This window comes from Pogona vitticeps, chromosome 2 (assembly GCF_051106095.1).
Source record: "Pogona vitticeps strain Pit_001003342236 chromosome 2, PviZW2.1, whole genome shotgun sequence".
In the NCBI taxonomy this organism is placed as follows: domain Eukaryota; kingdom Metazoa; phylum Chordata; class Lepidosauria; order Squamata; family Agamidae; genus Pogona; species Pogona vitticeps.
Genome location: NC_135784.1, coordinates 26737178 through 26809266, shown reverse-complemented (window position 1 = coordinate 26809266; position 72089 = coordinate 26737178). Strand labels below are relative to the sequence as shown.

Below are 72089 nucleotides of genomic sequence, written 5' to 3'. Positions count from 1 at the left end.
CCTTCCCGGAATGACAGCAAAGTCTTCTAAATATCTCATCAAACGACCAATCCCAGGATTCTATAGGACAAAGCCACGAAAATTAAATGGTTAAAAAATGATTAAAAAAATAAAAAGAGACCTGTGATCCATTTATTAGAAGTGAGGAAATTATGGAATCACTGGGACGTTAGAAAGCTTTTTAGCTCTACAGAGTTCTTCAGCGGGCAAAGGAGGTTTAAACCTGGGTTTTGAGCAGAAAGCCTCGAAACTGAGCCATAAGCCATGGCTGTGGCTTATGGAGTCAGATTGCCGGGAAGGCAAAATGAAGTTTTCAAGTCCCCATTAGATGGAGGTAATCAAGGCATTTATGTCCAGGCCTTCCAGCCTACTGAAGAGCGAGATCTCAGCTCATTCCCGCACATTTTCTGCTTCAGGCATTAAAATAACTTGATCAGCCTTGCACCTTGCTTGGCTGTTACTGAGCAAGGGATGGAAAAACATGACAACTTGCCTCAGGCAGCAAAAGTTCTTGAGTCAGTCCTGTTTCTTGAGACACTCCCTCCCCACCCCTGGAGTAGACAACAAAGAGTAACACAAAAGCCCTCGCAAATAAATCCAGGTCCTCCCAGAAGTATACACTCTCAATGTTGACAACATGGACGCAGAAGAAACAGAGGGAGCTGAAGCTGAGGAACCCAACAGGCTACGTTCAGGAATGTGAGGCAACAAATGTGTATACACAGGCTTTTTCGTGGTTGAGAAGGAAGCTCAGTGGCGTTCAGCCAAAAGCTCTGCAGCCTCATTTATAAATAAATGACCCAAAATAAAAAAAATTAAAAAACCAAAAGCCTCTAGCTTTCTTTTTCCACACATGGAAATCGACCCTTGAGAGCAACCCCGGGGCCCTCCACTGAAAAAGCGGGAAGCGTTGTTCTCGTTGCTCAAGTTTAGAAAAAGTTACTTTTCTGGACTAAATATGGCCAATTTTCGCTAGGGCATTCACCTCACAAACAGTGTTCCCAAACGACTGAAGATCTTTTCTGCTAGGAGCTGAGATGCACTAGTATATAGTGTTTGTTTCTAAACGGTCGTGAAAACAAAATTTCACATGGGAATTGAACGAAAATCTGTTTGTTCTCGAAGGCTGTTCTCGAAAATCTGTTTCCTCCCCTTTGATCGTAGGGTCCCCACCCCCTTTTAAATCTCTCTCTCTCTCTCTCTCTGTGTGTGTGTGTGTGTGTGTGTGTGTGTGTGTGTGTGCGCGCGTGTGCGTGCGTGTGTGTGTGTGTGTGTGTGTTTTCTTCCATTTTACCCTCACCCACAGCCCTGTCACGTAGTTTAGGCTGAAAGAACAAAACTAGCCTAAGGTTATCCATTAACTTCTGTCTCTGAATAGAGATTTAAACCCTACTCATAATCCAGCACATCTATCCGTTCTCCTGCACCATCTGATTATTATTTCCTTCTCCCTGGTCAAGGGGAATGCTTGGCACCATGAAAATTGGGGGGGGGGGAGGAAATCTTGTGATACTTTCAAGATGATCATGTTTGGTCCGGCATAAGCTTTTGCTCATGCATCAGGCACAGAATCTGATATAACCTTTGAAGAAATAAGCTTCAGTCCATAAAACATTTATGCCAAATAAAACATGTTAGAATATAATGAATGAATGAACAAAAATATTCTTGGAGGTTCCATGAGACTCTTTTGCTATTTTTTTTTGGCCGCGGAGTGACACAGCTATCTTTCCCACCCAAATTTAACCATAACTTCTAATTTTTAATCGTTAAAGCAAATAACCACCAGAGGGTGCACTTGTTAGTATGGTGTCACCTGTGGATCCTCTCAAAGTCTTTCAATAAATAAAAATTAAAATGCTCTTAGAGGAATATTCCGAGATCTGACTGACCGCCACATGTTGTCCAAGATCAAATCAAGCCTGAACTATTTCTGGAGGCAAGTATGTTGAAACTGAGGCTGTCCTACTCTGGGCACATCACGAGAAGGAAGGATTCTCTGGAAATGGTAATAACGCTGAGAAAGTTGGAAGACAACAGGAAAAGAGCAAGAGCAAAATATGAGATGCATTGACTCCCTAAAGGAAACCACAGGCTTGAATGTGCAGGGCAATAGAGAACAGGACATTTTGGAGTTCGCTCATTCATAAAGTTGCCATAAGTCGAGGACCACATAGAAGATTTTTTTTTTCCTCCGATCCCTTCTACAAGGGGCAGAACTTGATCTAGCAGGCTTAAGTTGCAGGCTTTCCCTCTGGTAGAAAAGCATGACACGCTGGAGAAGGATTCTGAGGAGAAAAACAGACAGAGAGGCCAAAGGGTAAAGAAATCCTTGCTTCTTGCAAACGCCACTGTTCATTTGTTTCTTTGCCTAAATTCACATTGCTTCACTTCAGTCTCATCACGTTATTTGGGGTATTTTTTAAAAAAACCAAATAAACATAAGGGGGAGAAAACATAGGCTGCCTGTCTTTACTTGCTTAGGCCTCAGCGGTCAGAGAAAATTTTTCAAGACATCTCATGATGTTACAGGAGGTCCCTAAACGATGGTGAAGAATGTCCGTGTTTGTGTGTATGTGTGTCCCTGTTCAACTGACACCAAACCAAGTAACTACAAAGCAACAACCACTTTTTAAAAAATGGCCAGAATCCCAAAATCGGTCATTTGCATTTACATAAGGGAAATCCCTTCAGTTGTGACAGCTAAGGGCCGCTCATAAACAAAGTGCTGGTTGCATTTCCAAGCATGCTCCTGATCAAGAGGGTTTTTTTCCCCTCCCCTTGGTTTCTTGCAGAGATCAAGAGGTGGTGAGATTCATATCCTTACCCAGAAGCTAGTATTTTGTCTTTTATTCTGACGGAGCTGGGAAATGATACACTTCATTGGGAATAAAACTCCCAGAATCCTTCAGCCAGCATGGCTATAAATCAATGGTTCCCAACCTTGGGTCCCTAGATATTCTTGGACTAAGACTACCGGAAGCCTTCACCACTAGCTATGCTGGCCAGGATTTCTGGGAGCCGAAGGCCAAGAACACCCCAAGGTTGGGATTAACTGCTGTAGACCATGCAGACTTATCTGGCGCAGCATGGGGGGGGGGGGGAAACAGAGTGAATCCAGTGCATTGAGAGACCTAACTGCCTCTAGATGCTGTCACTATCCATCAATAGTTCACACGAGGGATAACATACCATGGAGGCCACATGGGTGTACGCCACACCGTAGCCCTGCCACCTGGGGACAGAGGTGGCCCCCCACCCCGAGCTAGGCCGGTCTATGCTCTGTCCCAGCACCCACCCCCTTAATCCCTTTATCTCCAGAGGCGACAGATCCTGCCCACCACCCCTAACACTGCCTGGATACGGGCCAGTCAAAAAGTAAACGTTTCCCAGCTCTGATTAGAAAATAAGGATCAAGCCAAAGCTTGTATCTAGTACATAATTCAGTTTATACAGTGGCCGTCCCATTGCCAATGGGAAGGAAGCTCCGAATCTCCCATGAGCACAACAAGCTGCCCTTTCACTCATGCTCCCTGGAAGCCGATAAAAGACAAGAATAGGGTAGGAGCTCAAGACGTGGGTCCGCAATGCAAGGAAAATGATGTCTTGGTTGTATGCATGAGTAGAACAGACCAAGAAGGTTGTAACTAGAGCTGTAGGCTCTCCAGTTCAAAGCTAAACACACACACACACACACACACACACACACACACACACACACACACACACACACACACACACACACACACACACACACACACACACACATTACACACACACACACACACACACACACACATGGAAAAGTGTTTGAATTGGATCCAAAATTTTGAATCAAGTAAACACTATTTTGTCTGCCCCTTTCTGGTTATGGAAAACATCTGCTGGTTCGCTTGATGTCTCATGTTTGTAGGAGCATGGCCAAAGGCGAAAAAGAAGAAATCGGTCTCATGGCTTTATTAGTTATGTGGGGAAAATTCAACAGGTGTAGCTTGCACGACAAGCTGAAATCCTCTCTCTTCTGCATAGCTGTGATTTGGGGAGACGCCCTCTCCTCTTCTGCATGCGGCCACCCTAATTTATAAATACTTGGCTCAGTCCCATCCATAAAATGTGGAACATCTCCTAGCATTCACCTTCAAAGTTTTAGCAACAATCCAGATAACAATCAGAACTACAAGGAAACATTCAGTGGCACTGAATTATCCTAAGAAATGGCATTGGCAGAAATCCTGTTGCTTAGCATAGTAGGTGCAATGTAAGTACAGTGGGGTCTCTACTTAAGAACTTAATCCGTATTGGAAGGTGGTTCTCAAGTTGAAACGTTCTTATGTTGAATCTACATTTCTCATAGGAATGCATTGAAAATCATTTAATCCGTATCTGCTCTTTTCCGTCCATATAAACTACAGTGGAACCTCTACTTAAGAACTTAATCCGTTTTGGAATGGTGTTCTTAAGTTGAAACGTTCTTAAGTTGAAGCAAAATTTCCCATAGGAATGGACTGAAAACCAATTAATCCATTCTGGCTGTTTTTTTGTTATGTAGAGGTGCGTTCGTACATTGAAGCATTAGTTCCCATAGGAACTAATGCAAAGCTGGTTAATACGTACTCTACCACTAGGGGGAGAATTTTTTTTAACCTAAGATGACCTAAGGTTAAAAAAAGAGCAGGAAAGGTTTTTTTTCCTGTTCTTATCTTGGATTTCTGTTCTCAAGTAGAAGCAAAATTTAGCAAATGGAGCTGTTCTTAAGTTGGATTGTTCTTAAGTAGGGACGTTCTTAAGTAGAGACCACACTGTAGGTCTGTGGAATCAGTGGGAACTTGGTGATTCAACTCCTCTATAACTCAATGGGATTACTCTAGTTGTGATGTACTACACTAAGCAACAGGATTTCAGCCATGGTTTGTCTAGAGAATGGAGATGACAGGGTTGAAGCTGGGCTCTGGTCACTCTGCCCATTTGATTCAATTTCTGTTTAGATTGGGCTGAAGTCATGTGGTAGTATGACAGTGGAACCAGTTACCTCAGGAGTTGATGAGTGCTCCAACACTGGAGGCATTCAAGAAAAACTTAGACAATCAGCTGGCAGTATTGCTTTGATTGTATTCCTGCATTGAGCAGGGGGTTGGACTTGATGGCCTTGTAGGGCCCTTCCAACTTCACTTTTCTGTGATTCTATTTAAACCAGTAGCTGCGGTCACATGCACTGGATTGAAATCAATTTATTTCTGGAGATTTAAACAAGTTTTAGCATCTACCTTACTGAAATCGACTCATTTCCTTTCTGTTTTCGGAGCACACTCTTCTTAAATATTTTGGGTTTTTTTTTTAAAAAAGAAGACTAAGTGATACATCGATAAATCAAGTATCTAGACGGCGCCACCTGGTGTCATAGTAGTCATGAGAAACCACAGGAGAAACACAGGAGATGTGACCCTAGTCAATTAATGATGTGGCATTGGGGAGAGGATGCTTCCAGCTCCTTTGTGGGACAATGCTCCTGGCATGCGGGTTGTCATTCATGTCCGGCCATGCCTTCTCTGCATCCACTTGTCTTCTGCTGCTCTGCCAGTTCCTTCATTGACCAAATGGAGACAATAGGGTAGGCAGTTGTAATGTCAAACGTGTTAATGAAGTGTCTAACTTTGTAATCTGTTAGTGTAATCTTTGGATATTGACAGATGAGGTATGACACAGTTTCATCTTTTTCTTGGCAGAGTTGACATTTGCTGTTAGCACTAATTCCTTGGATCTTAGCTTCCATAACATTACTGTGTAGTGCTTGTTTTTGTGCAGCAAAGAATCTAGCCCTTGGTTTCTTTCTTAAGGTTCCCCAGTTTTAGCCATGCCCATGTTGAATTATGATCATGCTTTCCATTAGTATTTCTCAGGTGTTGTCCATTTATTTTTCCAGCTGTTTAATTTCTTTTCAAATTGTTTCTTGTATTGAGCCTTTGTTTCTGTTGTTTTCAAAATATTTCCCATTTTCACTGCTTTCAGTAATTTTTCTCTGCTTGTATTGCTATAATCATTTCAGCTTCCTTTTTCTTCCTCTACTAACTCCTGTCTTTGCAGTAATCCATGGCTTCTGATTTTTCATGGTAAATATAATCTGCCCACATCACTTGTTGGATGTAGTGTGTGATGTATGTTCATTAGTCTCCAATACAATTCTTCTAGTTCATTTTGAGTCCAAACTATTATTCCAGCTGGGTATCTAATTATTGGAATGGTCCATGTGTTTATGCCTTTGATGATGATGATAAGTCAATTCTGATTTATGGAAGCCCTTTTCAGGGTTTTCCAGGTAGAATACTCAGAAGCGGTTTATCATTCCCTTCTTCTGGGAGTAATTCTGGGAAGGTGCAGCTTGCCCAAGGTCACACAGGCTGGCTCTTCTCCTCCTAGGAGGCACAGTGGGGAATCAAACTCCCAACCTCTGGCTCCTCATATCTAGCCAGATAATCCCCTGCCATGTTAAGAGTAATTCATTAAACTTCCTATCTTGGCTTCTGCTTTCCAAACCGCCCGCCTCTCCCTAATAGCAAGGCCACTCTGAGATGTTTCCATTATAAATGGTGACTTGTGTAAATGGAAAATAATACCTCCAATCTCTTTGCAATGTTGGGTCAGCGTGTAGTCGAGACAGAGTTGCTAAATGTTACACACACACACACACACACACATCGCTAGAAAAAAAAAGATCCCCAATCCAGCTTTGCTTTGCATAGGAAGTTGCTGATAAAACCACAAGAGTGGTTTTGGGCGGGGCAGAAGGAGAGGGAAGCAAATATATTTGGCAACCCTGTCCAGACCACCCACCAGTCGCCCGACACTGCAGAGGATGTTGGATTTTAATTTGGAAGCGGCCCCCAAGCTGCCTCTGCTATTATGCACCAGAACCTCAGTAACAGGGCTGGTAGAGGATGGAGGAGAAGTTGCATAGTGGTTAGATTTGGGGGTTGTTTTACACTGCATAGCCTGCCAGGTAACCCATCAACCAGAGCATCGAAAAATTACTTATTCAAACCATGAGAAAAACACACACACCCCAGGTAGCATGCGGATCCTTGAAGTTGTAGTCCAAATCATAGTATTTCTGATTTTGCTTGAGCCACAGACACGGCACTCTCCTGCCCCTATTTCTGAAGCAAGATTTAATTACTGCTCCAGTTGACCTCTATATGTGAAACTGGGATGAGGTGGGGGGGCAGACAGATCTTTGCCACAGGCAGTGAAATGTTTTTGGCTGACCCTGATTTATTTTTATTTTTTTAAAAGAATCTGTCCTGTTTTCACTTTGGTCACGTTGCCTTCAAACTCTTCTGCTGAAGGCTTCTATTTGATTCCCCCAGAGGACGTAACTTTCGGTCTCTCTGTTACTACATGCCGGAAAATTACTTCACACATGGTAGGAACTCTCTAAGCCACTCTTACTGGTTCAGCTTCCTTTCCAATCAGCGCCAGAGTTTACCTCATAGCTTCATCATCAGGGCTGTCAAGCCCACTGGAGAATTTTGATCTCATTAATCATCTGCTGGCCAAACCACTGATTAATCAACTTGGGTTCTTAAAAAAGAAGAAAGAAATCAAACGTATACAATCAAAGACCTCTACACAGGCACCCTTTTAAGGTACTGAAGCCCAAAAAGTTGCCAACTGATCAGAAAAACAAGCAGTTATGTCATGTTCCTCTGCCTTTAAAACAGAGTTTGACTGACAGAAATCATCCTGGGGGGGTGGGACAAGAGGATAAGCCAGCTCACCTGTCTGATGTGTTAAATAGACAAATTACAGCGGCTGAGGTCAAAAATGTGGGAAGTTCAGGAGGAAGTGTGAGATTACACACAATTAATTAAAGCCAGGAGTCATGGTGAGAACCTTATTAGTTTACCTTTCCATTTTCACTTCCTATTACATTGACATGCCACAGCCAGAAAAATCTTGAAGAATAAGGAAGTATTTGTTCCATTAAATGTGTTCTATCAGTATCCTGCGTTTTTTCCAATGTGATCAAAGCAACACACGCAGCTGCCTTCCTTCCTGCTTTATGCATGCGCTCATCATCTCAAGATTAGACCACTGTAACACGCTCTACGTGGGGCTGTCTTTGAGGCTGATGGAGTAACTTCAAGTGGTGCAGAATGCGGCAGCCAGACTTCTCAGTGGAGTGAGAAAATACCAGCATATTTCTCCTACGCTGGCCACGCTGCATTGGCTGCCCATTTGTTTCCGCATCGACTTTAAAGTTTCAATGCTTACTTATAAGGCCCTAAACGGTTTAGGACCCCGATATTTGGCGGAACGCCTTCTCCCGCCAAGATCTACCCGGATCACCCGTGCGAGTCAGGAGGTGAGGCTGAGGAGCCTAATGCCGAGAGAGGCACGGAAGGAAAAGACACGGAACCGGGCCTTCTCGGCGGTGGCTCCTCGTCTGAAACAATCTCCCTCCTGAGATTTGCGCGGCCCCCATGCTGGGCATCTTTAAAACCCAATTAAAAACGTGGCTGTACATTCAGGCCTTCCCTCCAGGTAATTCCTGATCTTCTGTTTACTCTCCCCTTATTCACTTTTTATTTTATCTTTGTATTGTATTTTTCATGGTATGATTTATGTAATTCTGTATTATTTTATTGTTTATAGTATATTGGAAGCTGCCTAGAGTGGTCTTATAGGCCAGATGGGGGGTATAAATCAAATAAATCAAATAAATCAATAAATAATTTATCTTCACCAACAACCTTGCGCGGAAAGAGATGGAGTGATAGGCTCAAGACCATCCAGAGAGTGTCATGGCTTAATAGAAGCCGTATCTGACAATCTGGAAGTCGCAGTCTGAAAGCCTTACTCACTGGCTTTCACTCTGATCACCTAATTATTTTCAAGAACCTCTTCTGAATTTTCAAAGCACGCTGCATCGTTTATCTCAGCACAAGCATAAGCATGGCTGGATCCGCCTTTGAGCAATATTTACAACAGCCCTGTAATATTATTATTACTACACACAATGCATGTTATACAGGGAGGAAAATCAATAAGACGGCAGCCTGTCCAGGCTCCCCTATCAAGTTCACAGCTAAGATGCAAACCGAACCGGAGGGCCTGCCAGGAAAACCTCTTCACCACTTAAATCAACTCACACCAACTTTCTCCTCATTATGAACATTATTAGGGCAGCAACCCTGATAATTATTTTTCAGGGCCCTGAAAGCTTCGTAAACATAAGAGCCCTGCTGGAACAAGATCAAAAGCCCGGGACTGGGATTGGACTACAATTCTCATCTCTCCCGATTGCTCATCATTCTGATTAGAGCTGATGGGATTTGGAGTCCAACTCCAAATCCCATCAGCTCTGTGGGGAGTCATTGCTTCCCACACCCTGGAGGGTTTCCAGACAGAAGGTTCCTCTCTTGAATACAACAGCTCCCAACACACAAACCCTCACTGTTTCCTCAGCGACAGTCATAAAGTGCACTGTGGAAGCCAAATTCTATTTTCCAATTAGAGTCAATGGTAAAATAGGGGTTTGATTCCTGGACCGTTTTCAAGCCTTGTAGTTTGCAGTGCATTGGGAAAGAAATGTATTTATCTGTTCGTTTATTTTTTATCATTTGCAGGCTGCTTTTCCCCTGATGAGGGGCCCCCAAGGCAGCCCACAATGTTAAAACAAGTAATAGTAAAAACACAGTACTAAATGCCAGATTAAGGAGCAGTTGAATTACAGTAATCATGAAACATCCATCAAGTAATTAAAAACATTTAAAACTTTCAGATGAAAATGAAATTAAAATTAAATTGTTTCCTGAAGCATTCTTCTCACATTTCTTGGGAATAACTCATCAAATTTAGGGGAGGGGATTCTAGAAAAGGAAAATCAAAACTCCTCTGCCCACCATCCTCCTGTTATTTCTTCTGTCCTTATTTCACTGTCTTCTCTAGTCTTCTGTCTGTCTTCTCCTGTCTCGATGGCTTGACTTTCCTTCCCCTGTTGTATTCTCTCTTCTCTCTTTTCCACTCAGACCTTTGCTTGCTCCTCGGTGGAGGTCATGCTTGGCGAAGCCAGTATGCAGGACGTGGAGAGCATAAAACCAAGTTTTGGACTCCGGGCAGAAGTATAAGGAGCCATTATGGTGCCTCCAGCTTCACAGCCCTGTTGGTTAAGCTTAGCTCCCCAAAAGTTGACATATATGGGGACAGATAGCGGAAGAATGCCTGAGTCAGAGTTCATGAGGGCTATGGCATGCTCTGGTCCATGGGGTCATGAAGAGTCGGACACGACTGAACGACTAAACAACGATGACAATATTCGTTTTGGGCCGTGGTCACACCAGGCAAATGTTCTCATGATGCTTTCCATAACTCTGCTGTACTGAACTGAGGTCACATGGTCTATATACCAGGCCTAACATCCCAATTTGTTTTAACGTTACTGACGCGCTGTTCCCCCCCTTTAGTCCAGGGCACTCTCTCTTCTCCATCTTCGCCAGTGGAATTGACCTGCAGTACGAGGAAAGGGGAAATAAACCGCAGTTACACCATTGGCTGGGTAAATGATTTGATAATGGCTGTGCGTTGAGCGATCAAAAACATATGCAACAATCTAACCGGGATATAAATAGGGAACATTTGCCTGGGTGTGATCAGGGTGAGTTTTCTGTTTCCTTCTGTAGGTGGCATGCTTATGTGGGGTGGGGTTGGGGGTGCATCCTTCCTGCAGCAAATACCAGCAAGTGCCCTTTCAGCAGCAAAATGTTGCACCTTCTAAACGTTGGCTCCCTGGGATCACAGCCACAACCGACCAGCCCTTGTTACTGATCTGCTGAAGCGCTCGTGGAAGTCACGGGCCATAAAGTGCGTTATTGTGACTCTGGACTCCCCTGTATCAGCAATCAGAAGACACTATGCAACTGGTCTGTTCCTTTTCTCTTAATAGATTTCCTGATAAATGATTGCATTTTACATAAAGCCTGAAGATGTGGAACGATCTTAGGTTATGGCCGGTGTGCTTATCCACTTGGGACGGGCACTCCTCCTGCCCACACCCATTGCTTCTCTTTTACTGCATTCTGTTCTTTCTTTCTCTGAAAGCCACCTACACTGGAAAGGTTTGATGAAGACTGATTCTGACACCTAGGCCATTATGTCAGCACAAGAGGACTATGACACATAGTTTCCTGCCGGTAATGAGGAAACAAACCTTTCAAGTAATTTGGCAGCCGTGCAGGACCAAAACTGCTATTCTTGATCCAGAGATGGACTCATCCCTTTGGATTCAAAGTTCAGGGGGGGAAAACATCCATTGCCAAGGGGGTAGTCGTGTTAGAACTTTGCATCAACCATCCACCCCACTCCACACAGTCCGTGTGGAAAGACTATGTTTCTGGCGATCTAATGTGGCATAGAGGTTAGGGCGCACATCTATGACTGAGGAAACTGAGGTTTCTAATCCCCAATGATTAGAACCTCAGAGGGTCAGATTGGGCTATACATTTAGCATGTTTATAGAGGAGGTGCTCCCTCAAGTTATGGAAGATGTCTGTTTGTCACAGCGCATGACTTAAGCATCTTGCTCTGAGCATGTGTTAATTTGTGATTGCCATTGGAAGGTAAAGATCTGCAAATTTGAGCATCCCTGGGATACTGTTGGGAAAAACAAATTAATCAGAAAAAAGCACATATCCCTTAATATCTGTTTTGACCTTGGAAATGGGGTCCTTGGGGCAATCATTATTTCCCAGCCCTGCCTATCTCACAAGGGTTTTCTGATGATAACAGCGTGAGGAAGAGAGCAAGGGAGCATGATCCCCATAAGCTCACTGAGGAAAAGCAGAATATGCCTGTAATTCATGAAAAATAAATGCATTCTAACACACACCAAAGTTTACAGGATCCGTTTTTTAAAAGGTCCTTGTACTTAGTAGCTGACCAACATACTGAGCCCACGAGTTGGTTTCGTCCCCAGGGAAGGGGGGGGGGCGTTGGGAAGCGCTGTAGCTGCTTCCTCTCCCAGCCTATCTTCTTCCTGCAGTGGTTGTGTGATGTGGCCGTTTTTGTCTGCTTTGTAACACTTTATGGTGCAACTCATAAAAGCAAGACTCAGTGGGCTCTGGGCCAGAGAAAAACCAGTCAGTCAGGGGTGACCTGCTCACAGCGTCACAAGCTTTTGATGTGAGGTGGACATTATGAAGAACGGGGTCTTCTCGGTGGTGGCTCCTTGCCTATGGAACACCTTTTCAGCTCCCTCTTTCCACTCAGTCCCTCTATTATGGGTTCTATAGAAAGAGGAGGGGCAGCATCTTCTTGAGCTTCTGCTCAGTGGAAATCCCTGCCCACTTGGTAGAACGGAATCACCCTGCCTGTATGTGTGTTGCTGCGTTGCGAGCTGTGATGTCTGTGAAGAGAACCCACCCTCTGTTTGTAACAAAAGAGGACTGCACAACAGGTGTGATCCCACATGGCCATCCCAGTGAGACCTTCGGTTCAGCGGAAAGAAGCTCAGGAGGACAGTGGCCGAGGCTCTGAACTCAGTGTGGATGCTGCCATTCTTTTGTAGTTTTTCCATGTCTGGCTAAAATCACATTTTTTTTCAGGGCTGTTTGGGATCTGTATTCTTTCATGAGCTGTAAGCTGCCCTGCCAACGTGCTCACTGCGACTGCCATTGTCAAGCGCTACGATTATTCAAAACCCAGGGAAATAAATCAGTATTTTCCGTGTTGGAAACCTCTGTGGGGAATCATAAAAGCCCAAGGACAGTAGAGGCTATAAAAAGATGATGCTAGCCAAAATCTTGGGGAGGGGGCAGGATGGAAGACCCCAGACCCCCCTTTGCATCCCAGATTCTATTCCTGTCTCTCCTCTCTGCATCCCTTCTCTCAAAAAAGTCCGCACTTTGGTATAGAGGTCTGGTTCCCAGCTGCGTTTCCAATGGCAACGTTCAGGGACAGACAAAAAGCTGCTGCATTTTCCACCAGTATTGAATGCTGTCCTTGGAGGCCCAAATCAAAAAAAACTGTCTCCCCCGCCCCTTCTCCTGCTTTACCTTTCCTGACAGCCAAAATGTTTCATTGCTCCTCCAACCTGCCCAGCTATCTGTGAGGGCTGGTAAAGGGCCCATAAAGTGCTTCTCTCTATCCCTCTCAATAATCATCCCACCCAGACAGGTATGGACAAAGCACTAAGCTGCTTTCCCCCCTGGTCCCTTCCACTTCATTCAGAGAATCTCCCACCCCTTCAGGAAACCAAATTAACAAAATGGATCCAAGGACAACAGCCCTTGAAATGGGGAAGTGGACGGTCCAAGAGGAAGCACAACAGTGCCTTCTCTACAGAGGACCAGCGGAGGATGGAGGATGGCTTTGAGGGACGGCTATTCAGGGAACGGGTTGTGAGAAAGTAAGGTGAGAAGGCCCTCAGAATCATGTCATAGAATCATGGAATAGGAAGGGGTCTATAAGGCCATCAAGTCCAACTTCCTGCTCAATTCAGGAACCCAAATCAAAGCAGATCTGACAGAGGGTTGTCCAATTTTCTCTTGAATGCCCTCAGCATTGGAGCGCTTACCAGCCGCCTAGACTGGTCGCAAGACCAGATGGGCGGGGTATAAATAAAATAAATAAATAAAATACCACCTCCCAAAGGTCATTGGTTCCATTGTCATACTGCTCTAACAGTTAATACATTTTCCTGATACTTTGCCTAAATCTGGCTTCCTGTAGCTTGAGTCCATTATGACGTGTCCTGCACTCTGGAATGATCTAGAAGAGATCCCGCCCCTCCTCTCAATGACTACTTTTCAAATATTTGAAAAGTGCTATCCCATCTCCCCTCAGTCTTCTTTTCTTTCTTCTTTTCTCAAGGCTAAACATGCCCAGTTCTTTCAGTCTTTCTTCATAGCGCTTGAACCGAGACAAGTGAAAAGTGGAGGCTGGGTCAGGTTTATCATTCTGTTTTAAGTACACCACAGAGCAGCAGCCAAGGAAGGGATTGGTACCGCAGATGTTGGAGGATGGGAAACCCCATCATCCCTCCCCATCAGAGATGCTGCATAGGGGCTGATGGGAACTGCACTCCAACAACATCTGAGAAGAGATCAATTGCCCACAAGAGTTTTGCTGGAATCAAGTGATCGGTCTCTCAAGATGTTAGATTTGCACATTTTCAGGCATGGCACTGAAGTCTGAATTTCATGGGCTGCAGTTTCCTCCATCGTGATAGCAAGAGAGCGTTACCAATAAACTGTGTTGTGCAACTCCCATCATTCCTCGCAAATGGCTCTGTTAGCTATGGCTGATGGGAGCTGTAGTGCAAAAAGATCTAGAGGGCCCTGCTTTGCTCAGCATTGCGTTAAAAGTACATGTAGGAGTGGGTTTGCTGAGCGATGTGAGCTTCAGCCCTACCCCCTCACTGGCTTCTCTATTCCCATGTTCAAGGGCCATGCAAGAGCGTCATACACTCACACCAACATAACACTTCCACAAGGTCCACTCCTGACGTTGTGTGGAAGAGTCAAGCTGGCTGGAGCCTCCTGGGTGGTGTGGTCCAGAAATGTAACTTCCCCAGGCTATAGCATTGGCCACAGAGAAACAATTGCCCCCGGACCAACAGTCTGCTTTAGCATAATTTGGCACTTTTGTTAACTGACCTGCAACAGGTTTAGGCATCTGGCTGCAGATCTAGAGGTTGGGAGTTCGATTCCCCACTGTCCCTCCTTGACAGGGGCTGGACTTGATTCTCTATAGGCTCACTCCCAGCTCTGTAGTTTTAAGATGATGGTGATGATGATGAACCCCAAGCTAACACTTTGCCCTGTCGTCTCACAATTTTATCCTGAACTACTCTATCCTGACACATTTTAAGGGAAAGTACATGGTGCCATTTTTGCAGGGCAATTTAGCTCCCGACTGATGAGTTTGCAGAACCACAGCTTGAAAGTCTGCTTGAAGCGTAAACTCCAGGGAAATTGGTTGGCAGAAGCTTTCTTACCTGCCAGCCACGGGTTAGAAAGATTGCTTTGTAAGAGCCAGGGCAGTCAGTATTACAGCTAATTGTTAGAAGACAGTCCATGATATCTGAAGGCCCCTGGAGTGTTTAAAAGTACAGTAGGTATAATACAGCAACACAGGAAATCAACCCTGAGTGTTCACTGGAAGGACAGATCCTGAAGCTGAGGCTCCAATACTTTGGCCATCTCATGAGAAGAGAAGACTCCCTGGAAAAGGGGAAACCATCTGAATTGGGCCCTACAGGCAAATGGCTACTCCAAAAATGAAATCACAAGAGCCATCAAACCAAGAAAACAACACCGAACTGAAGAAGAAAAACAGCCACCCACAAATAAAGTATTTCTGTCATACATCAAAGGGGTCACGGACCACAAGGGGAAACTTTTGAAAAAACACAACCTACAAACAATATTCAAGCCCACCACAAAAATACAACAAATGTTACGGTCAGCAAAGGACAGAAAGGACCCCCTCACCACTGTAGGAGTATACCGGATACCTTGCAGTTGTGGCCAGGTATATATTGGAACCACAAAATGAAGCATCCACACCAGAATCAAAGAACATGAGAGACACTGCAGACTAAAACAGCCAGAAAAATCTTCAGTAGCTAAACTGAAACAAATTGGACGTGAAATTCTATTTCAAAATGCTGAAACACTGGACAACACCAGCAATCATTATGTCAGACTGCACAGGGAAGCCATTGAAGCCATTGAAATCCACAAGCACCAGCAAAACTTCAACAAAAAAGAGGAAAGTGTGAAGCTCAACAAAACTTGGCTCCCAGCTCTCAAAAATACAGCGTGCAAAAGGTCAACGAACTCTACCCAGTCACAAGGACAGGGGATCACTACACACAAAAGACCAGCTAATGACACCCATCAACCACAGTGACAGTCTCTTCTCCTTAGCACAACAATACACCGACAACAAGACACACTAATCACCCATCTACAGAAAAAGACAAAAGCCTATCTCACAGCCATAATTACTGCACTCCCAAGCCAACTACACCAGAGCACAGAGTGCTGTCCTCTGAAGATGCCGGCCACAGAGACTGGCGAAGTGTCAGGAAGAACAACCTTCAGAACACGGCCAAAGAGCCCGAAAAACCCACAACAACCATTAGATCCCAGCCGTGAAAGCCTTCGTGAATACATATTTGCTATCCTAATTATCTGGTGATCATCATAAACCATCAGCCTTCTCATTTCGTGACCCTACACACAGGTAAAGGTTACAATAGTTGTGTCCCTAGAAAACCCAGTTCTGACCTTCAAGTCAGAACTGACTTGAAGGTGTGTGTGCATGGACACACACACACACACACACACACACACACACACACACACACACACACACACACACACACACACACACACACACACCACCACCACCACCACCACCACCACCACCACCACCACCACCACCAAGTCTATTCTGACATAGGGTGACCCTTTCCAGGGATTTTTTTTAAGATAGGGAGTACTCAGAAATGGTTTACCCTTCCTTTCTTCTGGGGGGGGGGGTTGCCCTGGGACTGTGCAGTTTGCCCAAGGTCACACAGGCTGGCTTTTCTGGGATGCACGGTGGCTAATCAAACTCCCAACCTCCACTTAAATCACTGAGCTATAGAGCCAAATTAGGCAAAGGTGAACACTGCATTAAATAGCCTGGATTTACAGCAGGACTTTATCTTTCCAAAATCCATAAACTGTTGCCAACAGTCTGGACATCTCAGAACTTTGTATTTATTTTACACTTTTATGGGTAGCTTCAGAAAGCTAGTACACTGATAGAGATCCCAGGATTTCTATCTGCTCCAGGCACTCCTGGAGGAAAATGACGCCCTTGATCCGTTCCAGTTGGGCTACAGGCCACGGCATGGTATGGAAACAAGCATTGGTCGCCCTGCAGGATGACCTCCTGGGGGAGGCCGACAGGGGCAATACAGTATGTCCTTGTTGGTCCTCCTTGATATCTCAGTGGCCTTTGATACCATCGGCCACGGTATCCTCCCGAGCAGGGGATCAGCGGCTTCACTTTGGCATGGCTCCGTTCCTTCTTGGGGGACCGTCTCCAGAGAGTACAGCTTGGTGAGATGACTGCCACTCCATGGATCCTCAGTTATAGGGCTCCGCAGAGGTTGATCATCTCGCCAAATGCTATTTAATATATGAGGCCGCTGTGTGAGGTCATCTGGAATTGTGGGGGTTGATGTTATCAGTATGCTGATGACACCCAGCTCTACCTCTCCTTTTCTCCAACAGCAGTGGATTCTGTTCCGTCCCTTGAACACTGCTTGGGGACCATTCTGGGGTGGAGGAGGGAAAATCGACTGAGGTAGAATCCGGACAAGACGGAAATCTTGTGCGTGGGCAGCCCTGGCGTCAGTGGATTGGGAAACTTCCTTTCATTTGGGTGAGTGACTTTTCCCACGAAGAATGAGGTTCACAGCTTGGGCATCTGCCTGGACCCAGATCTCACCATGGAAACCCAGGTACATCTGTGGTCCGGGCAGCCCATTTCCATCTTCAGAGGATTCCCCAGCTGCGTCCAAATCTAGATGCAGGGGCAGTCACGATTTTGATTCATACCCTCGTAATCTCAGGAATAGACTACTGCAGTGCTCTGTACAGAGTGATTCCTGCTTTCCCCCTACACCTTTGTTGCACAATAGCAGCTTTCCCCCTCCACATTTTGCAATTGTAGTTGTAATTTTATGATTTTATATATCTTTATACTGTTTTGTTTTATTTTGTAAGCCGCCCCGAGTAGACATGGTCTAGAGGGGCAGGGTAAAAATCAAATCAAATCAAATCAAATCAAATCAAATCAAATCAAATCAAATCAAATCAAATCAAATCAAATCAATCAATCAATCAATCAATCAATCAATCAATCAATCAATCAATCAATCAATCAATCAATCAATCAATCAATAAAATTGAGGGGAAAAGCTGATTTTTGCAATGAAAATGTAGGGAGAAAGGAGGAATTGCTTTTCCCCTCCATTTTCTTTGCAAAACGTGGAGGGGGAAAGCAGGGATCAAAGTGCTTTGATCCCTCCCCCCCTTACTTCCATGTATAAAAAGACCCTCAAATTTTCCTTTTATTATATTAGGAAAAAGTTTCATTTTATACACAGAAAAATACAGTAATCAGCTCACTGGAGGGCAAAATGTTGTTTGCTTAATTATTAAACTGCTAGAGAGTGCTCTAGCATTATGAGGTGGTACCTAAGTCAAAAAAAAAAACACAACATGATAAAGATGAAGAACTGCTGAAGCCAAGATGTTTTCCTCTGTGGTCTGCAGTGGGACAGCACCCCAGCAGCCTTGAGTGTGATCCGTCTCCACAGGTGCTCTGTGGGCATGTTTGTACATTGTGTACAAATGACAACATTGCCATAGCTTTCCAGTGCACGTTTATTCTAAAAGAAGCCAAAGCCACCCTAAGAGTTCCTGTTCGCTGCTCCAGGAAGTGTGCAGCAGTCCAGGGATATAACCATAGAGGCAGAGACAGGAGAGACCTTTTAGTCTCTTAGGAATTTCAGTCCGAGAGAGAGAGAGAGAGAGAGAGAGAGAGAGAGAGAGAGAGAGAGAGAGAGAGAGAGAGAGTAGCTGTTTAGGTCTTTATAGGTCAAGCCCATCCCTAAGACAGTTCTATGTCACAACCATTGTAGCTGAAACAAAACGTATGCAGGAAACAAACCCACCCTTTGTAAAATAAGATGACCGGGACTCGTCACAGTCTGCATCCACTCAATGGTTCTGTGCATACCTGAACAGCGCTAGACGGGCCTCTCAAACCTGGCCCAACCTCCCCACCCTGTCTGGTGAATTCTTTTGCTTCTAAACTCTTTTATTTCCTTCTCCCACCGCCAGCTTTTTCTTACTGAAAACTCCTGCCACTTATTTGTTTATTTTTCTTTCCTACTAGCAAAAATATATTACTGTTTGGGTAATTTCCCACCACCACCACCAACGACTACAGCTCCCAGAATACATATGGTCACCATGGCCACTGAACCAACCAGCCTGGTAGAGGTAATATGGGAATTGAAGTCTCCAAGGCAACTCTGCGAAGGGTTTGGAGAAGGGGAAACCTCTGTAAATGCAGGAATGCACCTGGTGATAGGAACCACATGCCACAGGGGTTAAATGGCAGTACTGAAGGCCAAACTCTGCTCCCCAACCTGTGTTTGATCCCAGCAGATTCAGGTAGCTGACCTGAGGCTGACTCAGCCTTCCATCTTTCTGAGGTTGGTAAATTCAGTAGACAGCTCACCGGCGTGGGTGGGAGTGGACCAATGTATAGCCTGCAATGTTTCCCCCATTGGAATGCATTGAAGCCTATTCAATGCATTCCAATGGTTTTGCGATGTCCGTTTTCGCTGTTTTTAAAGTGTCTTAAAATGTTCAAAAACTGTTTTAAATGCTTGGGATTGTTAGTGCACCTTATAAAACCTTTGCAAACTTAATTTGGCTTTGTTCTGACTCTTCATTAATTTTTGGTGAATTTATTTCTCCCCCATTGGAATGCATTGAACAGCAGGTTTGACAGCTGTACAGGTTGCTGTCCTCTGAAGATGCCGGCCACAGAGACTGGCGAAACGTCAGGAAGAACAACCTTCAGAACACGGCCAAAGAGCCCGAAAAACCCAGAACAACCATTAGATCCCGGCCGTGAAAGCCTTTGCGAATATATAGAAAATCAACAGTCAGAGCATTTCCCTGGCATGGAGAGACGAAGATGAGGGGTTGCACTTATTATTTATTTTATTTAAAACATTTTTAACCCTCTTTTCTCCTTGAAAAGGTACCCAAGGTGGATTACAACAATACATTTAATATTGAAAGCAATGAGTATACAACAGTGGTTAACATCATTAAAGAAAATGTTTAAAATTTATGAACAATGAATAAGGAGACATCTTACATCAATTAACAGGCAGCACTGAGGCAAAGATAAAAATACAAAAATGCCACTCTGAGAAATGGAGAACACAAAAACGGAAAACACAAGTAGTATTAACAATCCAGTCAAAGCAGTGATGCATAACAATCTATCTAAAAGTCACACACAGGTAGCTGGTCAGTGAGGGAAGGCTTGCCTAAGGAGAAAGGTCTTTGCCTGCATCTGTTGGATTCCTGTCTGCCCTAGAGTTACTAAAGGATCTCTCTACTCATTCAGATGGTGGAAAGCAGCACAGGAGGGAGCAGGAGGAGTTAATGGCACCATGATCTCTCCTTGCTATGAAATAGGTTGGGGTTTGCACACAGCAAGCTCTAACTCGTCTTGTTACACAATCTCCGAGTTCCTCATTCCATTGTCCGTGGGATGTGAATTCAAGGCTGCTTGTGGGCTGAAAGGTTCAAACTCTTCAAGATATGTACAACGAGTTCTATTTTTAACAAAAGAACAACAAGGCTGGTAGTGTCTTGACCACAATGGGCTAAACCGGCCTGGCATTTACCAGCTAAATAGTACTCCTTACCCAGTACACAACTCCGACGGTAGCTCCAGTTCTTCTCTCCTGAGGGCTGTGTAACCATAGCAGCACAGTCAGAGAATATAAATAATAATTGGAAGAATCATGGCTATAATTTTAAACAATCACTGTATTTACTTGGGCCTAAATCTGTCTGTGAGTTTCCAACTAGAGTAGGCCCACTGAATCAAGGCAACTTACCCAAAATTTGATTTTACCAAGTTCTCTTGGGTTCAATAGGTCTACTCTAGTTGGGACTAACAAGTGGATTTAGGCCTTGGTGGTTGCTAATCTTTGTTTGGGGAAGAGATAAGCTTGTTTCCCTTTCTGTAGAAAAACCCAAGTCCTCCAGTGAAACTGAAGAGAAAGGGATTTTAAACAATTAAATGGAAGCATTTATTGACACAGCCCACAATAAAGCCAGGGAAGTCATCCTGACAAGATTTCATGACAGCCACCACCCTGGATGGCTTTTAAAAAATAGATTAAACACCGTCATGGATGAAGGAAGAGGCTATTCAAATGGCTACTTGCCCTGATGGCCAACTCCAGGATGAAGACCAACATGTCTCTGAATAATGGTCATTAGGGAAGACATCTAGGAGAGGAGAGAGATAGCTCTCCTGTCTTGTTTACGGGCTGCCCACTGAGACATGTGGTTAGCCACTTGGGGAAACAGGGTGCTAGATGGGAACAGCCACGCTGCAACATTTTATTGCAGTTTCCATTTTGAGTTTTTTTTAAAAAAAACAGCCATAAAAGCAGTTCCCAACCAAGTCACCTCCAAACAGAACTGAGAAATGTGCAACTCCCTATGTGTATTATCTGATCAAAGCCTGCAACATTTCCAGCAAAGTAACTGTAAGTTTTCCGTAAGGCCAGTGGCTGTTCTTCTCAGAGAAAGCGTCGGGTTTCTCAAACGTAGCCTGAAGCACTGCAAACCCCTGCAAAACCAGTTCAGCCAGAGCGACTGTTTCATGACAGTTTAAAAAAAGCACATGTATACAATAAAGGCATGACAGTTTTATGGGACTGTCTACCGGTCTGTAAAAACATCACCTCCCTACTTGGCTGCCGACAGTGGGTATATTTAGCCTTGATTTGTTATATAGCTCTTTTCCTTGGATCAAGAGCATCTTGAAACTTTACCGGCCAGAAGATTTGCAAAACAGAGATATGAATGTGGGGCCTTCTTTGCTTGCTCTACCCCTACACCATCTCTGTGTTCATCTCTGTGTTATGACCCAGTGGTGGGATAATATTATTTATTACCTCTATTATTTGGGACAAGAAACAAAACAAAAGAAAAAAACACACAAAAAAGGACAAATACGTGGCACCTTAAAGACAAATTGCTCTATTTTAAAGTAAGCTTTTGTGGATCAAGTTCACTTTCTTAGACACATGCGTGAGACTATATGGCAAGTTTTTATACATGGCCCCATGACTCAGTGGGGATACAGAAGGACAATTATCTGTTAGCACAGCAGGTGCAAGTGGCAAATGATGTCAATCAGTGTGGTACTTCACACTTGATAATGACTTAAGAGACTCCTGATGGATATTCAGTTCTTCTCCTTTGAAGCTTTGTTTTATAAAAAGTGACAATGGTTTGCTGGTAAATAAAACTCACGTTCTGGATAACAAGACCATAACGGTAGCATTTCACGTTTGCAAACCTTTAACATTAATGAATATAAGAAATAATGGACTGCTTGACAGTTCAGAGTTTTAGGTATCTAGTTGTGGAGCCAGAGGTTGGGAGTTCAATTGCCCACTGTACCTCCATGACGGGAACTGGACTCAATGATCCATCGGGTTATTTCCAGCTCTGCAATTCTAAGATGATGATGATGATGAAAATGAATAGTGATTTTATTTGTTATTTGTTACATTTCTATCCCATCCCCCCCGTGGTCTCAAGGAAGCACACCAGCATTTCCTCTTTCCCACTACAGTGATGCCTCGCTTGACGATGTTAATTCGTTCCAGCGAAATCGCTGTAGAGCAAAAACATCATCAAACGAAATAAAAAAGCCCATTGAAATTCATTAAAACCTGGTTAATGTGTTCCAATGGGCTGAAAACTCACCGTCCAGCAGGAACCGATCATCGCTAAGCGAAATCCCCCCATTTAGACCATCGTTTTGCGACTGCAATTGCGATCGCAAAAACCTCATCATAAAGCGATTTCCTCGTTAAGTGAGGCAATCATTAAGCGGGGCACAACTGAATATCTGAGGAATCCTACAACACAGGCTGAGCTATGAAAGAGTGACTGGGCAAAAGGCATTCAATCAAGTGGCTTCTACTCAGCCACGGCTGTTGAGGAACTAGAACCAGGCACTCCAGATCCCAGTCCAACAGCCTAACCATTAACAAGCCCACCATTTCATGCAAACTGGAGCTCTACACAATGTCCATCATCTCCAGCCACCATGCAGGAGGTCGGATGATGGGTGTTGTATCTCATCCCATTTGAAGGGTGCAAAGTTGCTGAAGTACTTGTCTTGACTTATAAAGCCCTAAACGGCTTGGGCCCTGGATACCTGAAGGACTGCCTCCTTCCATATGAACCTAGGTAAAGGTAAAGGTTCCCCTTGACATTTAGTCCAGTCGTGTCCGACTCTAGGGGGCGGTGCTCATCCCCGCCTCCAAGCCGTAGAGCTAGTTTCCGTGGTCACGTGGCCAGCGCGATTAGACACGGAATGCTGTTACCTTCCCACTGAGGTGGTACCTATTTATCTATTCGCATTTATATGCTTTCAAACTGCTAGGTCGGCAGGAGCTGGGACAAGCGGCAGGAACTCACTCCGTTGCGTGGATTCGATCTTACGACTGCTGGTCTTCCGACCCTGCAGCACAGAGGCTTCTGACGTTTAACCCACAGCGCCACCACATCCCTTACTAAACACATATGAACCTACCCGGCAACTAAGATCTATCCAGGGGCCCCTCCTGAAAGAGCCATCCCTCAAGGAGGTAAGAGGGATGGCTTGTAGACAAAGGGCCTTTTCGGCAGTTGCCCCCAGACTATGGAACGCCCTCCCCGCTGAGATTCGTGAGATTCGTCTGATGCCGACGTTGATGATGTTTTGGCGCCAGGTCAAAACCTTCCTGTTCCAGAAGGCTTTTAATTGAAATAATATCAACTGTGGGTCCTGATGACAATTTTTTAGAGTACTGTATTTTAATTTTTTTTATCTTTTTATCACATTTAAATTGTTGTAAGCCTCCCAGAGACCTTTGGGTAGTGTGGGACGCATATAAATTAAATAAATAAAGAAATACTCCAGCACTCTCTGAATACACTCACTGTTTCCCAGTTATGCCAGTACAAGGATGCTTTGAAAATGGAGCTTATGCTGGGATTGCACACATACACACCCTCACATAACAAACTCTCTGACTTTTTCTTTGCTGCTGAGTTATGGCATTACCCCTTTACCCACCCGCTTGCTGTAGTGACTTTTAAAAAGCAGATTAGTCCACATCAGGACTGGAGTACAGAAAGTAATTTATTGTGTTTTCCTCCAAAGAGCTAAGGCAATAAGCATCTCTTTTGATTTTATTTATTGGAACCATTCAAAAGATATGCATGTCCTATACAGTAATGTTTCCTGGGGCACTATCCACCCACACCCTTTCACCTGCCCACTTACATATCATAACATATATATCATACTCAAGCATATTACATTCTCCTGAGTCATGTGTTACTCAAGCTTAGGTCTGGCATTCACATCTGTCATTTGTGCCCAGTTACGCTGTGCTGTGTTTCTTCCACGGCAGAGAGAACAGCAAGAACAAAATCAGAAGACAACTGATAATAGAAAATTAACTTTCAAAAAGAAATATTTGCCGTTACTCATTGCAATCTCACAGCAGGGCTTGGTGACTATCACTTGTCACAATTGTAGAAATAATGGTTGGCATTAATCTTTATGTTAGTCATTCCTTTTTAATTCCCTCTTTTAAAAAAAAAAAAAAAAAGTCCATCAATCTGGCCATGCTGGGTCGGAGATTCTGGGACAAACCATGAAAGTAACTCTTCCAAGCTCTGGTTTCATTAATGAATATTTCTGGGGGTGTCAAAAGGACTTGGAAGAGGCTCTTAGTTGGTGTGCAGGACTCTGCTACATATTATTATTTTTTTACTACATTTTATTATTACTACTGTTTTACTTGCAAATTCTGTGTTATATTTTATTCCATATATCTGAAGAAGTGGACTTGATCCATGAAAGCTTGCATGAAAATATAATAGTTAGGCTCAAAGGGGCCATAAGGTTTTTGCCTTTTAAAATTTTTTGTCCCCCCCCCCTCCTTTGGATTTTGCCTGATATGTCATCCTTCCAACATCCAGGTCCCCAAACAAGCGCTTCTCGCTTCTGTGTCTCCGTAATTATTTTCCTCAAAGTGAGACAAGACATTTTGCCTGCTTTTAAAGGCACAAAATTATCACAACAAGTAACAACAAACCATAACTATACAATCCGCTATCCTCACGTGCAGTATAACTCATTCCCGTAGCACTCCGCACGTTTCCTTTACTAAGGGGTTTAAATCTTAATGCCTGTTATGTCTCGGGAGCTCTGTGGGGAGTTCCTTACAGAAAAGGCAGTCCACCTCTGAATAGGAGGCACTGAAGTTTTAAAAAGGGAAATGTTTATTTAAAAAACAGAGCTGCCTGATATCTTTATTGGGCCACCAAACTGTAGAGGAGGAGGAGGAAGCAAGCTTTTTAATCATTGCAAAACTTGAGGGTGGGGTGGGAAGAACAAGAAAAGTTGAAAGTTCATCCTGGCCACCAGTTTAAAAACCACAAGGCCTATGGTTCTTTAATCTCCAAAATGGAGGCTGCTTCCATACTGGCTGGAGAATTCTGGGACTTGCGGTCCACAAAAGGGGGGCTTTTTCAAACTTCAAGAAGAGTGCATAGATAAGCATCATGCACAGCAAGTGAATAAGGAGATATTTCTCTTTCCTCTGTTCATACCAGAAGGATCAGGGTCATTCCATGGCATCTTGAACGGTAGGAGATTTAGGCCAAAGTACTTCTTTCAGGGTGGCTGGAGAGCTCAGTGACAGATAAGCAGGTTGGGCGTTCGATTCCCCACTGCTGCTATCAAAATGACTGGCACTTGAGATGATAATTGTATGCTCTTCCAAGGATCAGAGGCTTCTAAGTTGTGGAACAAACAGCAGAGAGCTTCCATGTCCTCTTTGTAGTTCTTACAATGGGGACAAGAGGTGCACCACTGTGGGGGATACAGGACGCTGGACTAGACAGTCTTTTAATCCAGCACAAATTATTTCATGTGTACTTTTTAGAGCAGCTTTTTTATTAATATTGCCTGGAGATTCTAATACGTTTAACTGTCTATTTTTATTTAAAAGCAAGTTTGTGGCAAGGGACTAATGATGGTTGTAATAAATGGGATGCCTATAGTATATTGTGTTTACAACTGTGTTTAATTCAGCGTTGTAAACTGCCCAGAAAGTACACAGGGCAGTATACAAGCTAAATAAAAAATAATGATGATTTTACACCCTGCCTGGGAGCTGCAGAGGCATCTGGTTACCACAGTTGGGAAAAGGGTAGGCTAACAGCAACCAACTCAGGATGGTGGGTCTTTGGCCTTCTGCCTGTTTTGGACTTCAAGTCCCCATAATGATTACTTATGCTGGCCAAGGCCTCTGGGAGTTGTAGTCCAAAACATGCAAAGCGGGCCAAAGGTCCTGCCACGTCTGCGATTGATGAACCCATGATACAGTCATAAATTATGATGAGGATAGGCAGTGGCAGCTATCAGTCGCAGCCTGGCAAAGTTTCTTTTCTGGGTTGTAACTCCCCAAATCCCTCAACTGACACTGCTATGGGTGACTGGGGGATTCTGGGAACTGTAGTACTGTATAGAAAGAGCAGGAACACTAAATGTTCTTCTGGCAAACATACTGTATTCTCAATGCAAGGTCAACTGTATATATCCAAACATACACATGTGCCTTCTTGAGGCCTGTTTTCACTAGAACTCTGCCATACGTACAGGTAAAATAGCAAGGAACAAAAGCACACTTGAGCATGTGCAGAGCCAGATCCTAAAACAGCTGGTGGCAAGGGTTTGAGGAGGCAGGCTTGAAGCCTAAACTTTTGAAAGACTGGATTCAAGAGACCACACGGACTCCTCAGACATGGCTCTACCATTAGAAAGACTGAAGCCAGCCACCTCAGGCAGCAGCACATTGGGGAATTCATGGAAAGGTAGCAAGTTAGCAATTCCAGTATTAAGGTATTATTATTGTATTTTGCTGCCAGCTAAATGGAGATTTGTGAGTTTTTCCACCTCGGCTTCCAAAATAACTTGTCTGCACACACCATACCTCTGAGGGGGGAGTGGCAATGTGCCTCAGGTGGCGAAGTTTCTAGGTCCATCCCCACAGGGCTCTGGATGCTTAACACTTATGCTCCAGAGGAAATTTGAGACACATCTCTCCAAACCTATACAGCGCAGTAACCTAAGAAACCAAAAGCAGGCTGCAAAGTATAGGATCTTGGTCGCATCCAGCAGATAAGGGCGTGGTGGCTTTGAAAAGTGTGGCCTGACGGGCAGAAGTTCAACAGGTGGATCTTAAAGAAAGTTTTCCTCCTGAGATGAAAGAATGGCAGATTCTGTACCCCTCAGCTGGGGAAATGGCATGGGAGGTGGGGAGGGGGAAGTGCCATCACTCCTCCTTCAGAGGTGGGGAGGATGACTCCGAAGCCATCCAGACACAACCCCATTTCCGATGGGGGGATGACACACTCTGCCTTCGGCTCCCTCACCACCACCACCATCACCACCACCAGCGTCCCCGTGATGTCAGCCGTGCTCTCCCTTCCCCTGGGCTGGCCACAAACACACACAACAAGACGCGGGCGCCTCCACCCAGACGAGGAGCCACAAACACACACCCTTCAGGCCGCCCAGCCACTCCCTTGGAAGAAAGGAGGGAGGGAGGAGCGGGCGAGCGAGGGACGGACGGAGGGACCGACCGCCCTACCAGCCAGCAACCGACTCGGGCGCTGGGAGAGAAAAGACACAGAGGCGAAGAAGCAACCGGTCGGTCCGAGAGGCTTGGCCGCTCCTGGCGGGGATAAAGGAACCCAAACCCCGGGGAGAAAGGGGCCCCGACCGCCGCTGAGAAGCGACCATTGGGAAGCAGGAGCGAGAGAAAGGTGAGCCGCCAGCCTGTGCTCCCTAACAGCTCTTTCTCGCCCTCACTCTTGGCTTCTTTTTCCCCCCCATCTCTCTCTTGCTTTCTGCTTGTGTACGAGTTTTCCTTCACCACAAATGCGTCAGCTTTCTGGAGCCACAGAGTTCTTCGGGCGGCGTCTTGCCGGCAAGCAGGCTGAGCAGGGGAAGTAGGAAATTGGGGGAGTCTGGATGTGATGCTAAATAAAAGTATCTTGTAGCCTACTATGGTCTTTTGGAATGATTTCAGTAATTTTATATAGAATGGCCTCCTCCCTTTTTAAAAAAAGCCTTGACAAAAAAAAAGGAGGCTTGGCCATCTTACATGGAAAAGAGAGGTAAAAGAATACACCTGGTTTATTATGGCAGGGACTGGAGCCACAACAACAGCAGTTAGACTTCCAAGCGATACAAGAGTGTGTTTTTTAAAAGAATATTTGTTAGCAGAACTTCCCTCTTTTTAATTGGCGTAATAATCCAAAGGTGGACAGGAAGTAGATCTTTTCAATTTGCATTTTAAACCAAGGGTGGATCAAAGGTAGATCTTTGATCTCTTTGTAGACGTCTCTGTGATTCACAGCAGATGAACAAAGGTTTTCGATATTCAGTGGTATGGCAAAAAAAAAAAATGGAAAGACAAAGTGACACCACCTCCCTTATACTGCTGAAAGGGAAGAGTCTCTCTCCCCCCCATATGTATGTGTAAGAGAGAGAGATGAAATGTTTACTTGGGTGGAAGGAGGATGAGCTGTGTTCAGTTATGGCATTTAAAAACAAATCCTTGGGCTCAAAATGTATTAATTTTAAAGGCAAGTCTTTTGCTAGTGAGGCAAAATGACTAGAGAGTATTAATACTAGGACCTGGAGACGAGGGTTCAAGTCCCAGCTGGGTGTCCTTAGGCCAGTCCCTCTCTGTCTCAGCCCCACCTACCTTACAGGGTTGTTGTGAGGATAACGTGAGACTGGGAAAAGAGAATCGGCTGTGCCACCGTGAGCTAATTGAAAGGGAAGCTGGATAAAAATTAAAGCTAATTATAGTAGTTGCACCTGGCTTCCAAGCCAGTGGAGCCTGGGGTTCTAGAAAAGCTTGAATTCTGCCCATTAACGTCTTAATTAGAGGTTGGAAATGTTTGTGCAGGCTGGGGATTCTGGGAACTGTAGTTTTAAAAAAAAAGTATTCCCAACATCTGATCTTATGTAACTCTTCCTTTCCTGTTCTTTCTTGTCTACCTGACTAATCTCCTTTTACATCTTTCTATATTTGTAGTTTTAGAAGAGGTAGCCGTGTTAGTCTGTGCTGGCTTATCAGACAAAACCAAAAGAAAACTGAAAAAAAATAAAGAAGACAGAAATGTTGTGGCACCTGAAAGAGTAACTGCTCTATTTTAATGTGAGCTTTCATGGACAAGACCATTTTTTGCCTGCTCTCTCTCTCTCTCTCTCTCTCTCTCTCATTTGGAGAAGTTATTATTTTGTGCGTAACAGCTGTTGGAATCCCCTAGTCATTATGGGCAGACCAGCAGGGAGAGTCTCATCGGTGTGTTTCAAAAGCGTAGCTTCTCGAAGCTTTGCTTTTTCTACCTGCATTCTCGAAAGCTGAGACCACCTGTATTTCACATCAGACAGAAACCCCAGATGCTCAGCCATCGCTTGCCTCATATTATCTCAGTCCACAAAAAGCAGTTTCAGTGTGCCCCTTCTTCCACTGTACATCCTGCTCCCCACAAAGTTGGGGTCTCCCCAGTTGCAACCACTCCCTTTCCTCAAAGGGCTGCCGTTCTCGTGTTCCAGTTTCCAGAGATGGTGGTGTCTTGGCAGGTGCTTTGAAAAGTTCCTTTGGGGGGGGGATGACATATCCCAGAACCTCCCCCCGGCTGGTGATTCATATTTGCTGTGGGTGGGTGGGTTCTGAGAGCAGTAGTACCTTTCTCAACCTCTGCCAAAAAGACACAGCTTGATTTTGCCATTGGCCATAAGCTGGGCGGATAGCTCAGTGAGTTAGGAAGTTAGGACCGGGAGTTTGATTCCCCCATTGTGTCTCCCAGGAGAAGAACCAACCTGTATAGCCTTGGGCAAGCTTCCCAAGAAGAAGGGACAGGTAAACCACTTCTGAGCGCTACCTATCTAGAAAACCCTGGAAAGGGTCCATGTAAGTCGGAATTCACTTGACCACGCACAATTATTATTATTATGGGAATTGGAACTCCCAAATAACACTTCTGTGCATCAATGCTAGGTAGCATCATTGAATGCTGTGCTGTTCCGGTCCCTCTAAAAGGGCCCCTTCTCCAGTGGTGTTTATGTTCTGGACATTCCTGAGCTTTTAAGATGGATGGATGGACGGATGGACACATGGAGAGCTCCAGAGACAAAGGGGCTTTGACTCTCGTGTCCATCCTGGGAGGGCCAGGAAGTGTGTGTGTGTGTGTGTACAGTATAAAACCAGGCCAAGACAGAGCGAGTGGGAACTACACAAATTTGTCAGACATCAACCCGGGCTTCTCCCTTGACTGTTTTCCCTTTCTGCAAGTGCATGATTTACATCTCCACAGAGACGTAAGCCAGAAACTCCATCCTTGGCCTTTTGCTTTCCCTTGGGGTGTGAAATATTATTTGGAGAAGAATTAACTCTTCTTTCCCGGGGCCCTGTCACAACTGCTTGGCAGGCAGAAAGCTGGTTCAGGAGGGAGACTTAAGTCCCAGAAAAGGCATGGAACCCGCTCGTAAGAAAAGAAAGAAAAAAAAAAACAGGTTACCTTGTGGGTCCTCTCCAGCCTCCAAAATTGGGTATACTAAATGCAAACCATTATTGCCATAGGTTGCTATTTTGAGCCACTGATTTGAGAGAAGGTTAGATCCTTTCTCACTATCCCTGCTGGCAAACTGTGGGTCCAGTCAGGTCCTTCCTTTCCCCTTGCTGCCACCCCCCCCATCACAGTGCGGCCTATTTTCGTCTATGGCGGATTGCCCAGCCGCGGCCATATCTTGATCGGGGGGCCCTCACTACTCTAGTCCATGCGCTCGTAATCTTGAGATTAGACCATTGTAACGCACTCTACGTGGGGCTGCCTTTGAGGCCAATGCGGAAACTCCAGATGGTCTAGAATGCAGCAGCCAGGCTTATTAGTGGGGTGAGAAAATATCAGCACATCTCCCCCACTTTGGCTGCACTGCACTGGTTACCTATTCGTTTCCGCATTGACTTCAAAGTATTAATGATTACAAATTAATCCCTAAACGGTTTGGGACCTCAATATTTGGCAGATCGCCTCCTCCCACCCAGATCTACCCGAGTAACCCGACATAGTCAGCAGGGACGGCTGAGGGAACTGACGCCGAGGGAGGCCCGGAAGGAGAAAACAAGAAACCGGGCCTTCTCGGCGGTCGCCCCTCGGCTGTGGAACACACTCCCCACTGAAATTCGGCTGGCACCCTCGCTGGGTGTGTTCAAAAACCAACTAAAAACTTGGTTATTCAGACAGGCCTTCCCCCCAGTCACCTAGGTTCTTTTCTTTCCTTTTTTCTGGTTCTTAATTTTGCCATCTTGGATAGTATTAATTATAATAATTGCATTATGCTAGTGATTTTTTTACATTGTTTAATGTGTTTTAATTTTTGTAAGCCGCCCCGAGTAGACGTTGTCTAGAGGGGCGGGGTAAAAATTGAATACATACATACATACATACATACATACATACATACATACATACATACATACATACATACATACATACATACATACATACATACATACATACATACATACATACATACATACATACATACATAATCTAAAGCCACAGGCTACAACCTCATAATCTGAGGGTTTTCGCTGCAGATTACTTAGTTTGTGTGTAAGGAACAGGCACGCTTTATTTTATTTATTTATTTATTTATTTATTTATTTGATTTATACCCCGTCCATCTGATCTTCCGACCACTCTGGGCGGCTTCCAGTACATATATATAATTTAAAACATAGACACATAAAATATAACATAAATTAATATTAATAAATTATTCAAGATGGCAAAAAAAGAAAAAGAAAAGAAAAAAAAAAGGAGAATCAAGTGTTAACTGGAGGGAAGGCCTGCACAAACATCCATGTTATTAACTGGTTTTTGAAGGTACCCAGCGAGGGGGCCGCACAAATCGTCGGAGGGAGATTGTTCCAAAGGCAAGGAGCCACCGCCAAGAAGGCCCGATTTCTAGTTCTTTCCTTGCGGGCCATTCTTGGCGTCAGGCTCCTCAGCCTCACCTCCTGACTCGCATGGGTGGTACGGGTAGACCTTGGTGGGACAAGGCGTTCCGCCAAATATTGAGGTCCTAAACCGTTTAGGGCTTTATAAGTCAGCATTAACACTTTGAAGTCGATGCGGAACCGAATGGGCAGCCAATGCAGCGCAGCCAGAATAGGAGAAATGTGTTGGTATTTTCTCACTCTGCTAAGGAACCTGGCCGCCGCATTCTGCACCATTTGGAGTTTCCGCGCCAGCCTCAAAGGCAGCCCCACGTAGAGCGCGTTACAGTGATCTAATCTTGAGATTACGAGCGCATGCAACAAGGTAGTGAGCGCCCCCCCCATCAAGGTAGGGCCGCAGCCGGGCAATCCGCCAAAGATTGAAGAAGGCGGTGCGGGCCACCGACGCCACTTGTGATTCCATCGTAAGCGCCGGGTCCAGATGGACCCCCAGACTGCAGACCCCACTCTTAGTGGCCACGGCCACCCCCCCAAATGAGAGAGAGTCATCCAGACCACCTAAGGTGGGAGTGCCCACCCTCAGAACCTCTGTCTTGTCCGGGTTCAGCCTTAGGCCGTTCTCCTGCATCCATTGCAGTATGGTCCCCAGGCAGTGCTGTAGGGACAGGACGGCATCACCTGCAGTTGGTAAAAAGGAGACGTAGATCTGGGTGTCATCCGCGTACTGATGACACAATGCCCCACACCCCCTGATGACCCCTCCCAGCAGCCTCATATAGATGTTAAACAGCATTGAGGAGATGATCGACCCCTGTGGAACCCCACAATTGAGACTCCACGGGGCCGAGACATTCTCCCCAAGCTGTACTCTTTGGGGACGGTCCTCCAAGAAGGAACGGAGCCAGGCCAGTGCCAGGCCACCGATTCCCAGCTCGGAGAGCCTCCCCAGGAGGATACCGTGGTCGACGGTATCGAAGGCCGCCGAGATATCGAGGAGGACCAACAGAGACATTTTGCCCCTGTCGGCTTCCCTCAACAGGTCATCGTACAGGGCGACCAGTGCCGTTTCTGTGCCGTGGCGCAGCCTGAAGCCCGACTGAAATGGATCCAGGGTGTCTGTTTCATCCAAGTGCGCCTGAAGCTGGTCAGCCACCACCCTCTTGACCACTTTGCTAATGAAAGAAACATTGGCGACGGGCCTATAGTTGCCAATCTCGTCCGCCGCCAAATTAAGTTTCTTTCTAATGGGCCTAATGAGTGTCTCCTTGAGGGCAGGAGGAAACCTGCCCTCAAGGAGAGACCCATTAATTATCGCTGTGGCCCATTCTGTTGTTATCAGCATGGATGCTTTGATTAGCCAGGCCGGGCAAGGGTCCAGGGAGGAGGTGGTGGCTCGACAGCGATCAAGCACCATATCGCTTTAAAGATATGGCTCTGCAAGAGCTCCGTCTAAATAATCAGGCAAGTGGGCCGTGTTGTGTGCAACAGGGAATAGCAAATTGTCTTCTCTTCCCTTTCCAAGGTGGGAAGAGGTTCTTAAGGCTTGGACAAGGTATTTCACAGTATTGCTTTCTGGGCGGGGGGGGGGAGGCATTTTCATTGGTAGAGGGGAATGGGATTTGAACCTTTGATCGTCTGTCTGCAAAACATGTGAAAACTGAGTTAGTGTATCGCGTCTTACACTAGGAAAGGGAAACACCTGGATTCAAATTCCTGTTTGGACAAATCACTCAGTCCTTGTCAGCCTCCTCTACCTTGCAGGGTTATTGTGATCTCCTTGGGGGAAGGCAAAGACTGATTTGTTCTGAAATACGAAACTGTCCCTTTCTCACAGACAGGGAATTACGGGTTGTAGACATGTCCCTTACTCTTGTTGGCTGTGTCAGCAATTGCCTGAAAGCAGTGTTGGGCTCACCTAGGTTTGATCTCTGTAGATAAGATTCTCTCTAGCCCTTTAGGTAAAGGTAAAGGTTCCCCTTGACAATTTTTGTCCAGTCGTGTTCGACTTTGGGGGCAGTTGCTCATCCCCGTTTCCAAGCCATAGAGCCAGCGTTTGTCCGAAGACAGTCTTCCGTGGTCACATGGCCAGTGCGACTTAGACACGGAACGCTGTTACCTTCCCACCGAGGTGGTCCCTATTTATCTACTCGCATTTGCATGCTTTCGAACCGCTAGGTTGGCGGGATCTGGGACAAGCGACGGGCGCTCACTCCATTGTGTGGATTCGATCTTACGACTGCTTGGTCTTCTGACCCTGCAGCACAGGCTTCTGCAGTTTAGCCCGCAGTGCCACCACGTCCCTCCTCTAGCCCTTTATACTGTGGCAAAAAACAAAGACTGGAAATCTGTCCTCATCTTGCCCTCGCTGGCGAGGATGAGAAAGGGGTGGTACAGAAGAAATGTAAAAGTTTCAGCATTGGTAACCAGTTGTATGAGCCAATGCAAAATGATTCTCCTCACCTTGAGAGGAAGGTAAGGTATGGTACTGGGTTGCACTTTCATCAAGACAAAATAACAGGGAAGAGGATTTTAAATTTCCCCCCCACAAATTATACAGTAGGCAAAACAATGCAAACAGTTGATGCTGGGTGCTGCTTTTAAAAGGGGTGGTTTGCATCTTTTCAAAACTGTCAGGTAGATGGTCTCAGCTTTTGCACACACTTTGCTCTTCAAAGAGAGTGGACGCTAGTTTTGCGCAAACTGAGCGGATCGTGGAGACTTTGTCTTGCTCTCTTTGTCCTGCTCATCAGCCCCTGTCAAGGAGGTACAGTGGGGAATCGAAATCCTGATTTCTGGCCATATGCCTAAACCACTGAACTCTCCAGCAGCTCTGGATGACATTTTGAACAGCTTGTGAAGTAGTCCAATGCAATCTGTTTCTCAGTGATCACATGACATATGTGGAATTGCTCTCCAGCTTGTCCACGATCCATGCTTAAACGGGACCTTTTGGGTCCAGTGGTAGGGGTACTACTTTTGGGGGACAGGCTCAAGCGATTCCCCAACAGACAGAAAAGTCACTTTAAGGGAGATCTGAAAAGGGACCCCTTCTGATGCAATCGGATGCAAGCCTTTGCTGCTGTCTAATTACACCATTAGCTGGAGATGAGGAATCTGGTGGCTCTTGAAAATTCCATCAGAATGAAGAATTTAACCAGTATCTTTCGCACCCCTAGCAAAATAATAATAATAATAATAATAATAATAATAATAATAATAATAATAATAATAATAATAATAATAATAATAATAATAATAATAATAATAATAATAATAATAATAATAATAATAATAATAATAATAATGTCTTTCCCACTATCCCTCTATAACTAATAATTACTCTTCAGCCTCACCCTGTGGTTGAGTAGAGCTTTCCTCCAAATTTTCCAAAAAGGAATTGAAGGCTCTGTCTCTCTCTGTCTTTCGCTCTGTGTGTGTGTGTGTAAAACCAGTTTCATGACACCCTGCAATTGTACTAATTGTGTTAGTTCCTGGTGACCCTAGGAAACAAAAATTGAAAGACAGGATTGAGTGTTTTGTAGCATTTTCTCCCAGAATGTATTATAGAGTAATCGTTAAAGCACGGAAAAGGCATCGTCTACCTTCATGCTCGTAATTTAAAATATTTGACACAAAAAGGAAAAAGGAACAGGGAAGGAGAAGGAAGACAGGCACCAGTAGGTAGAAGCAAATGTTCTTCTAACAGCCCGCTGGGATGGAAACATGTTTAGGCAGCCGAATGGAACAGTCGCTGCTAAGGTGACGGATGAGGGAGGGGCGAAACCAAAGGTAGGCACATTTTGGTCCCTACAGAAGTAGGGGAAAAAAAACATTCCCGATCCCAGCTGGGCACAAAGATATTACCACAGTCGCAGTATCCGAAACCGCCTTCTACCAGCATCAGATTGTGGATCTACTGTACTCGCTGGCATCTGCTCAGATTGACAATGGATTCCTGTACTCTTTTTTTTGGGGGGGGGAGCCACATTTATAGGCCACTTTTCACTATTCATGGATCTTTCAGAAAAATCTATCCCTAAATCACCGAGGGCACCTGAGGCAGAGAGTGAGGTGTGTGGGTGGGTGGAAGAAATACGTAATTTTTTAAAGAAAATACTTCCTTGTGTTAAAAGGAGAGCCTTACTTCCTGACTTGTTAATATTTTGCTTTTTGTTGAGTTTCTTTGTTCACTGGTGGTTCTCTTCAGATCTGATCTTGTGGGCAAAGACTGTCTTTGTAAACCATTCTGGAAGCCTCTCCCTTTTGGTGGAAGAGCTGGGGAGAAATAATTTAATCATCCCCACCGTCGTCAAAACTGCAGAGCTGGAAAGGGACCCTACGGATCAATCACCGAGGCCTGCTCTTGTCAATGAGGCACAGAAAGGGATCAAACTCCCAACCTTTGACTCCGCAGACTTAAACCACTGAGCCGTCCAGCAGTTATGAAGGAAGCAAAAACAGAACAGCCACGTGATCTTCATCAAAGAGAAAAGAAAGTCTAGTGAAATCTCACAGTTAGCATTTGATTCTCGCCGGCGTCCTCATCAGGCTGGGCATTACGAAGCTGGAGGTGGTACAGAAGAAGCATGGAAGGTCCAACATTCTTGCCCAGATATATGGGCCAAGTTCCTAAGAGTCAGCTGAGAAGAGGTCGCTTTCAGATTTCAACTCTTAATGGTGTAGATAAGCATGCCCTTCCTAATCGCTAGTCCCGGGGCGCCCTCCCCATGGTCTTCTGTCAAAACACATGGTTCCATTTTGGCTAGGAAGAGAAGGGTATGTGGTTTGCCATTGTGCCTCTGTTCGCAGAAAAAAAAGGGGGGAGGAAGTATGTATTTTAATATAAGGCAATTGGGGGAGGAAGACTAGGGTGGACATTCCAGTCTTCATCACTAGAGGTGAAATCTGAAAAGTGCCGCCTCCGAACTGACTCTGCAGCCTCCATTTTGGAGCTTTCTTTGAACCAAGGAGCTTGGCCCCCACATCTGGCCTTGGGCTTGGTGGCTTTTATGCCTCTTCTGCACCATCCCCGGCTCTGCCGTGCCCAGCCGGATGAAGACTCTTGCAAGTGTTGAACGTTAGCTTCTACTTGCGAGATTTTATGAGTCTACCAGCCCTTCTCTTCAGATTGAATAAGAAAACTGGCAACTGTATGTAATGGATAGAAAAGAAGTGTGGGTGTTGGGTGTGATCACACTGGGAAATAGATTGCATTTTGTACTCCTTGTGAAGCAGTCCAGTGAGATCTTGTTTACTGGGCGATCACATAACGTAAAGCGAAATTGAGCTCTAGCCCAACCTTGTTCATGTCCAAGGTGGACCTTAGGGCTGCTACTGTGGTGATCCAGGCTGGAATGATTCCTCAACAGATTGAAGGAGTGTCTCCCAGCCTCAGGGCACAGTGGTTAAACTGCAGCACAGTGGTGCCCCGCTTTACAATTACTCCGCATTACGACGAATCCGCTTCACAGCGACGTTTTGCAATCTCTTTTGCGATCGCAAAATGATGGTCTATATAGGGTTTTTTTCGCTTTGCTATGATCGGTTCCCTGCTTTGGGAACCGATTCTTCGCAAAACGATGTTTTTTTAACAGCTGATCGGCGGTTTCAAAATGGTTGCCGGGTAATTAAAATGGCTCCCTGCTGTGTTTAGGGATGGATTCCTCGCTATACAGGCACCGAAAATGGCTGCCGTATGGAGGATCTTCGCTGGACGGTGAGTTTTTAGCCCATTGGAACGCATTGAATGGTTTTCAATGCATTTCAATTGGCTTTTTATTTTTGCTTTACAATGTTTTCGCTTAACAGCGATTTTCCTGGAACGGATTATCGCCGTTAAGTGAGGCACCACTGTACTGCAGTCAGTTGTCTTCTGTGAAGGCAAGAGGAGAAGGGGATGACAGAGGATGAGATGGTTGGACAGTGTCATCGAAGCAACCAATATGAATTTGATACAACTCCGGGAGGCTGTGGAAGACAGGAGGGCCCGGCGTGCTCTGGTCCATGGGGTCATGAAGAGTCCGACACAACGACTAAACAACAACAACTGCAGTCAAGCTTCTCCTCATTACAGGAGTTCAGTCACAGCCAGTTCATGTAGCTGGTTCAAGGATGACTCAGTCTTCCATCCTTCCAAGATCAGTAAATTGAGTATCCAGCTTGGAAGGGGGTGGGGGCAGGGAGGGGAATGTGTAGGCTGCATAATTAAATTGTAAACCACCCAGAGACTTTAAGCACTGGGGCAGTATATAAGCAGCACATTTTAAGGAAGTTCACTACCAGCAAAGTAACCCTTTCTGGTGCAATCAGAGATTCACCTTTTCCACCACCTGACCGTACCCCTAGTCAGATAATTTATTACAGGTTGTGGCTGCAATAGAACATTGCAGTACAAAGTATTCCCAGGCCTCAGGTCACCTGAGCTGTAATGTAATACTCTGACCATTGCACCACCCTGCCTCTCATTTCTGGATGTTAAGTAGAATGACTGGAAGTCTTCTGGCACCTTTGAGAGTTAATAGATTGATTTTTGGCATGAGATTTGTGGATTATATTCCATTTCATCTTGGATGCAGAGAGTCTATTATAGTAGAACTTCTAGCAGAGTACAGGGTGGGGAAGAGGGTTCAGAGCAAAACACTATTGTACCATCACAGCTGGCCCTAAACATTTAGCAAAAGCATGCTTGCAAGTAAGGAAAGCAGCGTATACACAATCATCAATCAGCATCCCTTACGGGTACAAACATTCTGCTTAGCAGTTTATCACCTCTGATGGTGATAAAACAGTAAGAAAGTGTTTTATGCTGTATCTTCCAAGGATTTTGTAGATTTATTAAGTCATTTGGCCAGACACAGAACTTTTGACAAACAGTTTAAGAATGCATGTGTTGTGTTGCAAAACCATTTTTGTCATTCAGCTCCTTGGAGAATGGCTGCAGTTTGTATCCCAATTCAGCCATCTCCCACTCAGTTTTTGCCTTGAAATTCCTTTACTCTACAATAGCCACTTTGAGATCAGCAGAGTTATTTTAAGCATGTATATAGGCTGCTTTTCAGACACACGACTCCCCAAGGCAGTTTACAAAAGACATTAAACTTTGGAAGACTCGATGCAAATTCATATAATAGAACACAGGGAGTCTAATCCTTGAAAACACTTTTCAGATCTGTGAGTCAAGAACTAAAATTGCACGAAATCTGGGCAGATAGAACGGCTGTCACCAAACTTTCAAGGAGAGGAGAATTATTCCAATAGTTTGTTTGGAGCGGGGTTTGCCATTACTAACAACAGCAGCATGCTTCCTTGCTTTAATCAATACAGTGGTGCCCTGCTTAACGATTGCTCCGTTTAACGACGAATTCGCTTCACAACGATGTTTTTGCGATTGCTTTTGCGATCGCAAAACGATGTTTGAATTGGGTTTTTCCTCTTAGTGATGATCGGTTCCCTGCTTTGGGAACCGATTTTTCACTTTACGATGATTTTCCAACAGCTGAAAATGGCCCCCCACTGTTTTTAGGACTGATTTTTCGCTCTACAGGCACCAGAAAATGGCCACCCTATGGAGGATCTTCGCTGGATGATTAGATATTTCATCCATTGAAACGCATTAACCGGTTTTAAATGCGTTTCAATGGGTTTTTTTTATTTCGTTTGACGACGATTTCACTCTACAGTGATTTCGCTGGAACGAATTAACATCGTCAAGTGAGGCACCACTGTAGTTTTTGGTAGGGTGGAACTTCAGTTTTCCTGGCAGCCTGATGATCCTCACTCCATGTCTTCTGAAGCCCTCTGTGAGGTAAAAAATGACTGAACGGAGACTATTGTACTTTGGCACATTGCAAGAAGACAGGCCTGTTTTATGTTTCATCAAATCACATTCAATTTATGGCAACCCAAACAGAGTTTCTAATTTATGGGAGATATTTAAGGTGTGGCTTTACCATCACCAGGCCTGGTGCATGTCTGTGGTTTAAAGCAAAAGCAAAATGTGCTGCTTATATATCAACCTATAGCACTAAATCACTCTCTGGGTGGTTTACAATTTAATTATGCAGGTTACACATAGCCTCCTGCCGCCCCCCCCCCATGAACTGGGAACTTATTTTATCAACCTTGGAAGGATGGAAGGCTGAGTCCAGCTACCTGAGCCCATTGGGCTCAAACTTGAGTTGTGAGCGGTCTTGACTGCGGTAGTGCAGTTTAACCACCACACCACAAGGCTTCTGGTTTAATAGGGATTTGAATAAAGGACTATTGAGTCCATCATTCAGTCCCAGTCTGTCACTCTGTCCACCATGCCACATTGTCTCTCTCTGGAAAAGACAGGGAGAGAGGAGGACAAAATATGAGATGGATTGACCCAGAGAAGGAAGCCACTTAAGTTTGATCTGAGCTGTGAATGACAGAACCTTTTGGAGATCTTTAATTCATAAGGGAACTATAAGCCAGAAGTGACTTGGCTGCACAATTACAGCAACAAAGCCCTAGATGGTGTTTCGTTTGCTGAGTATTGCATAAGGGGTATGGTAGGTGCCATAGAAAAAATAGTGGAGAATATTTGGAGAAATGTCTACAAATCTTTTTTTGGGGGGGGGGGGAGGAGCTAAATGGTGGGCAACTTAGGCCAGTCTGAGGAACAACTTTCTGCCCTCAAGGTCGCAATTGACCACCAAAAATGCCAAAATTTGAGAATAAAGGAACGAGAAGCAGCCAGACGTTTGCTTCCACTTTTGAAAAATGAGTATTTGGGGTGATTGGCAGGACCTCAATCTATTTAACAAGGGAATGGCAGCTTCTTGAGGCTTCCAGGAATGGCAACACATCAATTTTTGTTGAGGAAAATACAGTATATATTTAGGCAGGGCTTGAGCGAGAGGTATGAAAATGGCTGCCAGGTCCACCTCCAGAAGTAAGGAAAAGGAAATTGCAAAATTTTATGTCTCACATAAATGTCTTCCCCAAAAATTCCTCTCAGCTGTAGACCTTTTCCTCTGTAGAGTCAGTCAATCTGTTTTTAAAGGCCAAGGGCTCAGTGTAGATTATCTATTAAGGCAACTGATGCCCAAATGGGGCCAGAAACCAGATTAGATTAAGATTAGTTGGAGTACTGATTTGGAACCGAGAGGGGTTCCAGATCAAACACGTGTTTGGCTGTCGTCTTCCTCCCTGGGTGGCCTCGGTCACATCCCTTTCTCCCAACGGGAGGCATCTCTTGTTCCCTGTCACGTACTTGGTATTCTGGGAAGCAACTACAAAAAGTATAACAATAATTCTAATAAGAGGCGAATGGATGAACAGACACGGAGGAGCACAACTCCAGTCAGTGGGGTGTTCTGGGTTTGATGCCCGGATCAGCCAAATAATTCTTTAATGAGATTCTCTCAAATACTTTCTGCCTTGGAGAGATTCCCAGCACCAGAGTAAATAGATAGGCTCATTGCAGTACAGATGGACCAGGAGCCAGTGTCTGATTTTAAACTAAGGGGAGAAACTGAGCCGGACTCTTATTCCAGTTTGATTTGTTTCACGGCTGAAGCATTGAGTTAGACATTGGCCTGTAAAGACACAGCACCTCTGAAGGTGTCCAGAGTTCTCCTAGTTTCTCCTCCGTCTGTTCACATCTGGGTTGGTTTGTCCAGGCAGAAACACATTTGTCTGTAACAAAATGTTGCAGAATGAATTGCTCCTCTTCAGCTCCATTCCATTCCATTCCTCCAGCGTTCTATGGCTGCTGACTGTGGCCATGCGCTGAAGTTTTCAGTGAGCATTTTTGAGTTTTTTCGCCCTTCCATGTACACACCTCAAGATTTTCCTCACCCCTCAAATTATTCTTGTACAGTGGTGCCGCGCAAGATGTTAATTCGTTCTGCGAAAATCGCTGTCGTACGAAAACATCGTCTTGCAAAATGAAAAAGTCCATTGAAATGCATTGAAACCGGTTCAATACGTTCCAGTGGGCTGAAAAGTCACCGTCCAGCGAAGATCCTCCATAGGGGTGGCCATTTTTGCTGCCTGTAAAGTGGGGAATCCGTCCCTAAACCCAGCAGGGAGCCAGTTTAATTACCCAGTGGCCATTTTGAAACCACTGATCAGCTGTTAAAAAAACAATCGTTTTGCAAAGAATTGGTTCCCAAAGCAGGGAACCGATCATTGCAAAGCGAAAAAACCCTATTTAGACTATTGTTTTGCGATCGCAAAAGCGTCGTCGTGAAGTGATTTCGTCGTTTAACGAGGCGATCGTTAAGCGAGGCACCACTGTACTTCTTGAAATGTAGGGCTGCCTCAAGCCTGCTAAGCTCGCTTATGCTAGTGCCGATTTGCCTGACTAAGCAACAACACGCGCGGCAAATTAACTCCTTCAATTTTAGATTATTTTACAAAATAGTCAATGCTAATTTCCTCTCCCTTCTCTTTCCTTCTTCACCCATGTTAAAGTAGCTGTCAGCAGCATCATGGCGCAGTGCTTAAATTGCAATACGGTAGTGAAAACTCTGCTCACAGCCTGAGTTCGATCCGAATCGGCTCAAGGTAGCCAGCTCAAGGTTGACTCAGCTTTCCATCCTTCTGAGTACCGAGCTCTGTGGGCGGGAAGAGGCAGTGTGTAACCTGCATAACTAAATTGTAAACTGCCCAGAGAGTGCCTTCAGATCTATGGGGCAGTAATATAAGCAGCACACGTTGCTTTGCTGTGGTCCCAAGGGACAAATCCAGTGTTGTTGGAGATGCAGGGTGGGGTTTCTGTATTCTGGTTCTCTAAATTCAGGCAGCCTAATTATATTATGCAGGCTAGACAATCCAATTTTTGTTGTATGCAGCTTTGCATGGAATGTGAATTAATCAGGGTTTTTCATATTACACAAATTAAGTACGATACATTAATTATTGCATTATTTTTCCACCACTACATTTTAATCAGTTAATCATTCATGTAGTTACTGCTGATCAGAGGAAGTCAGGACAGCATGATGGGTAAGAGTGTTATACTCGGAACAGAGAGATGCAAGTTAAGATCCTGTCTAAGTCACAAAAACTATTTGGTATCCTTTGCTCAGTTTGTACTTCCCAGCTAAATCTTCTTTACAGGGTTGTTTGGAGGACAAAATGGAAAAAGGAGAACCATGTCAAGCAGACATGTACCTAAATAAATACCGTAACTGATGATGTTTTGCTATGCACATAAGGTTTCTGGCAATATTCTCCTAGAATCATCGAATATTGGAGCTGGAAGGGGCCTGTGAGGCCATCGATTTCAATCCCCAGCTCAGTGCAGGAATCTAGATCAAAGCAGATCTGGCAGATGGTTGTCCAATTTTCTCTTGAATGCCTCCAGCGTTGGAGTGCTCATCACCTCCCCAGGTACTTGGTTCCATTGTCATGCTGCTCTAGCAGTTAGGAAGTTTTTCCTGATTTTAGACCCACATCAGGCTTCCTGTAACTTGAGCCCATTATTACACGTCCTGCACTCTGGGATGATTGAGTGAGAACAGATCTTGCTTCTCCTCTGTATGACAGCCTTTCAAGTGTTCGAAGAGTGCTGTCATATTTCCCCCTCAGTTTCTCTGAACATGCCCAGTTTGATTAGTATTTCTTCATAGGGCTTGGTTTCCAGGTCCCGCTGACCATCCTTGTTTCCCTCCTCTGAACTTGCTTCCGTTTGTTGGCTTCCTTCTTACAGTGCATGGCCCAGAACTGGACACAGTACTTCAAGACGAGGCCTGACAAGTGGCAAAAATAGGAGGACTAACACATGGGATTGGGAGATTATACTTCTGCTAATGTAGCCTAAAATAGCATTGGCCTTTTTTGCTGCCACATTGCACTGTTGGCTCGTATTCACCCTGTGGTCTACAACAATCATGATGACTATTACGTTTACCATCAATTGTTACTGATGAAGGGGAAAAAACCCAACAGATTAGTGAGTTTACCACAGGAATAGCCCACGAGGGACACATAATGTTGCTTGATTCTCTCTCTCTCTCTCTCTCTGTCTCTGTGTGTGTGTGTGTGTGTGTGTGTGTGTGTGTGTGTGTGTGTGTGTGTGTGTGTGTGTGTGTGTGTGTGTGTGTGTGTGTGTGTGTGTGTGTGTGTGTGTGTGTGTGTGTGTGTGTGTGTGTGTGTGTGTGTGTGTGTGTGTGTGTGTGTGTGTGTGTGTGTGTGTGTTTCCCCGGAAGGAAAACACAAGAAACCGGGCCTTCTTGGCGGTAGCTCCTCGCCTCTGGAATAACCTTCCTACGGAGATTTGTGTGACCCCTTCGCTGGGCATCTTTAAAAACCAACTAAAAACTTGGATGTTTAGGCAGGCCTTCCCTCCAGTTAACACTTGATTTTTCCTATCTATTTTTTCCTTATTTTTCCATCTTGAACAACTTGTTTATTGATGTTTAAAATCTTGTTGTATTTTAAATTGTTATTATATATGTTGGAAGCCGCTCAGTCGATTGATTAGATGGGCGGGGTATAAATGCAATAAATAAATAAGTAAGTTAGTTAGTAAGTAACTTACAAGGGAAAATGAGCAGGCTGCAAAAGTCATAGAAAAAAGGAAGCAGCCATTTGTTTCAAGGATGCAGGCCAAATATTTCTTTATCAGTAGAAAATGTCTTTGCTTAACTCTTGTCATATTTGACTTCTCATACCGAGGAGGAGTGAGAGAGAGAGAGAGAGAGAGTGAGTGAGAGAGAGAGAAAGGAAGTGCCAATCCAGTATACCACCTGTTTCCTAAGGAAAGCAGAATTATGTTTCACTCCAGCACTGTATTGGGAATGAGATTCATGGCAGAATCCTGAGTACATTTCAAGTAATAAAGTGTTATCATCTAGAATCCATCATCACGGACCATGTTGTCTGGGAGATTCTAGGAGTTCTTGTCCAAGGAAGTAACTCTGCCAGGCTCTGCATCCTTCCTGATGAATATAAATATGTCGGTTTCCTGTTTCCTGAGGTATAAGACTTGTTTAATTTAGTAGGATATAAATCTGAATAAGCAGTTCGGATAGCCATACTGAGACACATACAGGCAGAGTCAGTTACAGTTCTTCTCATTGTCTGAGCCCTCTTTCTAGCAACGCAAGATTCACCGCAACAGAAAGCACGACGACAAGTTCTAGTCTTCAAGTCCAGTGAGGTTCTCGTTCCCCTCTATTCGGCACTATTTAGGTCTCATCTTGAGTACTGTGTCCAGTTCCGGACACTTGAAGAAGGAGTCCAAGAAAACGAGCAAGTTCAGAGGAGGGCAACCAGGATGATCAGGGGACTGGAAGGGGGGAGTGCCTATGAGGAAAGACGGAAAGAACTGGGAGGTTTATTCTTGAGAAACAAGGACTGGGGGAAGATAGGACGGCACTCTTCAAATACTGTACTTGAAAGATTGTCCCAATAGGAGAGGCAAGACCTGCTCTCAAATATCCTAGAGTGTAGAACCCATAATAATGGGCTCAAGTTACAGGAAACCAGATTTCAGTTAAATAGCAGGAAAAACTTCCAAACTGCTAGAGCAGCATGACAATAGAACCAATTACTGTACGTTGGAACATGATGAGCTCTCCAGCACTGGGACATTCAAGGGCAAGTTAGAAAGCCATCTGTCGGATATATTTTCACTTGAATTCCTGCATCGAGGAGGCGTTCGGACTTGGCCTTATAGGCCTCATCCCACTCCATTATTCTATGATTTACTAGGCATGGTATTTTTGGATATTTTCACTATGAGAATTCACAAGGAATTCACCCAGCTGGAATTCTGGTAGTTACGGCATAACAAAAAAATCAAAACAAAAAAAAAACACCAAGTAAAGTAAATCTTGGTCGTGAGTTGCTACTAATGAAGAAGCCAATGTAGGCACTCGCTTTCACATGCCAAGCTGTGTGACTCAGCGCACAGCGGCGAATGCTGACTTCTTAACTTGTGACAAGTCGCTGCCGAGATTTATGCTGATGGTGTTATGTCAGTGTAAAAACCCAGCTGGATTTTGGCCATCATTTGTTTCATTGCATTTTAATGTAAGTGCTCAAGTTTTTTATTTGTGCCTGTTTTAAATCTAATGTTTTGACGTCGCAAGGTGCTCTACTGTGTTTTTATGCTTACGCTTCGTGTGTCTGTTTCTTCCCCACTGCGGTGAGCCCTCTTTGACTGCCAGTTTGGAAGAGAGGCAGCATACAAAACAAAACCAACAAATGACTCAACTTTTCTCCTCATCTTTACAGATGCTGAGCCCCCTCCAGAAATGCGGCTCGGAAGGCTGCCTTGTGGAGTGCGACTTTTTGCCCTGGCACCGAAGCACCCTCTGTCGACGACCCGAAAGTTGTGAGGTCTCAGAGCCAGTCGGTGACCACGAAGAGCTGAGCCCAGAGAAGCCATCTCCCCCCAGCATCCGCTTAGAGGCGCCGGATGCGACCACCGGCCTCCAGCTTCCTTTACAAGACCCTGGAGGGGTCTGGCGATCCCGCAGCGAGGGGCGTTTGGACCAAAACTCGGTACCCAGGACAGTGGAAACAGAGGGGGATAAAACCGGAAGTGGATGGAGCTTGCCGTCCCCAAAATCTTTGAGGAAAGAGCGATGCCTGAGTGAAAAAGTTGCCGCCGCAAAACAGCACTTGAAGAATCTTTTTGGAGGATCGAGTAAAGTCAGTGGATGCGCCATTTTTTCTCCTACCCTAATGGCATATTGGGGTGGGGGTGTGTGTTGTTACTGGTCCTCTTTCTTCATGTTTTTCTCTTCCCCTGTCACGAGGAACACGAGCCCAAATTGTGTGGGTGTGTTTTTCCCCTCTAAAGCTTGCTTGTATAAATATTTTAGTGTCTTTGTTCCCAATGGTTTTAATCTCTGGAATTTCCTGCAATGAAAAATTTATCCCAAGGCTAAATAGAAAGCTGATAATTAATTGTCAAGGAGGGGTTATGGCAGAGGGCCTGGGACACAGGACTCAAGGGTGCTCTGGAGTTAGAAGCATAGCGTAATCCAGCCTCGGAAGATCCGGGAGGCTGGTTTGCTTGCCTGTTGAGCTGTTTTGTTTATTCAGACCACATTTCCCTATGACTTTGGCTCAGATTATAGGACGGAGACGGACCGCATGTAGTCCTCGCATTGGTTCTCCATTTTGGGGGCTCCTCCCAGCCTCTGAAGGGTCCCCTACCATCCAGCCATGGATAGATAAAAAAAAACGACCCACATTTTAATCTTCAAGGGCTCTTTTTCCCCTCTCCTTTGAAACAAGATCCAACCCATATCCTCTCTGTCTTGTTTACATGCATATTTGGGCTTCTAGAAGCTTCTCTAGGCATTAAATTGTTTACAGACAAAAGAGCATGGGAGCATGTCCTTTTTAAAATAAGGGAAGTTCTTTTCTTTTTCTTCTTTTTTTCCCCATTTTTCTCTTTTCTTTTGCCATGCTTTCATAACTTTGACGACAGAGAGGTGGTACAGCCTGTTGTAAATATTCACATGGTGAGAGAAAACTCTAATTAAGGCTTCACTCAATAGCAGAGTAAGAGCTGCGCAGACATGTGGGCTATAACAGCCATTAACAGAGCAGCTAGAAGAGCAGTTAAAATATAGTAACTGCTTTTATTAAGAAAGTTACATATGAAATAGAGAAGCTTAAACTCTAGTTCCATCTAGGTAGACATGTGCCCTAGACCAGTGGTTCTCAAACTGGGGTCCCCAGAGGTTCTTGGACTACAACTCCCAGAAGCCTTCATCACTGGCTGTACTGACCAGAATTTCTGGGGGTCGTAGTCCAAGGACCTCCGGGCCCCCCAGTTTGAGAACCACTGCCCTAGACCAACCATTCTCAACAGGGGCCATATGACACCCACCTACCCACCCTGAGAGGCTGACACATTTGAAAGGGGCCACAGGCTGAAAACAGTTATTTGCACACCACATTTTGTGACTTAAACAATCCTGATTCGGCCTACGTGTCCTTCATATTGTGTTTATGGCCGTGGCCAAAAAGAAGAAGAAGAAAAGGTTGAAAAGGGCTGCCCTTGAGGGCACATGAGAGAGAGAGAGACCACACCATGTTTCCTCCTCAGAGCTTAGGGAAAAAGAATGGAAATGAGAGTGAGGGACAGATCCTGAGGAGGTGAGTTTAATAATAGGCACAGAAGGAAGCTGAGGTCCAGAGGAAGGCCCATGAGGAAGAAGAGAGAGGCAGCTCCCCCGGGGAACATATATGCTAAGAGACTTTTAATTTTTGTCAGGGAGGGGCAGCGTTATTTATTATTTATTAATTTTATTTATTTATACCCCTCCTATCTGGTCAAATGACCACTCTAGGTGGCTACTTGAGGGCTGATGATCTCCTTTGTAGGAGGGTAACCGCTGTGTGTGTCACACACCCTAACCCTGCACCCCTCCAGGCCAGCTTGCCTCCTTCAGATGCAGCGGAGGGCCCTGGGCCCTTGCCGGGGTTAAGTTTTGGGATGTAAACAAAAGACGCCATCTTGTCTTTTCCTTTGCCTCAGGCAGGACAAGGTACTGAGCGGCAATGGCAGGCTGTGAATAAAGCCTGTCTAATCAAGTCAGTAGCTGGGGGGGGGACTATAACAGCAGTGGGATAGCCAGTGGTGTGGGCTGATGGGAGTTGTAGTCCAGCAGCACTTGGAGGCCACATACAGTATTCAGACCTTGTCTAGAATAACATAAAGATGGGGAGGCTGAAGGCTTCCTGCTGCCTGAAGCAGAAAGCAAAAGGTGGTACACCCCCTCCCACTCATCCACTGTGGTGGCAATGGCACTTCAACGCTGGCTAGAGGAGAAGGTGGCAGCATCTCTGTGAAGGAGACAGAGCTCAAAGGATGCCTGGCTCTTCTTTCTAGTTGTCCAGAGAAAGAGGGCATGACAGGGGTGCTCATCACCTGGAGACTATGGTGGTGCCAGCTGCCAGCAAAACAAGGCAAAGCCCATGGCACATGCAGTGACCTTCCTCCGACCTGCCCATAGAGGAGGCACATTCTGCCCCCTCTCTGAAGGAAAGAAGGACACCTCAGTGCCCCGGCTGGCACTCTCAGGTTTCCTTTCCCAAAGGAACAGATAAAAGCAAAGCGTGCTGCTTATATACCGCCCCATAGCGCTTCAAGCACTCTCGGGGCGGTTTACAAGTTAATTATGTAGGCTACACATCCCCCCCCCCCCAGCGAGCTGGGTACTCATTTTACCAACCTCGGAAGGATGGAAAGCTGAGTCAACCTTGAGTCAGCTACCTGGGATTGAACCCATGAGCACAGTTTTGGCTGCAGTACAGCAGTTTAACCACCGCGCCACGAGGCTCTTCATGAGATAGAATTGGAGGCGGCAGCAACCAAAACTTCTGATGACCAGCTCTTGGCTTTCCATAGCGGGAGGAGCCCACTGGTGGGAGCTTGACGGTTGGCTGGCCCCACCAGACCGCCATCATAAAGCCTAATGTGGACATAAGGCTGGTTCTGCAAACGCCTGAAGGGCAGGGCACCGTAGTTGGTGAGACCGGAGCTTAATCCTGGCAAGACAGAGTTGCTCCTGGCCTGTCTCAGGAATGAGCATACTGCCTGTGTTCAGTTGGGTTACGCTCCTCCTGAAAATGCAGGCCTGCTTCTTGGTTTTGCTCCTGGATTCACCTCAGGGTCTGGATGCCCAGGTTTCAATGGTAGTGTGAATGCATTAGCACGGTTAAAACTTGGGTACCAGCTGTATCTGATTTGGCTGCAGTGAGACAAAAGCTTTAGTTCCATCTCATACAGATTGCTATAACACATTATGTGTGAGGCTGATTTTAAGGAGCGTATGGAAGCTTTAGCTGGTTCAAAATGCTACAGCCGGGCTGCTGACTGTGGCCAGTTACAGGGAGCATATCCCTCTGTTACAACTTCACTTGCTGCCAGTGCATTTCCAGGCGCAGTTCAAAGTGGCAGTTATTACCTGTAAAGCCTTATACAGTTTGAGCCCAGGTTAATTGAAGGAGTATCTCCACATATAACTGCGGTGGAATCTTGGAATTTAGACAGCAGAGTATGAAGTACGAAAAATCCAGCCTGAAGCACAAGGAGGATGTGAAGGGAGAATAGCTAAAATCCAGCTTCACCCAGCCCCCTTGTATATAAGAAATTACTTCTACAAATTCTTAAGGTAGAAAAGACAGTATCTTTACTTACAATTGATCTTGAATTACAATCGGAAGAATAGAATGATAGGACAGTGAAGTTGGAACGGGCCTATAAGGTGATCAAGCCCAACCCCCTGCTAGATAAATAGAGAGAATAAAAGAAGGAACTGCAGCCTCAACCATGTGGAAGGCTCATTTTGCCATGGCTGCAGGCATATGGGAGAAGGAAATGGCAGTGTAATTCCACGTCTGCTCTGCTACAAGTTCAGGAAGGAAGAAGAGAAATCAGACAATAGAAGCAGAGACACGCAGAAGAGAGGCATGGCTTGTCTCAAGCCTGGGAAAAACAGACTTTGCTAATAGGTTAATGAGAAAAGTAAGCAGTCACCTTAGCCCATTAAAGTCCCCCTGGGTCCTAAAAATCTTTTCCACCAAAAGCCAGTGCTAGTAAATTATATATAGTACAGCAAAACAAAGCACAGTATGCTGCTTGCATGCCAACCGATAGTCCTTGTAGCACTCTGTGGGTGGTTTACAATTTAATTACCGTATTTCTCCAAAAATAAGACACGGTGTTATATTAATTTCTGCTCCAAAAAATGCATTACACCTTATTTTCAGAGATATTTTTTTTCATGTACAACAATCTACTGTACATTTATGCAAATACAGTCATGTCATCTTCTTCTGGTTGCAGCACAAGGGTGGAGGGCAAGGTTTCACTTAACTAGGGCTTATTTTGGGGGTAGGGCTTATATTTCAAGCATCCTGAAAAATCATACTAGGGCTTATTTTCAGGTTAGGAGAAACAGGGTATTATGCAGGATACATATTGCCCCCACTCCAGTTGGCTGGGTACTCAATTTATCGACCTGGGAAGGATGGAAGGTTGAGTCAATCTGCAGTCAGCTCCCCAAGCCCATCGGATCAAACTCAAGTTGTAAGCAGAGTCTTGATTGCAGTAATGCAGTTTAACCACTGCACCCACAAGGCTCCTCTGGTAAGCATGTGAGGTTGCTCTTTTTCTCCAACAACATCTGCCTGCCTTGGATCTCTGAGATCTTTGAGGGAAGGCCTCCTCTTGGTCACTCCACAACCGCAGGCATGTTTGGTAGAAATTTGAGAGGCTGCTCTTAAGACTATGAAATTCTCTGCTTCATTGAAGCTAGGTTGCCCCCCCCCTTACTGTCTTTTCACTGGCAGGTGAAAACCTTCCTTTTAAAGCTAGCTTTAGATCTCAGAGTGCACTTGTAGGCTAGTAGTTTTTAAGGGAAGCAGCATATTTTTATAATGAATTTTAACTTTAATAATGCTTTCATTTAGGTTTAACCATAATTTGATATTAATATCATAGTTTATTGCTCTTTTAAACATGTATTTTTAAGCTGTTGTATGCTGCCTTGGGTCCCTTCCCTGGGAGAAAGGTAGAATATGAATGAATGAATGAATGAATGAATGAATGAATGAATGAATGAATGAATGAATGAATGAATGAATGAATGAAAGGATGGATGAATGGATGAATTTTTAAAAGAAGCCTTGGGAAGTGTGAATGGATACTTTTGCAAATACCATGACAATACTGAAATTATTTTCTACCCATATTCCTGAGCCATTATTCTAATCCCACTTCGTTAGTAGACCTGGTGGGGGGATCTAGTAAAATATGTGATATTTCACAAGCATGGCATCTCATTCATTCATTCATTCATTCATTCATTCATTCATTCATTCATTCATTCATTCATTCATTCATTCATTCATTACACTTCTATACCACCCAACTGACCAATGGCCACTCTGAGTGGTGTACAGCAGAATATAACTGCATAACAAATAATCTATCTCAACAAACAAAAACAAAATTTACATTTGCAGTTAAGATTAAATTAAAACCAGGCAGCAGCTAATCAGGTAGATGTTAAATATATATCTCAGCAGGCTGTTGAGGTAATATACTGTAGTTTGGAAGGCCTGCCAAAATATAAGACATTTTCAACCATTTCTTAAATGTTTCCAGAGAGGGAGGCCAGGTGAATTTCTGGCAGAAGCTCATTCCATAGAAAGGAAACAACCCACCAGTTAGTGCCCACTGTACATCATTATGAATGTTTCAGCAGTAGTAACAACAGCATTTATTTATTTGTTAGAAGCAAATGGTGGGCAAAGCCTAGCCATTCAGATGTTTGTGGGACTGCAACTCCCGTCATCCCCATCACTTTGTGCTGGCTGGGGCTAATGAGAACTGTAGTCCTAAATAACAACGTTGCCTGTCACAGTGGAGAAAGTTTGGGTTACAGAACTACTATCCAAGAGCACTTTTTCCCCCTTCAAAGGCTTTGAGGACCATAAAGATGTAGAGACCGCAGGTGTGCGCTTTTGTCGTTCACCTACCTGCAAATTCAGAGAGTTTGATTCCTGTTTTGTGTGTGTGTGTTTCAGTCCCTGACTTCGAGTGTGGAATCAGACTTGGGATCTGAAAGTGACAGCAGCCAACAAACGCACCAGAGACGAAAACAACAACGGTGAGTAGATCTTTTGAGCCTGGTGGAGGAAAACAAAGCTATGACACCAGGGGCTAGGCCAAGGGTAACCCCTACAGATGTGGTTGGACTGCTACTCCAACCACATCTGGATGGCCCTCCAGTTCAAATCGTGTTTCTGCCAACAGACTCCCTAGGTGGGATTTAGGCATGCTATTCTCTTTCAGGCTCACACTTTGCCCTCCCCCTTTGGAATACAGCGGTGCCTCGCTTAACGAGCGCTTTGTTTAACGACAAATTCACTTAGCGATGGCTTTTTCGGAGCGATCTTGCGCTCCATTTAACAATGTTCCCTATGGGCGATTTTCGCATAGCGATGTTTGGGACCATGCTTCGCATAGCGATGACAGTTTGGGTCCCCCTGTTTCGCTTAATGATGGTTTTGACAGCCTCATGTTGGCTGTTTTTTATACGTTTAAAAATGTTTAAAAATGTTTAGAATGCTTGAAATCATAAGTGCACTTAATAAACACTTTGTTAAACTAATTTGACTTTGTTCCGACTCTTTTTAAATTTGTTGCAATTTTTTCCCCATTGAGATGCATTGAATAGGTTTCAATGCATTTCAATTGGGGAACCGCGTTTCGCTTAGCGATGTTTCCTATGGCAATTTTCGCTTAAGGACGGCAATCCGTTCCCATTGGAACGGATTATCCGGTTTTCAATGCATTTCTATCGGAAACCATGTTTTGTTTAGTGATGTTTTCCCATAGCAATGAATTTTTTGGAAACAATTAACATCATTAAACGAGACACCACCGCATAGGGAAGATAATAATCTTGATCTGCTTTGAGAAGTCAGTTACCGTGTTTCCCTGAAAATAAGACAGGGTCTTATATTAATTTTTGCTCTCAAAAATGCATTATGGCTTATTTCCAGAGGATATTTTTTTTCATGTACAACAATCTACTGTACATTTATTCAAATACACTCATGTCATTGTCTTCTGGTTGCTGCACAAGGGTGGAGGGTGGGGTTTCACTTCACTGGGGCTTATTTTTGGGATAGGGCTTATATTACGAGCATCCTGAAAAATCATACTAAGGCTTATTTTCGGGGAAACAAAGTAGTAATACATAGAAGTGTTCTTTAGATTTACCCCCAAACGTTGGCTTCCAATTACATTGGATTACAACCTCCATTATCCTCCACCCAGCACCAGGTTTAGGATGATGGGGTCATAGTTCTGCTCATCTGGAGGATGCCTTGTTCAGGGAAGGCTGATGTGAATATGAACAGCGGCAAAATCAAAGCGCACGATTTGAAGGCATGTCTTTTCCTCCATTAACTTCTGAATCCTGGCCTTTGTGCTCCGAAATCAGAGTACAGCCATCCAGATGTTGTTGGGTGGCAGTTCCCTTCTTGCCTTAAGCAGCACACTTTCCGCCAGTGGGGGCTAATGGGGGTGATCACTCAGCAACATCTGGAGGGCCAGGTGCTCCCCCACCCCTGATGTTAGAGAGGATGATGGGTGAGGAGTGAAAGAAGTCCTTATTCTTTTTTTCTGTCTGCACTTTCTACACCCACCCGTGTGAGTGCCTGTGTCATTTTTAGCCTATGCTAACTCTTTATCTATGTTTTTTTGACATCATCTTTTGTTTTGCAGCAGGAAAAATAAAAGAAACTTCCTAAGGCTATGGAGTTCCGGGAGTCCAGACATGCAATCAGTAAGGTAATGTAAGTTTAGTGCTTATTCTACAAAGAGCCATATTGTGCACGTTTTCTTCAGTGTTATCTGGAGAGGTCCCCAAATATGATGGAGTGTGAGGCTCTTGTCAAGGAGTTTCCAACTTATAGTGACCCTTTCCAGGGTTTTCTGGTTAGAGAATGCTCAGGAGTGTTTTACGGTTCCCATATTTTGTGTGCAGGCTTGGATTGTGCGGCTCGCCCACAGTTATGCAGGATGGTTCCACTCCTCAGAGGCACAGTGAGGAATCCCATCTTCTAACCTCTGGGTCTGCAGCCACATACCTAACTCAGAGAGCTATTAACAAGATACAAAACCCTTCTTCCCCCTCCCTCTTTTTTCTCTTTTTGTGAAGAGGCAAATGGATCTTGGGCAGTAACTAATCCTAAACAAGCAATTATCTTTCTTTCATTCACCGGAAATCAGAACAATCCTGGCTTGGAATCTATAATGTGCGTATAATGTATGCACGCATACAGTGGTGCTTCGCATTACGACGTTAATTCGTTCCAGCGAAATCGCTGTAGAACAAAAACGTCGTAAAGTGAAATTAAAAAGCCCATAGAAATGCATTAAAATGCGTTTAATGCATTCTGATGGGCTGGAAACTCACTGTCCAGTGAAGATCCTCCATAGAGCGGCCATTTTTGCTGCCTGTGCAGCGAGGAATCCATCCCAGAAAACAGCGGGGGGCCATTTTGTTTACCCGGCGGCCATTTTGAAAACGCCGATCAGCTGTTAGAAAATCATCGTTTTGCGAAGAATCGGTTCCCGAAGCAGGGAACCAATCATCGCAAAGTGAAATTCCCCTATAGGAAACATTGTAAAGCAATTGCAAAAGCAATTGCAAAATGGTCGTTGTAATGTGGTTTCGTCGTTAAACGGAGCGATTGTAAAGCGAGGCACCACTGTACTTTCTTCCTATTGTTGCACGTTTGCTGTTTGATTACTTCTTCTTACTTAAATGCATTACCTGAGCAGAGCCTCTGGTTTTGTCATAAAAGACGTTAATGGATCTTCAGTGGCCCACTTAACAGATGAGTCAGGTATGGATTCCGATGAAAGACGAAGTGCTTCGCACCTTGTCTGTCATTGACAAGAGGGAGCTATCTTTGTCTTTGGAATGGACAAAGAGAGACGTGAGTCGGCTATGAAAACATAAAGTTTAAAGCGAGGGAGTTATATATTGGGGCTTTTGTTTGCCAGACTTTCTAGCTAGAGGATAAACTCGATGGTGAAACTCTCTCAAGGTCACCCATCAGTGAAGGCATGATTCAGGAGAAGGAGCTTCCTCTGTTTTCACCAAGATGAAACATGTATATGGAGTCTCTCTGGAGATCTGTTGGGGGTTGCTTGATGACAAATGACAGACAGGAAAGGGAACTCACTCAGCGGCTGCTCGTGGCTTTAGTGGATTGGCCAAATCAACCCCCTGACCTGAGAACCCCGTGAATAAATTCATGTGGCAGGCGTTAAATCTGTAGGTTGGACCACATTATATTGGTCTAGAAACAAGAGGAGTAAAGAGGATCCAAATTATACCGATTCTGGTTGGGAGAAATTTGGTTTGAAATATAGCCGTCATGGGCTGAAATCTAGTAACTAGTCACAATTAAAGAAGGCCCATTGAATTAGTTGAACTCAGAAAGAGGTTGGCCCACCAAATCCCTGCTGATTCAATTTTTTGTTGTTTAGTCGTGTCTGATTGTTCATGACCCCATGGACCAGAGCACACACCAGGCTCTCCTGTCTTCCACTGCCTCCCGGAGTCGGGTCAAATTCATGTTGGCCGCTTCGATGACACTGTCCATCCATCTCGTCCTTTGTCGTCCCCTTCTCCTCTTGCCTTCACACTTTGCTAACATCAGGGGCTTTTCCAAGGACTCTTCTCTTCTCATGAGATGGCCAAAGGATTGGAGCCTCCGCTTCAGGATCTGTCCTTCCAGTGAGCACTCAGGGTTCATTTCCTTCAGAATGGATAAGTTTGTTCTCCTTGGAATCCAGGGGATTCTCAAAACTCTCCTCCAGCACCACAATTCAAAGGCATCAATTCTTTGGTGGTCAGTCTTCTTTATATTCCAGCTCTCACTTCCGTACATCACTACAGGAAAAACCATAGCTTTGACTATGCGGACCTTTGTCGTTAAGGTGACGTCTCTGCTTTTTAAGATGCTGTCTAGGTTTGTCATCGCTTTCCTTCCAAGATGGCTGCTGTCACCATCTGCAGTGATTATTGAGCCCAAGAAAGTAAAATCTGTCACTGCTTCCATATCTTCCTCTTCTCTTTGCCAGGAGGTGATGGGACCGCTGGCCATGGTCTTAGTTATTTTGATGTTGAGCTTCAGACCATTTTTTGCGCTCTCCTCTTTCACCCTCATTAAAAGGTTCTTTAATTCCTCCTCACTTTCTGCCATCAGAGTGGCATTATCTGCATGTCTGAGGTTGTTGATATTTCTTCTGGCAATCTTAATTCCGGTTTGGGATTCCTCCAGTCCAGCCTTTCGCATGATGTATTCTGCATATAAGCTAAATAAGCAGGGAGACAATATACAGCCTTGTCGTACTCCTTTCGCAATTTTGAACCAATCCGTTGTTCCATATCCAGTTCTAACTGTTGCTTCCTGTCCCACATATAGGTTTCTCAGGAGATAGCTAAGGTGGTCAGGTACCCCCATTTCTTTAAGAACTTGCCATAGTTTGCTGTGGTGCACACAGTCAAAGGCTTTTGCGTAGTCAATGAAGCTGATTCCATAGGCCTGCTGTAATTGCAGTTTCCCACAAGATTTCAGCCACTTGACTAAGATTTTCTGTCAAGCCACAAGGTTAGAAGTGTGATATTCTGTTTAGGGATCTTCCAGATGGCACATTAGCCCATCCCTCACCTTTTTTCTTTAATGAAGAAGGACTCCTCAGCCTTCCAATCATCATCATCATCATCATCATCATCATCATCATCATGTGTTGTCAAGTCAATTCTGACTTATGGTGGCCTTTTTCAGCGTTTCCTTGGTAAAGAGTACTAAGAAGTGGATTTCCATTCCCCTTTTCTGGGGACAGCTTTGGGAAAGCGAACTCCTCTAACTTCTGCGTCTGCAGCCATTTACCGAAACCACTGAGTTATCTAGCAAGCTCCTGAGCCTCCTAGGATTTTTTTTTTTAAAAAAAAAGCCATCCCCAAAACACAGAATGTCCAGGATTATGTCGCTGTACTGAGACAAGGTATATTTGCTGTGTTTGGAACGGGGGAAAATGCTGTTATCATCAATGATGAATCAGGAATATTATAGAGAACAAATGCTGAATCGGGAGAGGCTCTCATTCCCAGGACAAAAAAAAACAACAGTTCTTCACGGGTAAAGGTGTGTTTTAAGAGGTAGTGGTGATGTTTTTGGAATTATCTTGATTGCTTCCCTAATAAATGACTTCACAGAGGAGAAACAGCTTAGGCTGTTCAGAAGCAATAACAAGAGCAGAAAATACAAACCTGTATGGACTAAATAAATTTCACTGGTGGGGGGGGGGCTAGATTTCCTTATTTAGATAAGAGCTTGGAAAAGTTAGTTTTTTGGGGTGATAACTCCCAGAGGTTCTGCAGCCAGCATGGCCAATGGTCACGTAAGCTGTCGCTTCTCCAGGAGCTGTAGCTTTTAAAAGGCACCATTTTTCCAAGCTCTGAACAAAATAAATGTGGATCTCGGCCAGGTTCTCATAGAACAGTAAACCAAGTTGCACTTCATTTTATTCTGGCTTCTTTTTGTATGGGAACCTGTTCTCACCCAACAAACTGAGGTTTGTTAGCTAGCCAGTAACAAACCATCATTGGAAGCAGTGCTTTGTTGCTGGCTTCCTAGTTTGGCACAGTTAAGGCCATAGATGATTCTGGCATCTGAGCTAGCCTTTGTAGCCGGTCCTTGGATTGTTCTCTCAGCTGCCTTTCCCTAGAAGAGAAATCAGGTGAACAAAACTGAGTTTATTGGACTGTCCACTAGGACCGTTTCTGGCAAACGCCACAAGCTTTGGTGAATGTAAAGCCATGGCTTTGTGGAATGTGCGAACCTGGCCACGGCCTTTGCATGTCACAGCTGATGATGATCTGAACGAAAATTGCAGAAAGGGGTTATTGAAAAGAATGAGACATCTGGAAAAAAAACAGGCTTTTCTTGCTGCATGGGAATGGCTGGCGGAGAGAGAAAAGGGAGATAGTTTCTGCCCACAACAGAATGCGGGGCTGAAACTTCAAAGCCGTGTGGCCTTGTTCCCTGGTTCTGTGTTAGTTGGGGAATGGCTACAGTTGTGGGGGGGGGGGGGGGCAGTAAGCAGAAACTATTTGTCTTGTGAATATTCAGTGGTGTTTGAAGCCTGATTAAAAGATAATGAATAAAAAGAAGTTCGCAAGTTACATTAGTTGGCTTGCTTATTTATTTGTTTGTTTGTTTGTTTGTTTGTTTTGTTTTGTTTTATTTTATTTTATTTTACAGTGGTGCCTCGCACAGCGAGGTTAATCCGTTCCAGATTAACCCTTGCTGTGTGAAAGCATCGTTGAACGGAACGTAAAAACCCATTGGAACACATTAAACATGGTTTAATGCGTTCCAATTGGGCCGAATACTCACCATTCAGCGATGCTTCAGGATGGCCGGCAGCCATTTTCGCGCCCTCCCCTTGCTTTACGAGGGCGCAAAAATGCTGCGCGCGGCCATTTTGGCGCTTCCGGCGGCCATTTTGTAGCCGCTGAACAGCTGATCGGCGGGTCGAAAAGCGAAGGGCGGTAAATGAACCACTTACCGACCTTTGCTCTGCGATTTTCGCCCTCTGCAGGCACTGTTTTGCGATCGCATTTACGATTGCAAAACCGGCCTCGTAGAGCGAATTCATCGCTCTACGAGGCGCCCGTTGTGCAAGGCACCACTGTATTTTTGTACTGCCCATCTGGTGGCCAAGGACACTCTGGACGGTTTACAGCAAATAACAAAAAACAACAGAGTAACAAAAGAGCAGATAACAACATTAATACATAGGGGTGAAAATAAAAAAAATCATAAAGTGAAGTGAGGATAAAATTTTAATACAATTAAAAGCATAGAAATATATAAAAACATGGCGCATGGGTCTGATAGAAGTTATATTATCGGGCACTATTGTACCAGAGTATAGTTTTCTCGGGGAAGGCCTGTCTAAATAGCCTGGTTTTTAGTAGTTTTTTGAACGTGCCCAGTGAGGGGCCAGGCAGACTTCGTGCAGAAGAGCGTTCCATAGTTGTGGGGCTACCGCCGAGAAGGCCCAATTTCTAGTGGTTGTTTTCTGGGCCTCTCTTGGGGTCAGAACTCTCAGCCGCTCTGCCTGCGATGATCCTACAGGCCGGGCAGACCTAACTGGAAGGAGGCGCTCGGCCAGATATCGAGGTCCCAAACCGTTTAAGGCCTTATAGGTTAGTACCATCACCTTGAAACTGGTACGGAAGCGAACTGGTAGCCAGTGTAAGGCGGCCAGGGTGGAGGAGATAGGTTGGTATTTTCTAACCCCACTGAGAAGTCTGGCCACCGCACTCTGGACTTGTAGCAGTCTCCGCAGCAGTCCCAAGGGCAGCCCCACGTAGAGGGCATTACAGTAGTCTAATCTCGAGACTACCAGTGCATGGAGCAGTGTGGTGTCAAGGTAGGGACGTAGCTGGCCGATCCACTGTTATCTCTTAGAAGACGCTCTTCTAACTTGCAAGGCTGTGAGGGCTGTACTCTGAGCATGCTCTGAGACCATGCTGATGCTACGCTAGTATGTAAGTCATAGGTAGTCTAGTTAGCTTTCTTATTTTCTTAGGTGCTCACTCTGTATTGCTCCTGCTGCAGATTCTTATTGATAATTTGCTCCAGAATACTTTTGAAGCTTTTTTTAAAAAAAAAATCTTTCAAGATCTTCTTTTCTTTTTTCACTATCTTTAGTAAAATATATTTTTTTCTCCATTCCATTGTCTGACTTTTTGGCTAAAGAGGGTTTGTGCTACTTAAAACCAGGCCTCGCCTTGTTCATCTCTTGAGAAACCTGCATGTTTTGTGGGTGTGGTAGAAATTCTACCTTGCAAGGCTGGTGTGAGAGCCAAAGAGCTTAACCTTATGGGCTTTTTGCGACTCCCTGGAAGCACTGCTGAGTTAGGTCAGATTAGAGGGTTGGGAGGTGACCAGGACAGGTAGATTCCCCCAGCCATCATCATCACATTTAATTCTTGTGGCCTCACCCACTCCAGCAACAGGTTGGAGCAAGACTCCTTGATTCTGGTGGTCTGTGACAGGTTAAAGGGGGTTAAGGGCTTTGTTTTGTTTTGTTTAATTAAGAGGTGGAAAGCACAGATTGGTGGTAGGAAAAGACATTTGCAATACAGTCACAATATAGATCTGTTGATACGTTTTTAATTTTTAATCCTTCTTCTTAGCTTGCCTCCTTTTCCAGGAAGAACTATAGACCATTTGGATCTGGTTTCAGGCCAGGCTTTCTTTGAGAGGCAGATGATGGCATTATAAGCTACTTGCCTAATGGCTGAGGATGGGACTAGTGCTGAGATGGACTGATTAGAGCCTGACATTTGACAGATGAGTGTCCGTATTCCATTAAGGGCTGTGGATGTTATTCCTAACAGTATGTGTTGTTGAGGGTTGGGCCTGCCAAGAGGTTTTACTGCGGGAGGCAGACAAACAGTGGCCCACAGCCACCTAAGCAAAGTCCTGAAAGCCAGCCAATGGTGCTGATACCTCAAGCAAAAAAATCCCGTCAGCCCCTTCACTGCCGATCTCTTGCAGTAAACATACAATCATCATAAAATCATAGAATAATTGAGTTGGAAGAGAGACCTATAAGCCTATAAAGTCCAACCCCCTGCTCAGTGCAAGAATCTTTATCAAAGCAGATCTGACAGGTGGCTGTCTGATTTTCTCTTGAATTTATTTATTCATTCATTCATTCATTCATTCATTCATTCATTCATTCATTCATTCATTCATTCAATTTTTACCCCGCCCCTCTAGACAATGTCTACTCGTGTTGGAGCACTCCCCACTCCCTGAGATCATTGGTTCCATTGTCATACTGCTCTAACAGTTAAAAGTATTTTTTTTCCCGATATTGAATTGAAATCTGGCTTCCTGGCATTGAAAAACATTAAAACTACTGGCTAACAACGCACTACTCTTCCATGGCAGCCTAAATCTGTTGCCTGAGGTGGCTGCCTCCTTCTGCCTCGTGTTAAGGCTGGCCCGTCTTGATCAACAGGCCTTTGCCAACTGAGAGAGCTAGGGTGGACACTTACACATAACCCCAAAAAGGATATTACTTTTTATAAAACTGCAGTGGGTTGCAGCTTGTTGAGGGAGTTGATTGGTAGAACCTATTTGCTAGAAGTCTTAGAAAGCTGACAGGAGAGCTTTACCTTGACATCTGTCAAGGAAGGTAACAATATCCTTGAGGTAAGGGAGGCAATTGTGGGAGACAAGACTGTCAGTGGTGCATCAGAAACTGACACTATACTAATGCATTCTGCTGGAGAAAACACGTTTGCTCCACCTTCTACGTGGCAGCCCTAAAATATTTGAAGATGGTGATCAAGTAACCAGTTAGTCTTCTCTTCTGTAGGCTGAATGTGCCCAGTTCCTTCAAACAATGCCACCTTGGGTCCTTTTAAGGAGAAAGGCAAGGGGAAAATATTTTAAATAAAATACATAAATTTGAATAAATAGTTTCTTCCAGACCTTTTACCATTCCAGCTGTAGTACTTATTGAAGGGAATCTCGGTACCTTAGTACACTGGTTCTTAACCTTGGGTTACTCAGGAGTTTTGGACTGCAACTCCCAGAAGCCTTCACCACCAGTTGTCCTGACTGGGGTTTCTGGGAGTTGCAGTTCAAAAACATCCGAGTAACAAAGGTTAAGAACCACTGCCTTAGTAGACCACAAGCTAAGGATAAATTAACCGTGTGATGTGACAGTAAAATGTACCAATGCTATATTAGTCTGTATCAGTAGACATCTAAGGCCATCCTCCTTAAGGTATGTAAGAGTACCGCTCTGCTCTGTGTGGGATAGCCCTCACTTAGAGTACTGTGTCCATTTCTGGGCACCAAGTTTCGGAATTATACTGAGAATCTGATAAGTGTCCAGAGGAAGGCAGGTCTAGTCATCAGCACCAAGGTATACCCTTCCTAAAACCAACTACTGTAGGTTATTTTGGTTTACAGGGCAAAATACGCTACAAGTGCCACTCCCTCATCTTAGCAGGGAAAATACAATCTTAACACTGATAAGCTGATGCCTCAGATCGGCTGCCTGGTGTGGCTGTATTGCTTGGCCAAACGGTAGGGCCGGCCCTACAGTATTTCCCTCTGTAGAAACTCAGGAGAAACCCTTTGGGCAAAATCCCAGTGCTTAGTGCCAGACCTCATAAGCTGCTGCTGCCATTTTCAGCCCATTCAGCTTCTTTCTTTCTTCGTTGCAGGCCAACTCCAGAGGAGGCGCAAGAATGGGCTGACTCTCTAGAAAAGCTGCTGCTTCATCCGTGTAAGTGTGTGAGTGAGTGAGTGAGTGAGTGAGTGAGCGAGCGAGCGAGTGAGCGAGCGTACACACAGTTAGTAGGCAAGATGTGTGCTTCCTGCAAAGTGGAAGTGAGAATTACGGTAAATAATCAAGGGGGCCACCCAAAGCCCTTTTGTTGCCTCAGGGTGAAATTGCAAGTTAAGGGCAATGTGTATTTCCTGCAATTATAATCATTTCCCCACAAGAATGCTGTTCATATAAAGAACAATTGGAATTACAAATGAAGTGTGTGTTTACTTCTCAGTTGACCAATCACAAAACAAAAACAAGTCAAATGCTGAGACAATCCTATGTCTTTTGTCACTTCAGAGATCTTCATCTCTAATGATGGGACAACTATATTATCTAGTTTGAGCTACGCTCTGCACAGTGATAGAGGTAGCCCTGATGGGCACTCAGTCTAATAACCTTGATTCCAGATGGTGATAGTTTTTCTATCAGTCTGTTGATTGCATGTGTTTGATGACCAGTAGATCCACCGCAGTCCAAACAGAAAGAAGCACAGACCTCTCATCCACCTATGTGCACAGTGTAAAAGGAAAGACTGCTACTAAAATCTTATTTTCTCTCTCTTTTTTCCCCTTCTGTTCCTCATCTTCAGATGGGCGATCGGCCTTTCGCGCTTTCTTGGAGTCAGAATTCAGTGAAGAAAACCTGGACTTTTGGATGGCGTGCGAAGATTACCGGAAACTCAGGGGCTGTGAGCAGCTTCAAGACAATGCACGGAAAATTTACGATCAATACATTACTATCCAAGCCCCTAAAGAGGTAGAAAAAATCTTAAAGAAGTTTTCCAAGCACTCTTTAGTTGATTTCCCCGTCCCCCCACTGATTTTAAACTAGCTTCTTAGGTGCAGAAACAATTTACGTTCCAGCTGATGTATTATAGGGATGCAAAAATTCCGGCTCTCCAGATCAAAGCTTGAAAAAGTCATTTTATTGGATTCTTAACTCCCAGGAGTTTCTAAATACTGTAGCTAGATTTGGGAGCTGAAATCCAAAATAGGTGACTTTTTCAGGTTCTACTCAAAATATTGCTGGATTTCACTTCCTATCACCATTGACCATCAGACTTGCTGCCCAAGGATGAGGGGAACTGCAGTCAAGCAACATCTGAAGCTGACAGATTTCCGCACCCCTGGTTTAGGAATTCTCCATTATTTTGTTTTTTCAACATGCATGTGTGCACCTTGATCAGTGGCTCCTACCTTTGCGTAAGCCACATATCCTTGGCCTGCAACTCTGAGAAGCCTTCACCACTAGCTGTGCTGGATGAGGTTTCTAGAGTTGCTTGGGAACCGCTGGCCTAGATAAAACACTGCAGGTGAACCCTTTTCAATGAACATGAGGATGACCACACGGCCAGTCTACTGGAACAGTTGTGTGCACCTCCATCAAAACATGGCAGAAGAAGCACAGGCTATGTGGCACACAGATGCTGGGAAGTGCAGTCCAGAAGGAGAACTTTTCCCAGCTCTAAAACTGAGGCTTGAACAATAGTTTATTATAGTCATTCCAAAACAATTAGCTAGCTCTCCCAAACAGCAAGGTCACTGAACAATAACGTTTCCTTTTGTTTTATTATATTGTTTTTATTCCATTTTTTATTGTTAGCCGCCCAGAGTAGACTTCAGTCTAGATGGGCGGAATATAAATTTAATAAACAAACAAACAGATCACGGTAGGAATCCTTTTTTATTGTCCCCTCCCCCATTACCATGATTTTATTTGCTTCTCCCCTCACAGGTAAACCTGGATTGTCAGACCAGAGACATCACCAACCGGAACATCTTACTTCCCACGCGCTCATGCTTCGAACAGGCCCAGAGGCGTATCTTTGGCCTGATGGAGAAAGACTCATACCCTAGATTCCTCCGCTCCTTCATTTACCAAGCCTTGGCCCAACCCCACAGACATCAGGCCAACGGGCCCGTGTAAACTTCGCCACTGCCTTTACCCTTCATCGGAGTTTGAGTGAAGGAGAACCGAAATCCTCCTTTGGTCTCGAATTCCCCGGCTGGACTGTTCAGGATGTGAAACACCTCAGAAAGAAGGCAGAAGGACAGTGTTCCCTGATTCTTGGCAGATAATAATGACCCAAGCTGGCAGCAGGATTGTGTGACTTGTCACATGTTTGAGGACTTTTTGGACATGCATAAAATAAGTCACAGGAAGTTCTGGATTGGCTCATTTGGCCCTGGACAAGTTTTCAAGGATTACTGAAAAAAATGTTATGATTCTAGAGTCACTGTCAGAGCTGTGTGTTTCTTCTGTGATGATGTCTTATTCTATGAAACGGCCCTATACAGTGGTGCCTCGCTTAAGGAGCACACCGTTTAACGATGAGTCTGCATAGCGATGCGGATTTTGCGATCGCATTGCGATGTTTTAATAGGTAAAACATCACATTGCAATGATCAGTAAGAGTTTTGCTTACCGATCTTCGCATTGCGATGTTTTCAGAACAGCTGATCGGCAGTTCCAAAATGGCCGCCGGATGAAGAAAATGGCCACCCGCAGCGTTTTTGCGCTGATTCCTCGCTTACCATGGCGACGAAAATGGTGGCCCTATGGAGGATTCCCACTTAGCGGTGAGTTTACCCCCCATAGGAACACATTAAACAGAGTTTAATGCATTCCTATGGGGTTTTTTGCCCCGTATAGCGACGTTTCCAGATAGCGATGATTTATCTGGAACAGATTATTGTCGCTATGCAGGGCACCACTGTACTAAGTCAGCCCGGCCTGGCATCATTGCGTGTCACATTCTTGGCCATCTGGGAAGACACCCTCATGGCCGGAACCCTGTTTTGCAACTTATACCGTGAAAGGCTGATGACATCATCAGCCACAGCACTTTTTCAGAAGTAAAATTTTCCCAGTTCCTCTCCAAGATCCCAAGACTCCTGTAGGATGCCTTTTATTGTGAAAAGGTCACTAAGGACTTGGGAGGTTTTTTTTTTGCTAATTTCTGAATATAGTAAGATCCCCTTATCCACAGTATCACTGATTCACTTATCCACAGTCTGAAAATATTAAAAGTCCCCAAAATACATATTATTGATGATGAAGTTACCAGAACTGGCCACCAGAGGGAGCGAGAGAACCATGTTATGTGTAGCACCTGTTGGGGGGGCCTTGAACCCTGACAGATACAGGAGTTCTTCTGTATTGTGGTCACTAGTAAAATCATTCTGGTAGTGGTGGTTTTCAGAATTAGACACATCCCACGGCCCTGCACAGGTTCCCATGATGAAAGAGATACCACATGAGGATATTTGAGAAGGAGTCAGATATTTTTCATTGCTGAAAAATCACCAGAACCGATGACATCATCAGCCTTCTGTGGCATGACCTCTGGCAACAGGGTTGCGGCCCATATGTCACGAAAATGTGAGGATGCTTACAAAAGGAGAGTATAACGTGAAAACACTACTTTACGAATTGGTAAAACCATAATTACAACAGAATATGAGTACACACTCAGTACATAGCCCAAAAGGAAAAGGCTTTGTTACAATATATAGGTACCCTATAGAAATGTAAAAGAGAATTTCTGGAGCAAAGGATCTTCCGGTTATCTTCAGTCCCATATTTCTATGCTGAAAAAAGTCCCCGAGCAAATCAGAATATAAAACCTGTAAGGCTGAATACCCCAACTGAGGGCATAACTGTACAGCTGAATTAAATCCGAGGCTGGTTCAGATTTTTAAGAAACTGATATGTCACACGTTTTCTTTTTGTATGTGTGTGCGTTCTTGTGGAAGCTGGTCTAGGAAGATCATCTGCACACACACTCCATATTTTGCCTCTTTGTTAGAGGTGGATGGGGAGGCAAGTGTCTCCCAGCCTTTCGCTGGGAGGAAGGTGATGGCGGCCGGGAGCTGTGGGGAGGGAGGGCATCGTCCCATGTTACAAGAAGGGGAAGTTACCAGGGAGAAGGTCAGGGAAGCAAGAATTAATGAGGCTTAGCATGGCAGCAGCTGCCCAGCCCCAGACTCCTTGCCCTTTTTCATATCAGTTTTGAAATGGCACTAAAATAGAAACAGATACCCCAAAAAAGGAAGAGCTTGTTTTACATTGATTCTGGTCATGCCAAAATTCTTCATAGTTGCACCCCAAACTCAAGCTCTATAGACCCCCCACAGTCACAATTTACTCCAACACACATACAGTGGTGCCTCGCTAGACGATAATCCGTTCCACCGAAATCGCTGTTTTGCGAAATAGTTGTCTAGCGAAAAGCATTTCCCCATTGGAATGCATTGAAACCTGTTTAATGCATTCCAATGGGGAAGAATCGTCGTTGTCTAGCGATGATTGGCCATAAGAAAGCCGCTTTGCGAACCGCCGATCAGCTGTTTAAATCGCTGTCTCGCAAAGCTTAGGCCGCAAAAACAGCTGTTTGCGAGCGCGGAGGGAGCTGTCAAAATCGTAGTCTAGCAAAAATCGGTTTGCGACGCAGGGACCAAACATTGTCCAGCGAAATTCCCCCATAGGAATCACTGTTTTGCGAATTGCTATAGCGATCGCAAAAAGCCAATGTCTAGCGAAAAAACTGTCATGCGGGGTAACTGTCTAGCGAGCCACCACTGTATGCCAAAACGAGTAAAAAGGAAAAAAAGTGACCACAATTGATTGAAAATAACTCCGCAAATGGGTGTTTAAAAAACCAAATTCTCAGCTTTAACAATGTGCATTAGTTGTGTCGATGCAGATTTTTAAATTGCTTTCGAGTGTGCTGAACCCAATGCAAAAACAGGAGTATTGCATTGTATGATCGAGCCCTAAAAGAGGGGAAATATAATTGGCTTGCGAGTATCTACTGAGACTCCTGTTTAAAATGGAGAATCCCATTTAAAATGGCTACTGAATAGGGAAGCCTGCACTCCTACTGGGGACTGGCTGAACAGCCGAGGAAGAGGAGGAGGAGGAGAGGAGCGTGCACTGGCTGGTGAGTGGGGGAATACAGCTGGGATGGTGGGGGAAGGGAAAGCAGGTGTCAGGTTTATGAACTGGCACGAACGTCCGAACTGAGGTTCATGCCCACCTCTAGTGCGGATCTATGCTCTATATTCAAAATTACGATTATACTAATTTACAGCATTTGCCTTTTTACAGTGGACAAGCTTATCCTGCACAAGTCTGTCCCAGTTGGCGGTCGTGATTTTAATCCTGCAGTATATGGGCAGGTCCTTCCATTGATTTGTCTTCGGTCTCCCTGCCTTTGGCTTCCATGGACAAGCCCACTGGTTTTTTCTGGGAATTCCCTTAGTAAACTTCCCAAAAGGGCCCAGAAATCTTTTGGGACAAGGAACCAAGATGCACGAGGGTCAGCCTCAGGAATTGGCCAGCAGTCTGAAGCCTTTGGGCCAGATATCCATAGAAGTCTAGCCTTCTGTCCTCGGTTGGTCGACAGAAAAGCACCAACCAACCGATGCTGCATTCCTGCCTTAGCTTCATCAGCACAAGGTTGGACTAGGTGACCATAGATGTTCCTTTTCACCTCAATTTCCTCTGACATCTGCTGTCAAACTCTTCAGTTCATGGAAGATGATTCCAGGAACCCTTAGATGCAAATGTCACGACAGAGCAGTTTCAGAGAACCCATAATCAGCTGATGAAGAACTCCCAGTCCCTATCAGCCCCAACCATTCCGGCCCCTGGTGAGGTAGGATGATGGTTCATCAACACCTGACAGGTGGAAACTTCCTCACACTTCGACAGACCAGTCGGGAAGCTGGACAAGAGCAGGGCTGGTCAGAAACAGCTAGACTCAAATGTTTTATGAGTCCAGTGCCACCTTGTGCCTGAATCATGAAATGGCACCATCCTCTACCCCTACTAGCTGTGAGTTATGACTATGCGCGCGCATGCTCGCACGCACGCACGCGCATGCACAAACACACACACACATCATTCTTGCCTGATGCCTCTTGGGATGAACCCAGCAAGCAAGTCAACTCTGCTACAGAGTTATTTTGCTAGTGGACAAGGTCTTCAACGATTTATTTCTGATTTTCTCTTCTCAAAATATTTATTCAGTGGGAGTGCAATTCGTGACTCAAGAGATCCACTTGAAGGTGTCGTGTCTCCATCAAGTTTAAAAGAGATTTGCAGTGAATGGATGGTTCTAGAGCAGCGCCTTCTACCTCACACATGCTTGATGTGTTGTCATTCTCATGTTTTGTCAAGTTGCTTCTCATTTAGGGTGACCCTATGAATGAGCCATCTCAAAAATGTCCTGTCCTCAAACAGCCCGGCTCAGGTCCTGCAGACTCAAGACTGTGGCTTCCTTGAAGGAGTCAGTTCATCTCATATTTAGTCTTCCTCTTTTCCTGCTGTTTTCCACTTTTCCCAGCATGATTGTCTTTTCTCAGAGAATCTTTTCTTCTCAGGATGTGCCTAAAGTAGGACAGCCTCCATTTCAACATGTTTGCCCTCAGAGATAGTCCAGCTTGATTTGATTGAGGACCTACTTGTTTAACTTTCTGGCAGCCCAGGGTATCCACAAAGCTTTCCTTCAGCACCGCATTTCAAACAAATCATTCTTTTTCTGTCAACTTTCTTAAATGTCCCCCATTCCCAAACATTAAAATTCTGAAGCATGTTAGGGTGCCCGTGATCTTGTTTGTTTGTCTGTTTGTTTTTTCTCCTAAAAAGGATCCAACACAGCCTGTAGTATTAAAAGAAGCAACATGAAGATCCTAAAATGATAAATTATTACAATATTTAGAAAAGAATGAAACATAATATTAATACAGTCCTGGTAGACAAAAATTGTAGTGAAGAGACATTTAAAATTGGGGGGGGGGGGGGGTTTGGGATCAAAATAAAACCACCCAGAAGATCTGGGCTGCACAGAGCTAAACGGAGCTGGAGCATCATTTATAAAGTGAATGAGCACCAATGAAAATTTGAAGGCAGTCAGAAAAAAGAAAGACTAATTATGAGATGAATCAACTTGATAAAGGAATCTTCAGCTTTGAGTCCACCAGTTGCCAATAGCTCCCCTCCCCTCCTCACATTCCTGGCCATATCCAGAAAAACTCTTCCTTTAAAGAAAATAGTCTCTTGTTTTCTAATACATTGGTTCTTAACCTTGGGTTACTCAGGAGTTTTGGACTGCAACTCCCAGAAGCCTTCACCACCAACTGGGGTTGGCTGGGGTTTCTGGGAGTTGCAGTTCAAAAACATCCGAGAAACAAAGGCTGAGAACCACTGTTCTAATAGATTGCTTGCTGGATAACTCAGTGGTTTAGGTATCTGGCTGCAGAACCCAAGTTTGGGAGTTTGATTCCCCACGAGGCCTCCTAGGAGAAAAGCCAGCCTGTGTGGCCTTGGGCAAGCTGCGCAGTCCCAGGGCTCCCCCTAGAGGAAGGGGATGGGAAACCACTTCTGAATACTGTATTCTTTGCCTGGAAAACCCTGAAAAGGATTGCCATATGTCAGAAATGACAGCACGTGATGATGATGATGATGATTTCTAATAGATAACATTTAAGAAAAAAAGGAGTGAAAAAGAAGAGAAGGAGGAAGAGTTAGCCAAATGAAGAAAGGTTGCCCAATATCACAAACTCTCCCTCAGCAATACCAAAGCCATGCTGGCTAGGAGATTCTGGTAACTGTAGTCCCCAAAAGGAGCTTTTCTAGTCTATGAGCTTAAGTGGTGTAAATCAGTGCTTCAAGAGGAGTGATGTGGTCTCTGGTCTCACCCTGGCTCGGACCCTATTAGGTTCAGATAACAGGAGGTAATTTATATGAGGTTAGAAGCAAAACACAGAAAAGTTATATATTTTTGGTTCCCAGGCAGCAGGACAGATGACTACACTGGCCACAGAGGCTAAATCTAAAAAAAGGTAACTTTTCCAAATGCTTGTTGTGGGTTTTTCAGGCTCTTTGAACTCGAACGCGGCCAAAGAGCCCGAAAAACCCACAACAACCATTAGATCCTGGCCGTGAAAGGCTTCATGAATAACTTTTCCAACGTTTGGTTGTAGAGCAAGGTGGGTGAGGTTCGGCCTACCCCCGTATGGTTGAGCCTCTCCTCTCAGCTGACAATGCCAATTGTGTGTCTGCCCGTTCTATGCACCTGTTGTGTGGCACAGTGGGGCATCCGCCTCCTTTCCCCAAGCCTGTTTTAGGGTCCACATTCATGTGTATTCGATCCTTCCTAAGAACGTTGAGGTAGCCACGCCCCTGAAGGAAATTTTTAAAAAATCCCCATGTTTAAAAATACTTGAAACGTTATTACTGTGCCTGCCCTATAAATAGTTCTGCGAAAATGCTGAGGGAGGGCTTTGGGGTGTGTGTGGCTACATCCTCTTCTGCGGTTCTGGCTGCCTGTGCAGGCCTGTGGGAGCGCTAAAAGCGATGACTAAGGATCTGGTGGGATAAAGGGGGTCCCCTCAGAGCCACGGTCCCCAGCAGCTTCTGCCCAACCACGGACAGCCAAAGAAATACAGACGTTGCTTCAGCAACACGCTGAATGTACAAGACAGGAAACTGGGGTTTATTAACGGAGTCTCGAGAGAACCGATGATCCTAGTTAAATCAACGGTGTTATTTCTCCTGATTGAAGTGTGGCAATCGACCACAACCTCATGCCTGCTGCAAGGCAGGACATCAAAACAGTGTCTCTTGGAGTTGTTCATTACTTTTTAAAAAAAGGCACGTTTGCTGATTGTTGTTGTTTTTTGGCTGTTGTCTAGATTCCTGGAGAGATGTGCCTTTGCATTACGTACATATTGATTTATTGTGGTAATAAAAATAATGAGATATCAAGTCAGTTATTCTGATTTATGGCAATCCTTTTCAGGTAGAGAATGCTTAGAAGTGGATTTCCCGTTCTCTTCTCCTGGGGGCTCCCTGGGACTGTGCAGCTTGCCCAAGGCTACACAGGCTGGCTCTACTCCTAGAACTGAACTCCCACCCTCTGGCTTGGCAGTCAGATACCGAAACCACTGATCCAACTGATTTATTAGGGGACTGGATTTAACTACCATGCAGTTCTTGGGTGTTCCAGAAACAGCAGCGTTTCTGCAAAACAGCCTAGTGAGAAGCACATGGGTTGCATTTGCAATGTGCATCCTGTATAATTTAAAGGATTTTAATAGGATTTTTTTCCCTTCCGTTTTATCCCATTCTTGTTATTCCTCAAAGATAAAGGAAGTATTATTTGGTTTTTACTGTCATATGTTTGTAAACATTTGTAAGATGCATTATAAGAAATCAGTTTTTTCCTCACTC

General features: G+C 44.6%; 1 protein-coding gene across 2 annotated transcripts; it reads left to right on the top strand.

Annotated features, from left to right (window-relative positions):
- The first annotated feature begins 27585 nt into the window (after positions 1-27585).
- Positions 27586-65084, top strand: LOC110069890 (regulator of G-protein signaling 3). 2 transcript variants are annotated; one of them, XM_072989046.2, is made up of 7 exons: positions 27586-27725; positions 46157-46576; positions 52478-52560; positions 54189-54251; positions 62743-62804; positions 63442-63608; positions 64587-65084. In XM_072989046.2, the coding sequence occupies exons 2-7, from the start codon at positions 46157-46159 to the stop codon at positions 64776-64778; spliced, it is 987 nt and encodes a 328-aa protein (XP_072845147.2). In that variant the 5' UTR covers positions 27586-27725; the 3' UTR covers positions 64779-65084. The 2 variants fall into 2 exon arrangements, with proteins under 2 accessions (XP_072845147.2, XP_072845146.2); XM_072989045.2 differs by having other exon boundaries at positions 54186-54251.
- The last annotated feature ends 7005 nt before the right edge of the window (positions 65085-72089 follow it).

Coding starts and splice junctions, on each gene's coding strand:
- LOC110069890 (XM_072989045.2), top strand. CDS start 46,157: ATGCTGAGCCCCCTCCAGAAATGCGGCTCGGAAGGCTGCCTTGTGGAG. Junction 46,577..52,477: donor TTTTTGGAGGATCGAGTAAA/GTCAGTGGATGC, acceptor TGTGTGTTTCAG/TCCCTGACTTCGAGTGTGGA. Junction 63,609..64,586: donor CTATCCAAGCCCCTAAAGAG/GTAGAAAAAATC, acceptor CTCCCCTCACAG/GTAAACCTGGATTGTCAGAC.